General features: G+C 33.8%; 3 protein-coding genes and 1 pseudogene across 5 annotated transcripts; 1 reads left to right on the top strand and 3 right to left on the bottom strand.

Annotated features, from left to right (window-relative positions):
- The first annotated feature begins 13,384 nt into the window (after positions 1–13,384).
- On the top strand, positions 13,385–23,040 carry LOC115700741 (arginine-specific demethylase JMJ20). Of its 3 annotated transcripts, none has more exons than XM_061111981.1 (9): positions 13,385–13,808; positions 14,156–14,309; positions 14,966–15,128; positions 15,285–15,402; positions 15,793–15,862; positions 15,966–16,046; positions 21,668–21,724; positions 21,848–21,959; positions 22,392–23,040. In XM_061111981.1, the coding sequence occupies exons 1-9, from the start codon at positions 13,753–13,755 to the stop codon at positions 22,823–22,825; spliced, it is 1,245 nt and encodes a 414-aa protein (XP_060967964.1). In that variant the 5' UTR covers positions 13,385–13,752; the 3' UTR covers positions 22,826–23,040. The 3 variants fall into 3 exon arrangements, with proteins under 3 accessions (XP_060967964.1, XP_060967962.1, XP_060967963.1); XM_061111979.1 differs by having other exon boundaries at positions 13,418–13,808; positions 14,136–14,309; XM_061111980.1 differs by having other exon boundaries at positions 13,442–13,808; positions 14,136–14,309; positions 21,866–21,959.
- Positions 23,041–24,277: 1,237 nt separating this feature from the next.
- On the bottom strand, positions 24,278–27,864 carry LOC133035772 (protein neprosin-like). The gene is made up of 7 exons (XM_061111978.1): positions 26,951–27,864; positions 26,760–26,846; positions 26,464–26,673; positions 25,959–26,123; positions 25,696–25,749; positions 25,453–25,599; positions 24,278–24,954 (listed from the first exon to the last, which is right to left on the bottom strand). The coding sequence occupies exons 1-7, from the start codon at positions 27,425–27,427 to the stop codon at positions 24,577–24,579; spliced, it is 1,518 nt and encodes a 505-aa protein (XP_060967961.1). The 5' UTR covers positions 27,428–27,864; the 3' UTR covers positions 24,278–24,576.
- A 9,490-nt stretch (positions 27,865–37,354) lies between these two features.
- On the bottom strand, positions 37,355–49,993 carry LOC115723803 (uncharacterized). Its single transcript, XM_061112602.1, has 6 exons — positions 49,985–49,993; positions 49,459–49,588; positions 48,726–49,261; positions 48,290–48,628; positions 37,669–37,860; positions 37,355–37,447 (listed from the first exon to the last, which is right to left on the bottom strand). The coding sequence occupies exons 1-6, from the start codon at positions 49,991–49,993 to the stop codon at positions 37,355–37,357; spliced, it is 1,299 nt and encodes a 432-aa protein (XP_060968585.1).
- A 5,434-nt stretch (positions 49,994–55,427) lies between these two features.
- LOC115703753 (plant UBX domain-containing protein 10-like) lies at positions 55,428–58,177 on the bottom strand (annotated as a pseudogene).
- Positions 58,178–67,794: the final 9,617 nt, after the last annotated feature.

The following is a 67,794-nucleotide window of genomic DNA, read 5'->3' on the forward strand; positions in this document are numbered from 1 at the left end:
TCCAGCTGAAAATGCTCCAATTCGAATTGAAGTCCCGTAAGGACAATTAATTAATGATTCTAAAGCACGTTTGAAACGTGGTAGACCGATCGGTTCCAAAGATAAAAATCCTCGAAAAAGAAAGGGAGCAAATAATCAAGATGGCCCTAATGAAGAGGCCGAAAATTTCGAGGAAGATGTTGACATAAACAAATCTCTTGAAGAGATTCAAAATTCGAAAATATTAGCAATAATGAGATCTCAATAAATTATGTCAATACAAGAAAAGAATGGAACCGACTCGAAGTAATTGTCGACAATATTTTTGCTTATAATGTAGCGCTAGAAATTATGAATGAAAACGAGGATCTTGAACCTAAATCTATCAAAGAATGTCAAAATAGAAAAGATTGGCCAAAATGGAAAGAAGCAATTCAAGCGAAATTGAATTCACTTGCTAAACGCAAAGTATTTGGACCTATAGTCCAAACACCTGAAGGTGTGAAACCCGTTGGATACAAATGAGTATGTTTACGTAAAAGAAATGAGAAAAATGAAGTTGTGAGATACAAAGCAAGACTTGTAGCTCAAGGTTTTTCTCAAAGGCCAGGTATTGATTATGAGGAGACATATTCTCCTGTGGTGGATGCAATAACATTAAGATATTTGGTTAGCTTGGCTGTGAGTGAAAAACTCGATATGCGATTAATGGATGTAGTCACAGCTTATTTATATGGATCACTAGATAGTGATATTTACATGAAGATCCCCGAAGGATTTAAGATGCCACGATGCATATAATTCAAGCAATCGAGAAATGTGCTCAATTAAATTACAAAGATCATTGTATGGATTAAAACAATCGGTGACGCATGTGGTACAATCGACTTAGTGAATATTTATTAAAAGAAGGATATAAAAATGATCCTATTTGCCCATGTGTTTTTATAAAAAGTTGAAGTCCCGAGTTTGTTATCATTCTTGTATATGTTGATGATTTGAATATTATTGGAACTCCTGAAAAACTTTCAGAAGCTGTGGAATATCTAAAGAAAGAGTTCGAAATGAAAGATTTAGGAAAAACAAAATTTTGTCTTGGTCTACAAATTGAGCATTTAAAATGTAGAATTTTCATTCATCAGTCAACTTATACTGAAAAGATTTTGAGACGATTTTATATGGATAAATCACACCCATTGAGTAGCCCAATGGTAGTTAGATTACTTGATGTAGAAAAAGATCCTTTTCTACCTAGAGAAGAACATGAAGAGCTCCTTGGTTCGGAAGTACCATATCTTAGTACAATAGGAGCACTGATGTATCTTGCTAATTGTACAAGACCTGATATAGCTTTCTCTGTCAATTTGTTAGCAAGATTTAGTTCTGCTCCAACATATAGACATTGGAAAAGGATTAAGCACATACTCCGTTATCTCCGTGGTACTATTGATAAAGGATTATTCTATTCTAATAATTGTGGGTCACAACTTATTGGCTACGCAGATGCAGGATATTTATCTGATCCACATAAAGCCAGATCTCAAACTGGCTATTTGTTCACTTGCGGTGACACTGCTATATCCTGGCGATCAACAAAGCAAACTCTGGTGGCTACTTCCTCAAATCATGCTGAGATACTTGCAATTCACGAGGCAAGTCGAGAATGTGTTTGGTTAAGATCAATGACACAACATATTCGAGGAACATGTGGATTAACATCTAATAAAGAAGTACCAACAATTCTCTATGAAGATAATGCTGCTTGCATCGCTCAACTTAAAGGAGGGTACATTAAAGGAGACAGAACTAAACATATTTCACCAAAATTCTTCTTTACACACAATCTTCAAGAAAATGGTGATATCGATGTTCAACAAATTCGATCAAGCGATAATCTTGCAGACTTATTCACGAAGTCATTACCAACATCAACTTTTGAGAAGATGGTTCACAAGATTGGAATGCGTCGATTAAAGGATCTCCACGAATGCCAAAATGAGGGGGAGTAATTTCATACTGCACTCTTTTTTCCTTGACCGAGTTTTGTCCCACTGGGTTTTCTCGGCGAGGTTTTTAATGAGGCAGTTATTATGGACATCCAAGGGGGAGTGTTATAAATAGTATTAATTATGTGGATGTCCAAATCTTTTATTTATTACCATTAATGTAATCAACATTCCCTTTTTCTTAGTTTTCCTTTCTCTTAGTTTCTTAATATTTGACTCTTGTATGTGTATAAATAGGAGATCACCTATTGGAATAAAACACTCAGAAAATTCTCATCTCTTCTCTATTTTCTTTCTCTAAATTATAATATTACATAATACTAATATTTCATAACATTTTTTTAATTATTATTATGTTTTTATTTGCTACAATATAATACTATACTTATCTTTGTCTCTCTCTCTTTTATTCTTTTTTTATAATAACAATTTAAAATTAAAATTAACATTAATGATAAAGAATGGCTAGATACCTTGTAAAGTTTATTTTTCTTTAGGTTCTCCTTAATGGAGAATGCTATTTGTTTGTACAAAGAGTTTTGAGCAATAAAATTCACTTGATTCATAAAAAAAATTAATTAATAATAAACTTAATTAATAACAATAAATTAGAAAAATATTAATAAAAATTTAGAAAATATCTAGATGTGGCATTTAATTATGATTTATAAATAATTGTCATCAAGTTCTACATTTTTCAATATGTTAATGAGAATAAGTTTTTCAGTAATTGCAAGTGCTGTATAGTTTTACACAATCAAAGAGAGTATAAAGTTGAATGACATTTTATGATCTGATATCATTCAAAGATATATCATGGACAAATATCATTTAGGATGACAATTTAAACTGTCTCCCTACCAAAACATCTGTCACAAAGTTAAAAAAAAAGCAATATTTTGAATAGCAAGAGGGAAAGAAGGATAAGTAGTGTATTAATGGGAAAAAAAGTTTCACATAGACAATGTCAAACCAGATGTAATCAATACAATTATGTTTCTTGTCTATCATTTTTTGTGAAAAATGACATGAAATGAAAATATCTTGTCATGATATTGAATAGTTAACAGCGGAGCTTTCAGCAAATACAATCCATATGGTGTCAAAGTCAAGGTCATCTGAGCTAAGAGCAATCTTGGTGTTTTTTGAACTCAAAGTAGCAGTGCATTAGTTTTCCAAAATTCTTGATAAAAAAACATTAGGCAGGTTGAAATTGATTTGACATTCAAATAAAAAAAGCAGATTGTAAAAATCCTATAAAAAAGCATACCATTTACGTACCTTTCATGGAGTTTCATATTCATTCAGCCTCATTTGCACGTAAAGAAAAAAATCAGTTACTATTTTATGTCTCATCAATAGAATGTTTTGAGGACCAATGTCAAAAAGATATATGCCAGACATCAACATCTCTGTAAATTTTATGATGTACATACCACAATCAAGACTTAAATTTCAATAATTAAGATTCATACAACTACTTTTATAATAAATAAAATTGTAGGAATAAAATAATAAGAAAGTTTACACGCCATAGGTACATAATTAAAACTTACGTGTTTTTTTGATAAGGAGTTTTCAGCCACTCGTAATTGAAATCAGTGATGCCAGATTTGTAGTTCTCCCTTTTTCATGAAATCCCAAGTATTCCAAAATAAAAGGAATTACTCTGCAGTACACTTTAATACAGTTTTCTACTCTCTCTTCGTGGGGCCTGTTATAGGAATCTAAAATATAGATAGTTCTTTTATCTATCTCTAAGTATCCTAAACACTAATCATCTAGATTTTTTTTTTACTTTCTCCTTGATGTGCATCGGCATGTGAACTAGGTCTACCTCAATTCACGACTTCCAATAGGACAATTTCCCTTTGAATGAAATTTAGTAAAGATTTCATTTCAGGGAAAGATCTTTCTTTTTTGTCCACAGCAAAGCTTCCAAACCGCTTCTTAAATAATCCTCTTTTAGGGGAATTGATTTAATGTAATAATCAAAAATTATGTTTCTTATTGTACATTTCTTCAATGAAGTACTTTTGGTATTGTACAAGGCTTTCCTTCTTAAATAATGAAAAGATACATCGATGTGCTGCCAAAATTAATATAGAAGTGAATAACTGTTGCAAAACAATTAGTTGTAAAATATAAAGTTTTATTATTAATAGGTAAACTCTAATATAGACCACATTGGGATATAAAAATACACTTCAAGTAACTAAAATTCAGCAATCTCTACAGTTGAAGGAGTATTTTTAACAATCTTAAAAGTTCAGGACATGATTTGTGTTGACCAAAAGTCAATCACTCATTTATTTTGATGATAAACAAATATTTGATTATTATTTGTTACTAATCTTTTCTTGATCATTTTGCAAGCAAGTTCACAAAGTATCAATATTTGCTCGGTAAAGTCAAACATAATCAAAGAAGTATATTCAACAAGTATATCAACTACTTCATAATTCATAAGAGTAAAAGATTCATCAAAGGATCAACAACTCAAGACCCTATTCAAAAGAGGTCTTCAAAAGCCCAAAGTCAAAAGTCAACCTGAAAGTCAAAGTCAAAGTCAAAGTCAAGGTCAACTCTCGGGAAAAGTCAACTTTGGATCAAAACATGCAAATCAAGCTAGGAAGCTCATCTACATCAAGACTACAAATAATCAAATGGTATAAATTTGCTTTAGTCTTGTTAAAGTGATTTGCATAGTACACTAGGATTTATAAGTTCAAAAGTTTGGCTCACTAACTTGTGCGACAAGTTATTTCACAAAAAATGATATCTAAATTTTCTAAATTGATTTTTAAGATCACATATCATTTAACTAAGAGAACGCAACTGGAATTTTTGAAATCGGATAAACGAGTAAAAAGTTGTGCACGTTTTAGTTTGAAAAAATGAACCTTTTGCATCTGGAATTCCGGTTCCCATCCGGACTTCCGGTTCACGGCTGACCTCACCTCGGGAAACGTGCTAACGGCTATAAACGGCTAGTTTTCTTTCAAACACTATATAAACTCGATTTTTCTTTCAAAAAATAAGTTGGTTGAGCATTTATTACAAATATCTAACCTGTCTAAGTGAGATTAAGGAGCTTCCAAGTTTGAAATCCAAACAAACACTTTTCACACACTTTGAGCCAAAATTTGATTTTATTCATTTTAAGTGTGCTTGCTTTTCACTCTAGGTTTCCATTGTATCATCATATTTCTAGAGTGATTTTAGCTTGTATATCAAACACATTTCTATATTGTGATTGAGGTGAGGTTGGCACCGGTATTGTAAACAACCCGGTAATAGTGAGATTGGCACTTCAACAATCCAAGAAAGAGGTTAATAGTCCTCGGGGGTGCGGAACTATTGTAAGAGGTTTGGAAATACCTTGGTGAAAATTTCCCGGTTGTAAGGGTTAGTCAAGCCCGTTAACTTGGCTCGATATTGGAACTCAAAGCTAGGTCCATAGCTTTGAAAACCAAGGACGTAGGTGGCATAGGTCTACCAAACCTTGTAAAAATCGAGAGTTTGCATTTTCTAATCCTTAAACTCTTTACTTTACAAGTTTAATTATTTGTCTTAATATATTGCTTGCCATACTACTTGCTTTTACTTGATTAATTGACTAATTGCATAATTTTGTGTTAAAAGTTTTAATTTTCCGAAATTAGTTTAAATTTCCAATTCACCCCCCCCCCCTCTTGGAAACATATCTTGGGCTAACAATTGGTATCAGAGCAAGGGCTCAAATTATTTGATTAGATTTCACAATCTAGAGCATGGCGTTTCCAAGTAATTCACAAAATAACATGTTAGAAGGTTTTAGCACAAATAGAGCACCATACTTCAATGGAGTAGACTTTCCTTATTGGAAAATTAGAATGGAAACGTATCTTCAATCCATTGATTATGATTGGTGGCATATTGTATGTTATGGTCCTTACATTCCTATGCATGTTGTAGATGGTGTAGAAACTGTAAAGAAATATGATGCATACAATGAAAATGATAAGAAGATGATGTCTAAGAATGCTAAGGCTAAGTATGCTTTAATATGTGGACTAGATGGAGATATATTTAAAAATATTGAGCATGCTTCCTCGGCTCATGACATGTGGAAAATGTTAGAAGTAACTCATCAAGGAACTAGTGCCATGAAAGAAACTAAAATTCAACTTTTAGTTACTCAATATGAAAATTTCAAGATGTTACAACATGATACCATTGCTAACATGTATACTCGTTTCACAACTATTACTAATGGTTTGAACTCTCTTGGCAAGGTACTTACACAAAAGGATATGGTGACCAAAATTTTGAGAAGTCTCACCAAAGCCTACCAAGGCAAAGTAGTTGCCATCCAAGAAGCCAAGGACCTCTCAACTCTACCATTGGAAGAGCTCATTGGTTCTCTCATGAATCATGAGATTTTCATGAATGCTCAAGAAGAAGAGGAAGTTGATAAAAAGAAGAAGCACACAATTGCATTCAAATCCACTTCACATGATGATAGTGAAGCTGGTGAGGATGGTGATAGTGATATGGAGGATATAACCCTACTCACAAAGAACTTTAAGAAGTTTTTGAAGTTCAAGAAGAATGCAAATAGATTTTACAAAGGGAGTAACTCAAGGGAGAGCTCAAGAAAAGATGATCAAATTATTTGCTATGAATGCAAAAAGCCCGGTCATATGAAAACGGACTGTCCTTTGAGAAAGAGGAGTAGAAGAAGGGCAATGATGGCTACTTGGAGTGAAAGCGAGAAAGAAAGTTCCGAAGATGAACAACATGAGATAGCCAACACTTGTTTTATGGTCATTGATGATAAGGTAAGTAATCCTAACCATACAAGTGATTTTGAAAGTGAAAGTGATGATGATGCACTTGATATGTCTTATGATGAATTATCAAAATCCTTCAATGATTTGTTTGTTGATTTTGAAAAATTGCTTGCTAAGAACTCAACTCAAAGAAAGAAAATAAGTTTATTGCTTGAAGAAGTTGAGGCTTTGAAAGTCAAAGAAAATGAGTTTTTGATTGAAACCCAATGCAATAATTGTTCCTTATTTGAAACAGATCTTGTAAACTTGAAAGCTAAAATTGATGATTTAAACAAGGTGGTTTACAATTTTACAAAAGGAAAAGAGAATTTTGAAATGATGCTTGGGAGTCAAAAATGTGCTTTTTCAAAAAGTGGTATAGGATATAACACTAGTGTGAAACAAAAATTTCTTAGGAATTTCTTTGTCAAATCATCTAGTAATTTGAACTTAACTTGCACTTATTGTAACCAAGATGGTCACACTAAATCCTATTGCCATGTGAAAAAGAATGCCTATTTTGGTAAGGCTATTTGGATACCAAAGGTTTTAAAGACTAACATTAAAGGACCCAAAGTCATGTGGGTACCAAAAAGAAAGATATAAGTTTGTTTTGTAGGTATCAATAAAGAGGAACCAAAGTTGGCTCTTGGGTGTTGATGCTTAAAGAAGAATGCCAAGTTCCTACATTACCAACAAGTCTCAAAAAGCATAGAAAAAGAGTGTGTCAATTCTTGAACACAACCCAAATTAACAAATTTAGGAATCAGTAATATCATTCTTATTCATTCTACTTATTTTGATGAGATTAAGATGCCTATATGAAAAGAAAATGAAATTTGAAGTGTTTGGCTAATTGACTTGCTTTTGATCCTTCTTGTTCACTCTCTTATGCATACATGCTTAATTGGTATGTCACATACTATTTCTATGAATAAAAGTTTTGATTAGTTGAGTTTTAACATTCTTGAACTATACATGGTGAAACATTCACATTATAGGTCATTATGCCAATTTTTGGTGAACTTTAGACATACCTTTGAACTAGTAAATATGTGAATTTTTACATATTTGGCTAGTATATGTGTTTATATGTTTGAACATGTCCAAATGAGTGTATTTAGCATGCCTAAAGGTTTTTCTTGATTGAAATATACTTTAAACAAAATTTTGGTATGTCATTTGCTTATTTTCAATTTTTTAAGGCCATAATGGGTGAAATTAGCCAAAATTTCATATTGTTGAGAAAATTGTTGTTTTGAAAGCTTTTACATCTCTAAATACTCATATATAAACTGTCTCAAAAAGAATTTTTCAAAAATAATGCTCAAATCTTGATTTTGGTACTATCTTGCATAATTTTGACTTTTTAAGACCTAAAAGAGTGTTTTCCTCCAAACGTGCTCAATTTTCATTATTTTTGAATTCCGTAAGTTTGTACACCTCACATTTTACATCATCCAACTACTGGAAAAAGAAATTTTCAATTCGGTTGTATAGAACTCATTTTTGGTATATTTCTAGTTTTTAAGCAAATCGAAAATCTTACCGAAAAGTTAGGATTTTTGACATTTTTTTGATTTTCTTGTTTGAGCATGTCTGTTTTATAATATATCAGTTGTCAAAAAAGATTTTGCATGAAAATTTTGCATAAAATCAATTTTTAGTAAGTAAGTTGCTTAAAATGACCTTATATGACCAAAACGAGTAAAACTTGCCAAAATCTCTCATTTTTGAAGCTTTTTCTATTTTTCCAGCTTGCACACTTCATATTAATCATGTTTAAGCTGATACAAAAAGAATTTTTAAAAAAAGATTCATAAAACTAATTTTTGGTACATATGTTGTTTTTGCTTAAATTTTTGAAAAACTTACCAAGAAGTCTCAATTCTTGTCATCTTAGTGATTTAAGTGCATGAACACGTTAGTTTTATCATACTTGAGGTATGAGAAAAGGTTTGAAATCATAACCATGCCATTATTTACCTGCATCTCTTACTTTCAAGGTTTTTGACATATTTTTTGGGTAGATTGAATGTTTAAACTTGTTTTGACTATATGAACTTTCATCTTTTTATGCATTTTGAAATTTCTCTTTACCCATTGTGCTTCATTGATACAAGTCATATCTTGTATGATTAAGGGGGAGAAATATATTTAGCTTGACCTTGCTTCCTCTGCCACCCTTTTTGATGAAATCAAAATGGGGAGAAATATTGGAATTGATTATTTTGGCATTAATCATATTATGTTTTCAAGTATTAACAAGTTTATTGAGTATATGATTAAGGGGGAGCTTTGTCATGTTAAGAAATGGTAACAATAAATATGCAAAGGTAAAACGGTATAAACAACATATGCATATATTAAAGGGGAGCTAAACTCAACATGTTTCAATTTACTTTTTCTTTCCTTTAAAATAATCAAATATTTTGATATCATCAAAAAGGGGGAGAATGTTGACCAAAAGTCAATCACTCATTTATTTTGATGATACACAAATATTTGATTATTATTTGTTACTAATCTTTTCTTGATCATTTTGCAAGCAAGTTCACAAAGTATCAATATTTGCTCGGTAAAGTCAAACATAATCAAAGAAGTATATTCAACAAGTATATCAACTACTTCATAATTCATAAGAGTAAAAGATTCATCAAAGGATCAACAACTCAAGACCCTATTCAAAAGAGGTCTTCAAAAGCCCAAAGTCAAAAGTCAACCTGAAAGTCAAAGTCAAAGTCAAAGTCAAGGTCAACTCTCGGGAAAAGTCAACTTTGGATCAAAACATGCAAATCAAGCTAGGAAGCTCATCTACATCAAGACTACAAATAATCAAATGGTATAAATTTGCTTTAGTCTTGTTAAAGTGATTTGCATAGTACACTAAGATTTATAAGTTCAAAAGTTTGGCTCACTAACTTGTGCGACAAGTTATTTCACAAAAAATGATATATAAATTTTCTAAATTGATTTTTAAGATCACATATCATTTAACTAAGAGAACGCAACTGGAATTTTTGAAATCGGATAAACGAGTAAAAAGTTGTGCACGTTTTAGTTTGAAAAAATGAACCTTTTGCATCTGGAATTCCGGTTCCCATCCGGACTTCCGGTTCACGGCTGACCTCACCTTGGGAAACGTGCTAACGGCTATAAACGGCTAGTTTTCTTTCAAACACTATATAAACTCGATTTTTCTTTCAAAAAATAAGTTGGTTGAGCATTTATTACAAATATCTAACCTATCTAAGTGAGATTAAGGAGCTTCCAAGTTTGAAATCCAAACAAACACTTTTCACACACTTTGAGCCAAAATTTGATTTTATTCATCTTAAGTGTGCTTGCTTTTCACTCTAGGTTTCCATTGTATCATCATATTTCTAGAGTGATTTTAGCTTGTATATCAAACACATTTCTATATTGTGATTGAGGTGAGGTTGGCACCGGTATTGTAAACAACCCGGTAATAGTGAGATTGGCACTTCAACAATCCGAGAAAGAGGTTAATAGTCCTCGGGGGTGCGAAACTATTGTAAGAGGTTTGGAAATACCTTGGTGAAAATTTCCCGGTTGTAAGGGTTAGTCAAGCCCGTTAACTTGGCTCGATATTGGAACTCAAAGCTAGGTCCATAGCTTTGAAGACCAAGGACGTAGGTGGCATAGCTCTACCGAACCTTATAAAAATCGAGAGTTTGCATTTTCTAATCCTTAAACTCTTTACTTTACAAGTTTAATTATTTGTCTTAATATATTGCTTGCCATACTACTTGCTTTTACTTGATTAATTGACTAATTGCATAATTTTGTGTTAAAAGTTTTAAATTTCCGAAATTAGTTTAAATTTCCAATTCACCCCCCCTCTCGGAAACATATCTTGGGCTAACAATTTAGCACATGTCAAAGTTCAAAGGGTAAAAATATTAATTAGCCATCAAATTGATATTTCAATAATCTAAACAAAAATCATTTTTAATTTGGAATTCTTACCTCTTATTTAATGGTGATTTTGATTTGAGATTTCTAATAGATAAGATGATTGTCATTTTAAAAAAAGAACAATGGATGTTATATTTTATGAAGCCTATGGAGATTGCAGATAAACATATCAAATCAATGGAAAAAAAAAAGTTAGATGTAATTGAAATTCTTACCTTATTTTGGATTTGACGAGAGAGATTTGAGTGATTGAAACTCACATTGCGATGATTTGGAGACGGGCCGGAGAACTAAGCTCCGACAACTTCGTGATGCTTGCAATGGAGCTCTGTTTCGTTTTCTTCTTTTTTTGGTTCAGGAAACGCGATGATTTGGGGACGGGTCGAGTGTCACAGCTCGAAAAACGGCAGTAATGTCTCCGGAGCTCTGTTTCGTTTTCTTCAGTTCAGGAAGCTAAGAGTAGAAGCCTCATGACGTGTTTTTGCAAAATATAATCTAATTGTGGTTAGTTTTTAATATTAACATATTTTTTAAAATAGAGTAGATTAAAAATAAAAAAAATAATAAAAAAAAAAACTACCCAAAATTTATTCGAAATAATTACATAAGACACTATTTTCATGTTTAATGATTTTTTTTTTTTTTTTCATTTTTACAGCTTTCCATAAAAACAACTTGAAAACAATAAGAAAACTACATAAAAGTAACATGAAAATGTTATGATCTAAATAACACCAAAACAACAACAAAAAATAACATATATATAACAAAAATCAACAACAAATTAACATGAATCGTATTTTGGTATTTTCTGTAAACAAAATAAAAAAATTCGTAAAAATATTTAAAATTTCGTGAAACGGTATTTTTATAATTTTTTTGTTATTTTTATGTATTTATAAAATTATCGTTTTATTCTATTTTTTTTTATTTTTTTGATTGAATCCTTTTATTCTATCAAAGTTAACATAAACAAAAACTAAAAAAACAATTCTCGTAAATAACATACTTAAATGGGCTATTTTCAAAAATATGGGAAAAATTATTAAGGTTATGATAAATATGGCATAAAAAGTAAATACCACTAAATATGGCATTATCTAACCAATCAAACTAAAAATATGGCTTTTTTCTAAAAAAAACTATACAAAACATTAAAAAGAAATCTGAATTTAAAATTCATAAAAAATAAAAACTTAATTAAATTACCATAAAAAATATTAAAATTCTCTTCATATTTATTTTTTTAAAAAAAATAAAACAAATAAAACTATAGTGATTGCCGAAGTTGTCACTCGTGCTGGAAAAATCACCGGAGTTTACTGTCGGCACCGGAAAAGTCGTCGGAGTAGCCGCCGGTGCCGAAAAAGTCGCCGGAGTTGCTGCCGGCACCGAAAAAGTCGTCAGAATTAGCATTGTCGCTGGATAAATCACCAAGAAACCGGTTTCTTGATGTTAAAAACCGGTTTCTTGGTGATTTTTCGGTAATTTTACCAGTGACAATGCCAAGTCCGACGACTATTCCTGAGTTTGATGCTCGGTGCCGAAAAAGTTGCCGAGTAGTTCCCGGTGTTGGAAAAATCGCCGCAGTTATTGCCGCGTAAAAAAAGTCGTCGAATCGGCATTGTCGCCAAGAAATCATTAGAAAAATCACCAAGAAAGTGGTTTTTTCATCAAGAAACTGGTTTCTTCACCAAGAAAGTGGTTTCTTCATCAAGGAACTAATTTTGTTACACAACAATAATAAAGATTATGAAAACAAAACAAAAATGATATACACTGAAAATAATTGAAACCAGTTTCATCAATCAACCAAATAGAGAAAAAAAATACAAAAAAATTACCAAGAAACTGGTTTCTTCATCAAGAAACCGAAAAAACCGCTTTCGGTGATTAGCCCGATAATTTTTCCTATGACAATGACAATTTTGACGAATTTCCTAGAGTTTCTTGTCAGATCGAAAAAGTCACCGGAGTAGCTGTCGGTGTATTAGTCGTCAGAGTTGTTACTAACGCTAGAAAATTCGTCAGGCCATTGTCGTCAGAAAAATTACCGGAAAAATTACCAAAAAACTGGTTTCTTCATCAAGAAACCGTAAACCGCTCTTGGTAATTTTTCCGCGACTATGCCAATTCTAATGACTTTTCCGAAGTTTCTTGTCGGTGCGGAAAAGTCGCCGAGTAGTTCTAGCGTCGAAAAGTCGTCAGAATTGGCATTGTCAACGGAAAAATCACCAAGAAACCGCTTTCTTAGACTTGGCTTAGGTTTCTTGGTAATTTTTCAAAGGATTTTTCCGCGAAAATGCCAATTTCGACGATTTTCCGCCGCAAAGAACTCCGACGACTTTTCCCGCACCGACCGCTACTCCGTGATTTTTCCCAAGCACCTAAGCAAACTCCGGTGACTTTTCCGGCATCAATGACAAATAAAACTTCCTAAACAAATAAAAACAGTAAATATGGGATTTAGAAACCTAATTACATATATATGGCATATCAAATACCATACAAAAACCTAAAAACAAAAAAATACCATATAAATTGGCCAAACTTAAATGTGCCATATTTATCATAAGAACTTTTAAAATCCCATACTAAGTGTAATTTCCTCTACTTAAATTTTATTTTCGATTTTTTGCTTGAACTTTATTTTTTTAGTTGTATTTGTGCTGTTGTTCAAAATGGTTTTTATTTCTCTTTTTCGAAATAATATGAGAAACCCAAGAAAAAACTGTTAAGGGAAGAGAAGGGTACCGTACGGTACCACCATTGACACTGACAGAGTCGTGCACAGCAGAGCTCGAATTCGTAAAGGAAAAATAAAGAACACAGAACTTAAACCCTTTGTCTCTTCTTCAACATGGGTATCAAAATTGAGGGGAAAATAGAGAAGGTGAATGGGTTAGAACTCAGTTACGATGACTTCGTAAAGAGATACATGGAGAAAAATCAGCCTGTGGTGCTCACAGGTCTCACCGACCAATGGAGAGCTTGCACAGATTGGGTCACTTCCAATGGCAAACCCAATCTCCAATTCTTCGCTACTCATTTCCCCAAATCAACAGTTCAGGTATGAACTGACTTTTCTTTCTTTATTCACTATTTTTATTTTACTGCTGTGAAGGAATTTAGTTTTGGTGGCACTGTTTTGAATATATATATTTTTTCTCTCTTAGTTTATTTTATATATCAATTCATTTGCTAAATATTTCATTTTTCTCTTCTTTTTTATGTGTAGTGAAATTCGGTTCTTGGGTTCCTTAGAATATTTATCCTGGTTTTCACTAATGAATAAATTACTCTTGTATTAAGAAGATATTTAATTTATGGTTGGAGTTTGAATAGTTTTACATTTGAGCTGTGTTGCATAGTATTGTCATTGCTCACACACTTATAGGTTGCTGATTGTGGTACCAGAGAATTCACAGATCAGAAGAGAGTGCAAATGTCTGTTTCAAAGTTTGTTGACCAGTGGGTTCAAGGGTCAGTACAGGAGGAGGGTAGTAATGCTTCAACTAAGGATGTAAGAGACAAGCCCTTGCTGTATTTGAAGGACTGGCATCTTGTAAAGGTATATAAGGCTTTTTTTTTTGTTGCTTTTCAGCCCATGGTTTGCTGCTCCCATGAGCTGGGTTCAATTATTCATGGGAGGAACCTATCTAGAAATTTCTTAGTTTTTTCTTTCTTCTAAAGATTTTAGGCTATGTTTGCAAGTTAAATTTTGGCGAGGAAAGAAAAAGGTATGGAAAATGTAGGAAAAGAAAAGTGTGGAGAATAAAAAAAAATCAATTTTTTATATTTGGTATGAAATTTTTTGTTTAATTAAGTTTTTTTACATACCAAACATAAGAGTTTTTATTATTATTTATTTATTTATTTTTTCCTGCTTTATCAACAAGAATTAAAAACCTCAACATTAATGCATGTTTTGATCACAGAATTGAAACCTGTTATAATTACATGAATCGTTTTTTGTGATTTGAGTTTTATGTGTATGCTTCATGATCCTATTTTTCCTTGGAATATGAAATCAAAGATGAAATAGCGCATAGTAAACGTAAGCCACTTGAGGCTAGTTCAAGTGGTTGGGTGTGTGTGTGTGTGTTAGAGGGTGAGGGGTTATAGTACTCATTGTATCAAGAAAAATGTCCACTTAAAGAGTGAATTTCTTGCCTAGTTTAGTTTTTCAAGTTTCCAGCTCTCTTATTATTTTCAATTTGATCCTAGGAGTACCCAGAATATACAGCATACACAACTCCCCTGTTCTTTTGTGATGATTGGCTGAACTTGTATCTCGATAACTACCGTATGCATAAGGATTCTGATGTTTACTCAGATAGTAACGAAATATGCTGCTCTGACTATCGTTTTGTTTACATGGGAGAGAAAGGTACAAGCACAGCTTTGATCTTTACCTCTATTTCCTTTTAGTTATGACATTTTTCTGCAAAAAGCTTAACATTTGATCTCAACTGAAATTATCTGCCCTTCTGTTCAGTTTAATATTCAATCTACAAGGAAGTACCTGAATTTAATTGTTATGTAGGATCTTGGACGCCTCTTCATGCTGATGTTTTTAGGTCGTATAGTTGGTCAGCAAATGTGTGTGGGAAGAAACGTTGGCTCTTCCTGTCTCCTTCTCAAAGTCATCTTGTATTCGACAGGTATGAATGCAATTTCTTGCATTTAAAGCAATCAGAGAGATCCATGCTGATAATTATAATGCTATAATCCATGATAAATGAAACAGTTTTGGGGTTTTGTTGTGGGTGGGGGAGCTATGCTATATAGTGGTTCATGCCAATGGATTACTAGCTTTTACTGCAACCTCTTACAAGTTTTGCTACTTTTAAGAATAAGTTAATTGTTATTTGTTGTCAACTGTCAAGTTTATTTACTATTAACTGCGGCCAATGTTGGTTCTCTTGAAGAATAAGTGGTTGGTTTAACTTTCTCAGTTTTTTTCTTCAGGGTGCTAGAGTAGGTGTAGTGATGTTTGTTTTGTTTTGTTTTGTTTTTGGTTTGCTATTGTAACTTCTTTCTATCATCATCAGAAACATGAAAAGCAGTGTGTATAATATCTTTGATGAAGTTAGTGAAACAAAATTTCCTGGTTTTAAGAAGGTAAATCAACAGCCTGGAGTTTCTTTAAGTTTATTCTGATTTATTTACTAGTTTTTGCATTTGCTCATCTATTTCTATATTCTAATATTCTTCTTACGTATAGGCTATTTGGCTGGAATGTATACAAGAACCAAATGAAATTATATTTGTGCCTAGTGGATGGTATCATCAAGTTCATAATCTGGTACCTTCTGTTCATTTTATTTTTTGTACAACTTTTAAAAGAGTTCACTTCATTCTTATTAGTTTTCTTTTTCCTATTCAAAACTTCAAAAACCTATACATGAATGAAAAAGAATCTCCAAATATGTTAACCTATTTTTTTAAAAAAAATTACATACAAACAGAATAAGAATATTGAACTTTCCTCATGGAGATGTCTGTGTTCAGCCCAAGATTAAAAACCTTCAGGTCTGACGCTACCTGAAGAAATGAAACAGGGGAAAAAGAAGAGAGAGAACAAAGATAGTTTGAAGAAAAGTTTAGGCTAAAAGCTGCCTTTCTTTATTGAATAATCCAGTATTTATACACTCAAAATGAATACAAAGGGATACAATTTGTTACAAAACAAACTCAAGAAACTAAACTTAACCTCAACTAACACCAACTAACTCTAATGACTCAATTGTTTGTTAATTGGTTATCATCCCCCTCGAGCGAAAAGGGGAAGAAACAACTTTGAGTTTGTCTCACAAATAATGAAATCGATCTTTTGGTAGAGGCTTAGTGAGGATGTCCGCAACTTGGTCTACAGAAGGAAACATATCGAATTGAAACTTCGTTATTGAGGACTTGATCACGAACAAAATGTTGATCGATTTAAAGTGCTTGCATCAAGCGTGCAACACTGGATTAGCTGCTAAACAACCCAAATGATGGGAACATCAGACAAAACAACCTGCAATTCAGTGAAGAAAGAATGTAACTACTTAAGCTCAACAACTATGTTTGCCAAGGCATGAAATTTAGACTCTATTGAAGATCGAGCAACCATTTGTTGCTTCTTGGCTGACTAAGAGATAAGATTGGAACCAAGAAATACAGCATATCCACCAGTAGACATGCGATCATTAGGGAAATTTGCCCAGTTAGCATCAGAATAAGCTTCAATGGACAATCGAGAAGCTGGAGAGATGAATAAACCATCTGACAGAGCGCCTTTTAAGTATCGAAGCAATTGTTTACAAGCTTCCCCATGGACATTGGTTGGAGCATGGATGAATTGAGAGAGCTTATTAATAATAAAGGCTATATCAGGTCTAGTTAGAGTCAAGTATTGAAGTGAAGGGCTCCCAGAGTGCATTGATATTAAGTTTTGTCTTCAAAAGGTGTACTTTCAGTAAGAGCAAACTTTAGCACCTTCCAAATGAACTTTGACAAGTAAATATGTGATGTATTTACTTTGTGACAAATACATGCCTTTGGAATCTCTATGAATTTCCAGTCCAAGAAAATAGTAAACTAACTCCATGTTTTTGAGTGAAAAGGTAGCATTGAGATTACCAATGAGCTTCTGTATAAGAGTTGGATTAGGACCTGTAACTAAAATATCATCTACATAAACAAGTAGAATGATTTGAGTAGAACCCGATCCATTTACAAAAAGAGAGGTCTCAGCTTTAGAAGCTTTGAATCCCCAATTGAAAAGTGTTGTTTTAAGCTTGTCATTCCAAGCTCGAGGTTCTTGCTTCAACCCATAAATAGCTTTGTTCAATTTGCAGACATAGTTAGGGTGTTGAGGTTCTTCAAAACCTTTTGGTTGAGTCATATAAACAATCTTATGAAGGTCACCATTGAGAAAGACATTAGAGACATCTAATTGCCTTACTTCCCAGTTGAAAGATACTGCTAAAGTGAGGACTAATCTGGCTATAACTGGTTTAACAACTGGACTGAAAGTGTCCTCAAAGTCTATACTAGGTTGTTGAAGATATCCTTTAGCAACCAATTTGGATTTGCACTTGTCAAGAGTTCTATCAGCATTTAACTTGACTTTAAACACCCATTTATTGTCAATTGAAACCATGTAGGCCTCATAAGGTCCAAGTGCCTTGTGCGAGCATAAAACTCTTTTGACATAGAACCATTCCACACTGGATCTTTGAGAGCAGCCTTCACAAATTTGGGTTCACGAGGCATCAATGTTTCAGGTAATCTGTGTTTTGTGGCCAGATAAGCCTTAGGCTTGTAAATGCCTCTCTGAAATCTAGTGATTGTAGAGTGAGTTCTAGGGATTTGAGGAGCAGTAGTAGAACTTGGTTGTATCACTGGCTCAACAGTAGTGGAAGAGGTATCTCAATTGCTTCTACAGTATTGGAAGATGCATCTGCAATTGTTTCTGCAGGAAGTGGCGAGGGGAAGCCTGTTGCAAAGAGATCTGAAGTGGCAATAGCTGGATCCAAGTGAGCAGCTGGTTCAACTTGTGCAGCTGGGGCATCTGCAGCAGAAGATGCAACTCTCATCTGTAGCAACTAGTGTATTGTGAGCGGATTCATCTGCAATAGGAAACATGCCAGGAGCTATTTGTGGGGAACCAGATGGCTCAGTGACAGGGTCAGATGAAGCATGCTTAGAGCCAGTAAAAAAAACTTGTTGTAGGACAAGAAGAGATTTCAAATATTACTTGAGAAGTGGAAGCAAAAACCTTTGAGGCAAGGAATGACAGCTCATCAAAAACAACATTCCTAGCTATGAAGATTCTTCTATTTGCATTTTCACACAAATAACCTTTGTGCTTTGGAGAATATCCAAGAAATAAACACTCTTCACATCTGTATACAAGTTTGTGATGATGATAGGGCCTCAAATGTGGATAGCAAGCACAACCAAAAGGTTTGAGAATATTGTACTCAGGAATTTCACGAAACAGACACTCAAAAGGGCTAAGATTGCCAAGCACAGGTGTTGGCATTCGATTAATAGAGTGAGTGGTACACTAAAAAGCAAACCACCAATAAGAAAGACCAAGACCAGATTGAGCTAAGAGAGTTAAACCAGTTTCAGTAATGTGTCTATGCTTTCGTTCAACTCTTCCATTTTGTTCATGAGTATTAGGGCAAGGTTGTTTAAACAAGATGCCTTGATTAGCTAAATCTTTTTCAAATGGCCTATACTCCCCTCCCCCATCAGCTTGAACAACTTTTATAGATAAGTTAAACTGGTTTTTTGCAAGACTTTTGAACTTGATAAAAGTTTCAAAGGCTTGAGATTTTAAAGTAAGAGGAAAAATCTAGGAAAACCAACTGTAATCATCCACAAAGACTATGCGGTATTTGTAGTTTTCTTTATAAGGAATGTGGGAGGGACCCCATACGTCAGTATGCACCAAGGCAAGGGGTTGGTTAGCTCGAGATTGAGACAAGGGAAATGGCAGCCTATGATCTTACCTCATTGACAAGCTTTGCAAAATTTCAGATTTTTAAGAGAATGTGGTATATTTGCTTTAGTTAAGATTTTGCTGAGAATGTTAAGTGTAGGATGATCAAGTTTGGTATTCCAAACATTAATGTCATTAACAGAATTTGAAAGATAGACAATAGGATTAGAGATATTAGAATAAGCAAAAAAGGAATTTTTATTACTATTTTGTTTGGTACAAGTAGCAGTTGAATGATCAGTTTGAGTGCAACACTCATTACAAGACTGAGAATGACAAAAAATAGGCTTGGATTGAAAATCTGAAGTTGCAAGATGCACCTACAAGGCTGTATTGGAAAGAATCGAGCTATCATCTCCTAAAAGATAGAGACCATCATTAATTTTCCCTTTGAGTAAGACTGCCCTCGTTTTCTTGTCTCTAACAAAACAACATGTTTTATGAAATTTCAAGAAAACATCATTGTCATTAATAAGCTTAGACACACTAAGTTTTTAGTGATTGAGGGAACTTGTAAAACAAAATTTAGATTTAAAGAATAGGAATTGGAGGAAAGAGTGGCTGTACCAATATTAGAAATAACCAGTTTCTTACCATTAGCAACATCAATAGTTTCATGGCTAGAGTAAGTAGAAGACTTAAGACTGTTAATTGAATGTGCTATATGATTGGTTGCCTCTGTATCCACATATCAACCAATATTATCACCAAAATATGGTATAGTTTGAGCTATAAAAGCCTGAAGATCGTAATCAAGAGATTGCTCAGTAAGATTAACTTGAGGCTGAGCTGTGGAAGCCTTTGGAGTGACCCAATTTTTGTCAAATCTGTAATAACAAGTTGCAGCAGTATGCCCAAATCTCATGCAAACTTGAAAAAGAGGTCTGTTGTTATTGCCAGGTCGAAAACCATTTCCACGATTTGGAAATCTTGATACATTTTCTGATCCATTTCCTCTTCCTAAGCCATTAAAAGGTCTATATGGTCTATTTCTTGATCTCATGGTAAGATTAGTTGCCATTTTTGTTAAAAGATCCAAGACAGTATAGTGTCTTTCTAATCTTGATTCATGAGACATCACAAGAGGGCCTGAAGTTCAAGTGAGAGAGTTTCACTTCGAGAAGTAATGCTAGACACAACAGAATCAAACTCGGGACCAAGTCCATTAAGTAGATGCAAAAACAAGTCAAAATCATTTACAGGATGTCCAATTATAGTCAAGGAATCACACATAGATTTGATCTTGTCGACTTAATCAGAAATATACAAATTACCTTTCTGAAGATTTGTCAACTGGCCTTTAAGCTGAAGAAGTCTTGCTTTCGATTGACTTGCAAACTTCTGTTCCTAGGCTTTCCAAACAGAATTCGACGTGGAATAGAAGGCAACCGTGGCCAAGATTCTTTCAATCATTGAAGATCAAAGCCAGGACAAAAATAGCTGATCTTTGCAACGCCATTGCAAGACTATGGGGTTGTCATGGCCAATGATGAGCTTCGAAGGAGGAGCAATATTACTAAAGAGTAATTCATCAAGATTATGACCTATGACAATAGGTATGACCTGAGATTTTCAAGAGAGAAAGTTTGTGCGATCGAGTTTTAGAGTGAGTGAAGTCGTGAGTGAATTTGAAAAAGGATTCCATGATTGTACCATCGAGGAGGACTGAGCTGGCACAACAGTAAGATCGGTGGCTCCAGCTTGAGACGACTGGTCACCGGAGGAAGCCATTGATGTTAGTCAATAGGCTCTGTTACCATGAAGAAGTGAAATAGGGGAAGAAGAAGAGAGAGAACAGAGAGTGATTGAAGAAAAGTTTGCCTTTCTTTATTGAATAATCCAGTATTTATACTCTCAAAATGAATACAAAGGGATACAATTTGTTACAAAAACAAACTCAATAAGCTAAACTTAACCTCAACTAACACCAACTAACTCTATCTGACTCAATTGTTTGTTTGTTGGTTATCACTACCCAAGGATACATGCACATCTCATATGTGTGCCAAGACTGACGAGTCCACTGGGCTAACTCATTTCTGGCCTACTAAGTTAATGAATTGAGTCCATCAGTTTTGTTTTCATAGTTTTGGTCAATCACTTTCCATAACTAATTTGTTAAGAATAGTAATAGAAAAATTTACTAAAAAAAATCTATTCATAATGATATTATTTTAATTTGTATAACTACCTACAAACTGCCTAAATAAATTTATACATAACCATTGCTGCAACTGTCACAAATTATATACATATAACACAAACATGTAAATGTGCTCAATATGCAGCCCCAGCCCATTTGACATCTCTGTCTCCTCATTTTCTTTCTCAGGGAAGTCAAAACCCTTTGTTTTATTTTTGTTTCAGTATGAACTCTAGATTTGTGGGAGCACAATATGTTATCTGATATGCAATTTGAATGCTTTCAGGAAGATACCATTTCCATAAACCACAACTGGTTCAATGGCTATAACCTTTGTTGGGTGGTGAGTCAACAGGACTGCCGAATACTTGTTTGCTTGGTTTAAAAAATTAGCATCGTATTTATAATTTATTAAGCAAAATGTTCTGGCACTAACATCTATCCCTATGTATTTTATTACTTATAGTGGGATCTACTTTTAAAGGACTACAATGAGGCAAAGGAATACATAGAAGACATCAAGGATATATGTGATGACTTTGAAGGTCTCTGCCAGCGTAATCTTGCGGCCAACACAGGTAAACTGCAAGTTTCTTGTGACCCTTAAAATAGGAATTGTATGCTAGATGAACTCATTGAAACATAAGATATAAAGGTAGAATATTCAGTGAGAGAGCTTAGCTCTCACATAATAAAACTATCTGTTCAAATTGTCTTGTAATTTTTTTTTTAAAGAGAGTTGCTTTATAATACGACTGGATAAACTGCATAGTCAACATAACAACGTGTTTATAACGGCAACTAAGAAAAAGAAGATTAGTGGTGGATTTCACTAAAATGACTTGTTTGGCAACAATAAAAATTCGACTCTGGATAATGCTATAAAGTGAATTGTGATGAACATTTCTCTTTTATATTGACTGCCAATCATTTGCATTGCACCATTAGTTACTCTGTCAACTTGATTTGATCCTTAAATGATATTCATTGGTTGCTCTGACTTTTGGCAGGCATGAACTTCTATGATTTCCTTATTTTCTTGGCACGCGTATGCTTTGCCAATTTGGTCCAAATTTGCCATCTACGTGGAGATGGTGAACGTTCGGTCTGTAATATGTCCCCTGTGGCTCAGCAGTTGACTTCTAACCTTGTATCTATACAAAAGATTGCACTGAAGGTGAATTCTTTAGAAGGGCTGACAAAAACTCATAAGTCCCATTTCAATTCTACCGAAACTCTTAGTAACCCTGAATTCATTAAACTTTGTATGGTTTTAGAAAAAACATATGGGGTGATATACAGTCAACAAACTAGTGATTATCATTCAAAGAGGTCTCTGGTTGATGATATAAGAGATTTGGATATCATTAAAGGCCACACTTTTGAGGTCTCTACTCCTGAAGATCTTGCTAAACTTATAGACCATTTTATTAGAATTCTTTAAGGTCATCTCAGCAAGGCAATTACTCTGCTTTCTAAACTAGTTGAACTTAGCTGTTTCATGATTAAATGTTTGACTTGAAGATATCATGTGCAAAGTGTTTAAATCCACAAGAAACAACAAATATGAGGCTTATGTATACATGTTTGGATATATTTAGTGTTTGTAATTTGTTCTCCCAGCAATTCTAATCTAATGTATCATTGCAGTTCACTGAAGTTAGCTTTCTTTTCACCTTTTTCTTTATACTTGCTACTTTTTTTTTTTCTATATTGACTGGTTATTAATCATATGGTGATTTTAGCCAGTTGAGCAGCTGACCCTACTTAATAGTTTATTTTGGAATCTCGCAACATATTTAGGCGACATTAGTGATTGAAAACATAAAGCAATAGTAAAAAAAAATCAGGTTTTTAAAATTGTTTTGAGATGTTCTTGTCATAACATAACATGTCTCAGAATCCATATGGGCCATTTTTATGTCACGTCTTTAAAGAGTTAAAAAAAAGACCAATATTTTTTTGTCCAAACCTTGAATCAAGGCAAACAAATTTACAAAAAATGACCAGCTTTTTATTAGAGTAAGTAACAACTCTTTCTTTCTCCCTCCAATTTTAAAGCATTTGTGTTGCTTTTCCTTTTCTTGTTTAGACCCACTAAGTGCTGGCTTCTTATTCCCTTGTGCCTGTCATCTTTTGCTCAATATTATCACTGTATGAACTGTTATGCAATAAGGGTTTTCTTTGTAAGATTTTTTTAACCCAAAATTTCACAAAAAAGAAAGATTCTTTTTGGGATATATCTATCACTAAAAAACATATTTATGAACTAAGATTGACTTGCTAAATAACCATACAAGTAGCTAAAGAGCCAAGAATCTAACCCTTTTATATTTAATGTAGAAAAAAAATGTTTTAAAATTTTAAGAACATTTAAGCACTAGTACAAAAAGAAGTCCACTTTGAAGAGCACAAACTTACATGGGAAAGGCTGCAAGTCTGTAAGTGAATTAAATGAACATGTCTTTGACTGTTATTAAAAAGTATTTCTTATGGTTACTGAGATTCTTATTGCACTTAATTCTAGTTTTAGAAACTTTGAAACAAATATTTTACTTATTAGTAAATGGTATTGTTTGGAAGGTTCATTGGTTAGGCCTGCTGGTGTTTTGAAAAACAATAATTTACCTTCTTTGTTGTGCCCACATGCTAGGCCTTAAAGTATGGTATTTTACCAATAAAGTATAAAACTTTGCATTCTTCTTTACTTTAAAAATAATAAAAAAAGAAATTGGACTTTAATGACAATAATACCCATGTAGGGTTACTGGTTTAGTGAGCAAGTTCAAATCTTCTTCTAAGGCCCACCTTTATTATTTTCTTTTTCTTTTTCCTGTAAATTATTATTTTTATCTTGGAAGGAATTATAAAGCAAAGAAAAAGTCCCAACACTATATTTATATAACACAAACCAGTACTATTAACACTTTGGTGTATGTTCCCCAAATTTACAAAGCCAGAGATGGGATAATCAAATGATTATAAAACCCCTCCAAAAAACAAAAGGAATACATTATAATGGGAAATATATCAAAATCACCCAAACCATGTCAAAACCTAACAACAAAAACTAAAACCCAGATTTTTTTTTTCTTATTTTTTGTTAAAATAATAACCAAAAACAAAACAAAACAAAACAAAAAAGACACTGATTTTCTATATCTTAATTTCTAATGGCATTTTTTTTTTGCTTATTCAAGGACACCTTACATTTCTCCCAGGACCTCCATAGTAAAAATAAGTACCCCATACATTATTTTTTCCTTGTCTTATGTCATAACAATTAGAATGATCAGCCAAGAGGTGAAGATTTGACAAGGGTAACAAATTATTGTCCCAATCCACAATTTGTAAGTTTCTAAAATAAGATGCTCTCCCAAAACCTTCTCCAGCAAAATGACCACTTCCCATTTGTGTGGATGTGTGAAAACCAGAAGATCTACTATTTACAATTTCACCTCCAAATTGTAACATGCTTGCATGGCTTCTAAGATGGCTGAATAAGAAAGCTGGCCAATATCCAACCAATAAACCAGACCCAAACTCCAACCACCAATGCCCATGCTTTGGATCCTGATTATTCATCATTATAATTTTAATTATTCAACAAAGATGAAAATAATTATAATCTTAAAAAGTGTTGTTCTTTTCTCTTTTTAAGATCATTAGTTTGTCAAAGATTGAAGACATAATTATTACAAACATGATAATTTTGCTTCTCATGGGTAGCCCTCATTGTCTTTATTATCTATTACTTGTACTAACTACTTAAATTTTGCAACAGAGAATTTAAAGAGGATTTTTTTTTTGGAATATTATTATTAACTGAGGATGAAATGAATTTTCTTTGTTTTAACTTTTTGAGAGAATAAAGTAAGGCATCAAATGATCAAATAAATGATATAATAATAAAAAATAAATAAAGATACTACTAATGGTTTTGTTATAGATCTAAAACCATAAATATTATGACTAGTTAAGATCTTATATTAATTTTAGTTGTTGATATGACCTATATTTATGTAGTTTATTAATGAATTTTAGTAGTGTTATTATTGGTAAACTACTAACCTTCCAAACCATTAAACCAATATCAAATTGCCTCCCTTTGTAAGATGACCTAGGAGAGATAGCTGCTCCAATAGCTATCTTGTTATTTGTTTGGACAAAACCAGAGCATAGTAAATTATAACATCCAGTAGCTTGATATGCATCTGTCTGTAAAATCATGCATTAAACAAATTTATCATCCATTTAAATTGAGCATAATTGAATTTTACCAAAAATTAATTAAATAAATATACAAAAACTCACTGTCCAATATGTAAAGAATCTAGGATAGTTGTCACCATATAGCTCTGGGCTAACCTGAAAAAATAAATGAAGGGAAAGATGTCAATGGTCACCACTATAGAAAAGTAGTCTCTAACAGCTGTTCCACATTGCTAAAATCATCTTTCCTTTTTATATATATAGTTATATTAATATCTATATATATATGCAGAGTGATCTATTTGCATGAATGAATGAAAAGTAAAGTTTGTATTTTTATTTTTTTGGGTGTTGAAAAAACATGCCTGCCAGCCAGCTTCAATTGTGTTTAAATCATTGCCAAATGAGCCTGAGATGACCCATAATTGTGATAAGCTGAATTCATATTGATCAGTGACTCTTGGTGCCCAAACATTAAGATTGGCCTTTGCTCCATAATATTGTTCTCCATTTACAAATACAACTGCATGCTGTTACAAATAATAATAATAATATAAAATCTGAATTTAAATTAATTTCATGACAAAGGAAGGAAAATGGTATAGTTAATTTATATTAAAGATTTTGTTTTGACAATTAATTGATGTCCTTTTATTACCTGTATTTTCTTCTTGTATTCATATTCAACTATAAAAATGAGATTAACTGAACCTTTTTTAAGTTAGTCTTTTCGGTGGAGAAAAAGGAAAAGAAATTATGAATTCTTTTTTTTAATAGTGGACTAAAATAGTAAAAGAAAGAAGAAACTACAGTAAACTTTATTAAAGAAAATAAATTATTAAGCTAAATTAAACTAAAAATAGCAATTACCTCATGACCACTACCAGTTGAGTCTCTCCTAACATGTCTTCTTGGTTTTCTACCATATCTTCTAATGGAACTTGCTCTTAATATATCTTTATCAGTGGTTCTTCTAATTGGAATAGTTCCTTCAGGGCATGATTCACCTGAGTCAGTCCATTGTTGATAACTCTCTTGAATTGTTTTGTTTTCATGGCCTTTAGGCCTCTCTGGTGGATCCTGCATATAAGAATTACCATATATATATATAACCAAAGAAAAGAGTACTAAAATTTGATTATAATTATGAATGAGGAAAACATTACCAATGGCTTCTGGCCTTTAAGCAGAGGATGATCAAAAGCTGGTTGAAGATGAGCAAGCACACAATCTATGACATCACCATCTGAGCTCTGTAGTACTCAAAACCCAAAAACAAAAAACACCCCAGATCATTTAAAGCTCAAAAAACAGAAAAGAAAAAAGCTTTTTTTTCATATAGTAAAGAAGAAAATGCCTGAATTGTCTTGACAGCAGGCTTGTTGAGTTTCTTCAAATAAGCATTGACCCTTTTGAGCTTATGTAACTCTTGATCAGGCCGGAGTGTTTGGTTGGCCGGAAAATGATTATGGGGGTGAGAAAATGCAGGGAAAGAAAGGAAAGAAACAAAGAGGAAAAGAACAAGAAGCATGGGAACTAATGAGAAAGGTTGGTAGTAGTAGGAGTTAGTTGTAGTAGTAGTAATCTTAGTAATAGTAGAATAAGCTAGTTTAGATGAATAATGTTTTGGCTTAATTGTTTGTTTTGGTTCAGAAGAAACAACAACTTGTGTTTGTCTTGTTCTGCTCTGAATTTCACAGCAGCAATATGGTTTCATCGACTTCAGCTTTAGCTTCCTCTTCTTAATAATATTATTATTATGAATATTCTTCTTCTTCTTCTTTTTCTTATCATTCCATTGTTTTGTCCTCCTCTTCATAATCTCATTCTCCATTGAACTGAATCTTCCTCACTCTTCATGTCCTTACAAAACAAAACAACAAAAAAATATAATATATAATTTCACTTAAATCCTCACCATTTCCAACATATAAACAAAACAATCTCTCTCTCACTCTCTCACTATATATTTTGGTGTGTGAGATTCTAGCTTGTTTGTTTTTTGTTCTGACAGGTAGAAATTTCAGGGCAGAAGCATATTTAAATTGGACCTTGATAGGTGGGGTATGTTTAATGTACTCAAGTTTTTACTCATATGGAATTGTGGTCAAAACACTTTTTTCTTTTTTCTTTTTTCTTTTTCTTCAAGTTTAAATTATAAAATTAATCAAAAGAAAATCTAGAGAGAGAGAAAGTGAAAGACTAGGCGTATTTCAGGTTTAAGATATCAGTACAGAGACCTAACAATGGCCAACGGTACTGATTCTTTTCATTCTTTCTCTCTTTTTCAAGAGGAATTTTACTACAACTTTCTATATTCTTGAGGTTTTTGTCATTTTCCTCATTTTTTTTTTAATTTGGACTAAAATGGACGGCTTCAAATTTACATTGGTATTATTATTAATATTATTATTATTATATAACTACGTACAATTAAGTGCATGAAAAATTTCATATTCTATATTACATTTACACCTAATATTATTATGTTATCCCAAATCCAATTCCCACCAACAAATTTTTTAATAAAGTTATTCTCAAATCTCATGGTAGAAGAAGAAGTAGCCTTGTAGTAGTCACTATTAGGCCACTTTCATGTTTTTATTATTTATTTATTGATTTTCAGCATCATCATAAAATATTGAAATCATTTTTTTTTCAAGGATAATTAATGCCATTTTCAATATATACATTTGTGTGTGTGTGTGTTCTTCGATATATAATTGTGGACGCGTTTGTGGTGACATGTTACTATCTCAAAGTCTCATTCTCCTTTAATAATATACACAATTTCTAAAAGAAAAACTACACATTAATACACACATAATAATGATAACTTTTTCTCTTTTATTTTCATCATAAATTATTATTAGATATCATTAATTACCATTGTCAAGTCTGAATTGCGTTTGTAGTAGTGGGTCTAGCTAGCTTGAATCTCATTGAGACTTATTACAATGAAAATCTTTAAATCAAATGTTTTTATGTATAAAAAAATAAAATTTATTAGGTATGTAATAAAATTCTCGATTTAGTAGTAATTTTTTTTTATTTTCTACGTTAATTTAACAGAATATCTCAATTATTATTTTATAATATTATTATAATATTTAAAAATAAAAATTATATGTAAATATTTTATATAAAAAAAAATTTATTTTTTGAGTGGAAAAAATTAATTTTATTATATATATTTAAAAATAAAAATTACATCTATTTATAAAATATATATAATGATTAATAGTATATATATATGTTTTTAATAATTTGTACACTTTATTATAAACACACTTTCCTACCTACAAATTAAGAATGCATCTATCTCATTCATTATTTTTTTTAAAAATATATGTTTGGACATAATATATAAAATGTATTTTAAAAGTAAACTCAAATTTTGTCAAAATATTTTCTAATATAATCTTTATATATAGAAAAATCAATATAAAATACGTATAACAATGAAATCCATTCTTTTATTGAACATATAAAATACATAAATATAATCACATCTAAAGAGCATATTACTGTAGTCGCAATAGCCAAAAAAAATTCTCAAAGATCGAAATCTCAACTCAAAAATTAAAAAATAAAAATATATTACCTAATTAAAATTAATTGAACATACATGTATTGTACTTAACAACATCACTTAATTAAATTTAATTAAAAAAAAAATTAATTACACGTGCATGCAGGTAACATCAACATACTAATAATAATAATAATAATGATAATAATTTAAGAAAATTGATGTAGTGATGCCAATACCACTATGAAGTGGAGTATAGGTAGATCATGAATTGACATTGAGGAAACATATAAATGGTCATGATGATTAATTTCCATTGTGGAAAATTCTTTTGACAATTTTCTTGTATAATCCTATTGTTAATTTATATGCAATGATCATTTGCTAGACCAAAACATTATTTTTCTTCTCTTTTTCAAAAATAGACTTTTGAAATATTTGTCTTTCAAAGAACCCACAAATTATATTGGTGTGCTTTATAGTGCTTAAGGCCATATCTCCACCTTTTGTCACCACCAAGAGAGAAAGAAAATAGAAGATTCAAGTGTTGAAAAAAAAAGGACAAAATAAAAACCTCTATTTGTACTAGACCAAGTAAGTTAATTTATTAAATATATGATAGAGACTTGATTTATATATATATAGAGATATAAATTGAACTAAATTTTGATTAGCTTATATATATGCCATTGATTTTACCTTCTTCACTAAGACAAACCATAACCTTTGGCTAGTGCTATGGACAATGACCAAGGTGAAAGAAGGTTTAACTTTTAATCCAAAAGGAGTGGTCAATATTGGGCACCACATTTATTGTACGAGTTGAAAAAAAACATATATATAGATAGTTGGAACTGTACTCATTATATTGATTTTAAATTTGAAAAGGGCCCCATTTTATGTGTGTGTGTGTGATGTCAATGGTCAAACAAGTCATATTAAAGACTCATTTGCCGACAAAATTGTTGTTAGTTTGTAGGTATAGAAAACTAATCTTGAAATTTTGAGAGTGAAGAAAGATTTGATCTTCTTCATTGGTTAAAATCTAAAACTTTTACATGTACTTTGATCACATGATAAGAAAAGCCAATTGCAAAGAGTTGCCAAAGCTCCATAATCTATTATGTTTTGTCAATTTCTTTAAAATCACATGAAAACTTTGTGTGGTAATGGATAATTAAGAAACTTTATACCAACTCCAACTCCAACTCCAAGGACAATGGTTTGGTTTTGTTTTTGAAGAGAGTATTTAAGTATAAAGAGCTTAAATGGTAGGAGAGTACTAGTGAGTAGTTGTAGTTCTTTAAGTGTATTTTTTTACTAAATATGAATTAAAATATTTAAAAGTTAAAAGAAGATACCCTACCTACCTAGTAATAATCCTCAACATTGGATTAAGCCTAAGTAGTACACTTTCTTGAGGTTTATGGCACTTAAATTTTGACAACACAAGGGTATGGGCCCCTAAAGGCCTTTTGTTCTCTTTTTAGGGTTCTGGGCAATGGTGCTTGCCACTTCCATAGACACCCCCACCCCTTTACTCATACCACACTATTCTTTATGTTTTCTCTCTTCTTTTCACAAAGCCCCACTAAAACTCTCAACTACCTCTCTGCAGCTATTGAAATCAAAATTTAATTTAATTAATTAATTATTATTTTTTTTTTTAAAAAAAAAAACCATTTTAGAATATTGGTCCACAGGGCTGCCATGCCATGCTCATCATATATATATATATTAAAAACTACATCCATTAATTTAAGATTGATTGTTAAGTTCCCTTAGTGGAACCATGTCCATCACCCATGTAAAAAAAATGGTTTGGGTCTCAAAGAATAGATTCCATCATTCTAAACCCAACAATTTACTTTGAAAACAATGTACACTATTTAATTGCAATTTAATCCCAACCCAAGTTTAGAGTTGATTTTATCTTATTCCTAAAGTATATATATGTATATTATTTTAATTTTTATCTCCTGTATTTAAAGTTAATAAAGGTAACTCATTTCATGGCATAATTTATATACCAAACTTAGATTACTTAGAGTTTGGTAAAGGCTGCAAATGCCATGCTTTTTGATCAGGGAGCCAGCTTGCAAGAATTTATTACCCCAAAAAAAAAAGTTGAGACCAGAAAACAAAATGGTAGTGGGGGCAGACAACTAATTAAATTTATAGCTGCATATTTGATTTTGCTGGGATTCCACTCAAGTTTGATTGTTGTGTTCATTGTAAGAATAAGCATTTAATTTCATTTATGTCTTGGTAGCTTCCCCAACCCTTTAAAAAAAAAAATCAGTAACCCATTAATTAGGTAGTAATTAACTTGACCATACAATTGGGATTTATATTACTAAACTAAAATCAACTTTTTTTTTTGTTTTGTACATTGTGGTACCAAATAATCATCATATAAAGATAGAGTGGCCACCATAGGTTTGGTGAGAGTGAGAGGCAATTGGCAATAGATATCATGTTACATAGAGAATGAGAAATGATGATGATGATGATGAGTGTTTGGAATGAAAAATTTCATTATTCCAATAAGAAATGGATAAATAAAAATTGCTGGTTTTGGTTACAAGGGGTCTTATTTTGTCTGCCTTGAAATAGACATTGGTAGTAAATGTTCACTTAATATTTTGTTGAAATGAGAAACTTTTGTGGATTCATGATAAGGTTTTGCCTAGATGTTTTTGCTGGTGTAAACAGCAACAAAATTATGGTACCAACGCGTTTCACCACCAAAGAAAAAATAAAAAAAATTAAAATTGAAAAAGAAAGAAAGAAAAAAGGTGGGCATGCATTGGCATGCTTGCTTTCCAAGCACATTGTCCCAAGATAGAAGAGGAGTTTTTATCTTCTCCTACTGAAAAATAATGCAAATTCAATATATACCTTACTGCCTACTCAAAGTTTTCATTTTGAAGATGGTGTAGGTCATCTAATTCAATATATATATACGGTTGAGTATTAGATGCTTATAATAAAAATGTAATATAAGTAAATTTTTTATTTTTAAACTTAAATTAATTATATACTTAAATAATTTAATTTTTTAATTAAAATATTTGATAAAACTTTTTTAGAAATTATATTTATATATATATTATTTTAAAGAAATAAATCAAATCAGGTTATATATATAGGGAAATTTTACTTTTTGGCCTTAATAATACAAGCCATATCAAAATTTATACCCTCCCTTAATTTGTACAAATTTAGTCCATTAATTACATGAATTTCCCATTTTACCTTTTTTTTTCAAAAAAAAAATAAATAAATAAATTAGGTAAAATCTGAAATTGATCTTTCTCTCTCTCTTCCCTCTTCCCTCTCTCTCGTGCATCACTCTCTCTCTCTAGAAAAAACTGAAAAATTTATCAAAAAAATTCCCTCTGTCCGTCCCACTCTCTCGTCCCTCTCTTTCTTCCCTCTTGAATGGTTGTTTTCTCGGTGGGTGTTGGTGGAAAACCGAAGCACAACCCAATATCACTCAAGAATCTTACACCATTATAATGGGTAAGTTGTGTTTTAAGCATTTTGTTTGACTTTATGTAGTTTAAAATTGTTATATGTGTGTTATTTGTTGGAACTGCTGTTTTTTGGTCTGAAATTGTTGAGATCTGCCAGATCTGGTTTTCAGTCGAATTTTGGGTTTTCCAGTGTTATCGATGATATATCGATAATATGTCGATGGTTTGTCGATGATTACAAAAGGAAAGGTCAGTGACGACCATTATCGACGTTATGTCGACATAATGTCGACGTTATGTCGACATTAAGCAACAAACCCACTAAATACAATTTGTCGACATTTTGTCGATAGTTGTCGACAGCATGTCGACAACAAGCGTTTATCTCTTTTTTAGATGTTGTCGATATTTTGTCGACACCATGCGACAAAATATCGATGTAAATGAAAAAAAGCCGTAAATAACATAACATAACATTAAAATAACATAAAATAAAAGGGAAATTTCATTAAAATTAGAAAAAAAAACATAACATAAAAAAACATAAAAAAAAACAGAAAATAAAGTTCATAAAAAAAAAAAAAACAAACATTAAATAAAACTCACCACAAGCCATAACATAACAAATTATTTTTTTTAAAATTCTTTGGCTTGTGGGTGAGCCTTGCAATACTTGCATAATGTTCCAGGCTTCACCAGTTTACCGTTAAAGATGCCTAGTTTGCAACGACGGCATCCTTCGGGGAACCCTGGTGGTGGAGCTGGCCATACACCAGTTTTGCAAAAATGTGCTTCAAGTTGCCTGAACCTGAACTCGTTCCCACATCGTTCTCTTTCGAAAGCTCTTTGGGCGTCAAAAACTTTCTGCATTTCAGGAGTAACTATGCCAACATCAGGCTCCTACTTCAGCTCTTCAGGAGTTAAGATGGGGAATTTGCCTTTGTTCTTTCTTGGGGCCATATTTAGAACTTAAGAATAAGAGAAATTTTTAAGAGTAAGAGAGAAGTAGAAGACAAGAGCACTTATGAATAAGAAAGGGATTTGCTTTTATAGAGCAGTAAACATGTTGGGAATGTATAAAAATTTAATGGTCATTAAATGCGTGTAACTGTACAGGTAAAACGCATGAAATGGTGTATTTGTCGACTGAATGTCGATACTATGTCGACATGATGTCGACAACATGCCAATTTAGTGACACTGCTAACTCATTTGTCGATACCATGTCGACGTCATGTCGACAACTTGTCGATAGGACACGTGTCTGACATGCAACGTGTCAGTTGGGAAGGGTTGTTGGGAACGTAGGTAAAATTTATTAACATTAAATGTGTAACCGTAAAACACGAAACGCATGCACTGTGTGTTTGTCGATTGAATGTCGATGGTATGTCGATGTTATGTCGATGGCGAGCATGCTTGGTGTGGTTGTCGACGGTATGTCGATAGTATGTCGACTAAATGTCGACAATTGGTGCCCTAATTTCTGATGTTGTGATTATCGACATTATGTCGATTGATATCGATGGGATGTCGATTTTTATTTTTTTTGGGTGTTTTTTCCTTTACTCACTTTGTTTTTTTGGTTTGCAATTGCAGGAGAGAAAGTGTTCCTTGTAGTATCGTACGATGGTGTTTGGTTATGTGAGAATTATAATTGGATCTACAAAGCAAATAGCAGCTTGACGTTGACAGTTACAACTGAGACAACCCTACAAGAACTGCGACAAATTTTATATGAAGAGTTGGAAGTTGATCCGGTAGCGTATGATTTAAAGTTGGAGATTTGTTCCTTGTACATGAAGGGAAAAATGGTTGCGCCAGAGGTTATTAAGAGAGAACGCCAACTGAGAACGTTTTTAGAGATGAGGGCAACAATGTCAAATACAGAGTTTATGCCATTATTCGTGACCAAGGTGAGAAAAGTTGGGAATTCGGAGCCTACGCCGCCTACTAATCCTCTCCCTCGAAGTGTGGTAGGGTCTTGCGTTCCCGAAATAGATGTTGGGATTGGTGTGAATGAGGAGGTTCCGACCAATTTAGAGGTTTCGACCAATGTAGGGCAAGAACAAGAAGCGACAGGATTTCATCAGTTTGAAGAGTTCGATACACCCTTCTACAATAACGATCCTATTGTAGATTTGAATATGGACGATGAACATGATTTGGCAGTCGATGAAGCCGTAGCGGGACCATCGTTGAGGTTAGAGTGTGTACCGAGTAACCAAGGTACACAGCGAGAACGACAACCTCGTAGTGAAAATCGCACTACACCTGGAACTAGCAGTAGTCGACAAGGCAGAACTGAAGAACATGCTCGTCATGCAACGTTCTCAACGTTCTCCTCTTTTGAAGTTTGTACCAAGTTCAAAGCTCCCATGTGGACAAAGGAAGATATAATGGAAAATCATGAGCTAACTACTTGTTTACAAAGTAAGGAAGCAGGGGTGATAGAGCTTGGTAATTTTTATGAAAACAAGGAATAACTGAGACAAGTAGTGGGTAGGTTTGCACTTAATAACAATTTCGAGTGGATAGTGAAGAAGTCATCCCCTGATGTGTTGTACGTTACATGCAAGGCTCCAGATTGTAAATGGAGATTGAGGGGGAGGAAGAAGATGCATTCTGACAACTTTGAGGTCACTGTATTTCACAATGAACACACATGTAACTTGAATGCGAGACGTTCAGATCACCGTCAAGCAGCACCATGGGTAGTTGGCCACCTTATTAAGGGGAAGTACACCCAAGATGGAACTAAGTACAAGGCTAAAGACATACAGAGGGACATGTTTGACAACTACGGTATCAGTATGAGTTATGTGAAGGCGTGAAGGTGTAGGGAGATGGGACTTACGTATGCTAGGGGTACGCCTGAGTTTTCATACATGAAGCTTCCTGGGTACTTGTACATGCTGGAACAGAAGAATCCAGGTACCATTACTGACTTGTACTTAGAGGATGAGCGGTTCAAGTACTGTTTTATATCACTCGGTGCATGTAGAAGGGGCTTTTCTTTTTGTCGTCCTGTTTTGAGTATCGATGGCACCTTCTTGAAGACGAAGTACGGCGGTATAATGTTAGTTGCTGTGGCATACGATGCGAACAACCAATTGTTGCCGGTTGCTTATGGTATCGTTGACAGTGAGAATAACGACTCCTGGACGTATTTCTTACAGAAGTTGAGGGTAGCAATTGGCGTGGTTGAGAACTTAGTGTTTGTGTCAGATAGGCATCAAAGCATTGATCATGCTGCTGAACTCGTTTTTCCCGAAGCAGTCCACTGTGCATGCTATCACCACATTGTTATGAACGTGAACGCCAAATTCAAGACTGATGCTTTTCACAACCAAATATATAATGTTGCTTGCGCATGGTCGAAGACTGAATGCGATAGAGAGTTCGAGAAGCTTAGAAAGATGAATCCGGCCATTGCTGCATATGTGGAGAGTATAGGGTTTGAGAAGTGGGCTCACCCTCATTGTTTGGGCGATAGATACAACATCATGACGAGCAACGCTGCTGAAAGCTTCAATAGTGTCACAGAAGAGTTCAGGAAATATCCAATAACTACTTTGGTTGAATTTATCAGGTTCACACTCCAATCGTGGTTCGTTGATCGCCTCGAAAATGCTGACAAATGTGCCACCCCTTTGGCCACGCTCTTTGAAAAAAACTTGGCAAAAATTCATGAAAATGCAAGGTACAGGCGCGTCCAACGAAATGGAGCCAATTTGTATAACGTTGGTAGGGGACCTAACGGTGAAAGAGGTGGTGATGTGAATCTAGTTGAAAGAACATGCACCTGCGGCGTGTTCACGTTATTGAAACTCCCTTGCCTTCATGCATGTGCCGCGACATTGAAAACGAACACAAGTGTGTACACGCTTTGCTCACCTTATTATTCAGAAGAAACGTGGAGGAAGATTTACGATGATACCATCAATCTTGCTGGTGACGAGGATGATTGGGTTTTCCCAGAACACATCAAGAATATGAAAGTTGGGGTACCTGTGGAAAAGAAGCCTGTAGGTCGTCCAAGAAAAAGCAACGCTGGAAGAAGACGGGAGAACCGTTTCCCGTCTGGTGATAAAAAAGGTTCTGTACCACGAAACTGCAGCCGCTGTGGCAGTTCAGGCCACAACAGAGCAACATGCAAAGCCCGCATTTGAGGCGTCTTGTACGTATTCGTTGGGAAATTTGATATATTGTAATGATGCATATTTTGTCATAGTTATTTTTGTTGAGGTTGAATATTTTTCAAATATTTTAATTATTTTTAGGTTTAATAGTTATTTTTGTTGAATAATATTGCTATTTTATATTTGAAACCACGAATAATTATCAAAATTTGAACGAAAAGAAAATCTATATATACATAACTGTAATGTTAATTACACAAAATATACAATGTCCCAATAATTACACATATAATCAGCCGACATTTTGGTAAAATAAATCAACACACCACCGTTGACGAAACATAGCTATCCGGTCTGGCGTCACATCGGTCAATCCACGCTGCATCATGAGATGCTCCACATACTCAATGCAATAGACGCCACAATCACCACTAAATGCAAAATAAAATGTAAAGCCAGTCTAACGTAAACATATTTTAATACTATAGTACTTTTTTATCGCTATGTACCTGGTTGTTGACTTCGGAACAAAGTCGTGAGTGGCTCGAGTCGAGTGCATTTTTGGAAGCACCGTGATGTCCCTGTTAGTTAACGCCATGATCTGGTTGTTATGTGGAAATTCCCCGGTTGCAAGGATTAGCGAAGGCAGCAGTTCTCCCCAAGTCTTCAGGATGGGTTCCATGGCGGTCCAATGACAGACGCTGGAATCACAGTCGTAGACATTAATTTTCCACAGCTCTATGTCGACTTCAAGTGTGACCCAGTGCCTTGCCTCGGGAAGGTTGAGAACGAAGTAAATAAACTCGTTACCCCTCCATCTCTCAAAGACTTGGGACTGTAATTACAGAGAACAACGAAACAATTAACAAACCATAATAATCTTCCCAAACAATTAACATTTAAAATCTTACTAAAACAATACCTTATGAACCCCTCTGCAATAGTCCAGGATATAATCCTCCCACACAAAGTTTTTCCTCGGACCCCTGTGGCTCGTCCATGCACTGCTGATCATGGTGGTCACGAATGTGGAGAGAATGACACCCTTCTGAGGAAATGTCAGTGGATAGTCGGTGTGTCGCCTCCTCAGCATATGCATTGCTGCATCTATATGCTGCATATAAAGGGAAATGTCAGTTAGACAAAAAAATATATTAATTGCACATAAAGTTGTAAAGTGAAGTAATATTATAAAATACTTTACTTACGTCATCTGTAAGCCATTCCTTTGGTGTGAGCATTATCCAAAAGAATCCTGGACCGTAATCACCACTTCTCAAATCCTGAAGTCGGTGGTTCAGAATGAGTCCAACACACCACTTTCGGAAAGTGGTTAACAATTTCTCATCCGGTGGCTCCAGGGGATCAAAAGTCGAAGATGGCCTATGTCTCCTCTTCATCTCCGTATAGTCACCGAACCATACAGGAGGCTTTCTCTTCCTCTTCCGACTCTTAACCACTGCAGGTTGTGCCTCTATCGACAGAATCTCACCCTGCGACTCGGTGTCATGTACATGGATAACAGGTTGTGCCTCGATCGGAGTCGCTGGATCTCCCTCATAAGAATCGTAATTGTAACACCCTAACTAACATAGGCGTATTACGTGATTTTTAAACATGTTGTGCAGCTCGTTGCTAATCAACGAGGTTTATGGAAAAACGTGATTAATTAAAATTTTTCCTTTTTAATTAAACTTATAAAATAATATTACAAAAGACTCGGGATCCCGATTATAAAATCATTTACAAAAAGGTTTAACTGTTTAATTGATACACAAAATAAATGTCGCCTAGCGACCAGTTACAAAATCAGCCTCGCTGTCCCGATGATCGTACGCTCCAGGCCTAACCGCCCCGACATGTACAATCTTCACAAGCTCGCTCACGGTCCATCAGCTTTAGCCTTGCCTTTACCTACACATAAACGTAGAACTGTGAGTCGACAGACTCAGTAAGAAAAGCATAATAATACTCATACATAATCCCGGTTATGATCAGACGCCTATACCCCTGATCATAACCCTAACTGCCGTGTCCAACATGATACTGAGTCTCGCTACTGCCGTGTCCAACACGGTATTGAGCCACTACTGCCATGTCCAACATGGTACTGAGTTCTGAACGTTCATAGGGACGGTACTATTGACACGTAACAACCTGATCGGTCGAACCGGTCATACTCCATTCTTGGTCATACTCCGGCTGTACCGACGTGTTACTATATCCTCCCGATCGGTCGAACCGGTCATACTCCGCATTCTTGGTCATACTCCACTGTACCGACGGGATACGTCAATAGTACGGAACCACCAACCAAGTGTCGACTGATCGGTCGAACCGGTCATACTCCGCCGCCGTCATACTCCACTCGTACCGACGTGACAGGTTGGATGGTTCGAAGCCAACATACATATCTAATGTAATCTAACAGGCTTCCTACATGCACGCTAAACATGTAATCTACATATGCATACTGTTATACTAATCTTACCTGGATTCTGAATTCAGGTGTGCCGGTCAACCTGACTGGAACTTTAGCTGAGCGGCGGATTACAGGCTCCTAAACCATAAAAATCACAACACTATAACTGACACGCTAAATCACTTCCCGGGGACTTAAACTAGGAACTGAAAGTTTCCCTACCGATAAAAAGCATGGCAATACCCCCTAAAACATAAAAACGAGGAAAACTAGGGTCCCTGAATTTTCCCCAACCGGTAGACCGGTTGCCCAACCGGAATTCCGGTTCTGGGAAAATTCAGAACCCTCATCCGGAATTCCGGATGCACAACTGGAATTCCGGTTCCTCGCAGGCAGCAAACATAAAAATTCATAACTTGCACAAATCAACCCCAAACCACATGAAACCTTCCAGACCTGTTCTATACCTCCCCTAGATCATTTCTAAGGCATCAAATCTACCCAGAATGCACAGAAATGAAAAACACCATTGAAGCTCAAGCTTTGAGTTCTAAACTCAAACTTGAGCAAATCTAAGCAACATGCAATCAAACTAGCTTAGAACCACTTAATCAAGCATAAATAACCCTCTGAAAATGAAATCTATCCACTACAGCAACCAAATTACAGATTCACATATCTCTTCAAAAATCATAGTTTTATACAAAATTTCACAAACTTAAACCAAGCAATTAGCATGCATGAAACCTACTTAAATTCATTCAATTCAAGCATAGAAAAGCATAGAAAATCACCTAAAACTACAGCAGCAACAACTCAAACTCATCAAGCATTTACTCATCATTTTCACCACTTTATTCAAGAAAATAAAGGGGGAAAGTTAGAAATTACATACCACAATCAAGAGTTCACAATTATAGGTTGAATCTAGCTTTGAAAATTGAAGAAAAATCCAGCCTTTGAACCCCAAGCAACCAGCCGAAAATAGAGAGAAAAAGAGAGAGAGTGTTTCCTTGAAAATTTCCTTTATTTTTTCTAAGTGTTGAAATGAGGCTATGAAGAGTAAAATTAAGTAAAAAGGATTCTTTTCAGCCAAATAAAACATAAATAACATTTATTTTTCATTTAATAAAAATTACAAAAAGACAAAATACTAATGGGGCAAAAAGAGCATTTTGCCCCTCCACACTAAAACCACATAACATACACTAAAGGGGTATTTTTGGGAAATTCTAAATTCCCGGCCAATCCCGACATTCCCAATGTCTAATAAACCGCCCCAAACTACTAACATGCTAAGTTGTGATTTCTACTGAGCCAAACACCGAGTTCCAAAATACCGGGCACCGGAATGCAAAATTATGCAAACTACTACATGACATAAAAATGCATCACTGAATTCCATAAATAACAGTATAATAAATTATTTAAATAGCTATAAATAATTTTCATAAATAATCATAATTAACTGCTAATTTCCAAATTAAACTAAGCGGGCTTTACAACTATCCCCCCCTTAAAAGGATTTCGTCCCCGAAATCTAACCTGAATAACTCTGGATATTGAGCTCTCATATCTGACTCTAGCTCCCAGGTGGCTTCCTCCACCTTCGTTTCTCCGCAGAACCTTGACCAATGCTATGGTCTTATTCCGAAGGACTTTATCCTTTCTATCCAGGATCTGCACTGGCTGTTCCTCATAAGTCATGTCTGGCTGTAGCTCAAGGCTCTCATAACTGAGTATATGAGAGGGATCTGAAACGTATTTTCTCAACATCGAGACATGGAATACGTTGTGAACTGCTGATAAGGCTGGAGGCAATGCTAATCGATATGCCACTTGACCTATCTTCTCGAGAATCTCGAAAGGTCCTGTAAATCTAGGGCATAATTTGCCTCTTTTCCCGAAACGTTTAATCCCCTTCATCGGAGATACCCGTAAAAACACATGGTCCCCTACTTGGAACTCAACATCACTGCGTTTCGGATCTGCGTAACTCTTCTGTCTGCTCTGTGAGGCAAGCATTCTAGCTTTTATCTTTTCTATTGCCTCATTGGTCCGCTGCACTGACTCTGGACCTAGGTATTTTCTCTCCCCTGTCTCATCCCAATGGATGGGAGATCTACATTTCCTACCGTATAACAGTTCATAGGGAGCCATCCCTATCGTACTCTGGTAACTGTTGTTGTAAGAAAATTCTATCAACGGTAGATACTTATTCCATGAGCCTTCGAAATCCATAACACAGGCTCGCAACATGTCCTCCAATATCTAAATTTTCCTTTCGGACTGACCATCTGTCTGAGGATGGAATGCTGTACTAAATTTCAGTTTTGTACCCATTGCTCGCTGCAAACTCTGCCAAAATTTGGAGGTGAATTTCGGATCCCTGTCCGAAACTATAGACTTCGGTACCCCGTGAAGTCTTACGATCTCTCTAATATACAATTCTGCCAACTGATCCACTGTAAATGTTGTTCTAACCGGCAGAAAATGAGCAGATTTCGTAAACCGATCCACCACTACCCAGATGGAATCATACAAACCCGTGGTCCTAGGTAACCCGACCACAAAATCCATCGTGATATCTTCCCATTTCCATTTTGGGAGGGTTAGAGGCTGCAACAACCCTGCTGGTCTCTGATGTTCAGCCTTAATCTGCTGACAAGTGAGGCATCTCGATACGAATTCTACCAAATTCTTCTTCATACCGCTCCACCAGAAGTACAGTTTCAAATCTTGGTACATCTTAGTGGTGCCGGGATGCAGAGAATACGGGGTAGAATGAGCCTCCTCAAAGATCTCATTCCTAAGTTCCACACTATTCGGAACACAAACCCTAGCTTTATACAAAAGCATCCCACTGTCTGACACTGAAAAATTCTTGGCTTGACCAGCCAATACCTCATCTCTGATCTTTACTAAATCTGGATCCGTCATCTGAGCGACTTTTATTCTTTCCAACAAGTCAGATTGTAGCGTTAAGTTGTGAAGCTGACCTACTACAAACTCAATGCTGGATCTAACCATATCCTCTGCTAGCTGAGGTGAGATCGGAACCATACTAGCTACTTGCCCGCGACCCCTTCTGCTCAGGGCATCGGCCACTACATTGGCTTTTCTGGGGTGATAGAGGATCTCACAATCGTAATCTTTCACTAATTCCAACCAACGCCTCTGTCTCATATTCAAATCCTTCTGAGTAAAGAAATACTTGAGACTTTTATGGTCGGTATAGATTTCACACTTTTCCCCGTAAAGATAATGCCGCCAAATCTTCAATGCAAAAACCACCGCGGCCAACTCTAAATCATGAGTCGGGTATCGCTGCTCATAATCCTTTAACTGACGGGAGGCATAAGCGATAACCCGATCGGCTTGCATCAATACACACCCCAAACCCTGTTTGGATGTGTCACAATAAACTACGAACTTCTCCTTGTCCGAAGGCAAAGCTAGCACTGGAGCGGTAATCAACCTCTGTTTTAGCTCCTGAAAACTAGCTTCGCACTTATCTGACCAGATAAACCGTTGATTTTTCTTTGTAAGTTCGGTTAGGGGCATTGAAATTTTAGAGAACCCTTCGACGAACCTACGGTAGTACCCAGCTAAACCTAAGAAACTTCTGATCTCTGTCACTGTCTTCGGTCTCGGCCAACCCCTGACGGATTCGATTTTCCCGGGATCCACCTTGATCCCATCTTTGCTCACAATGTGCCCTAGGAAGGACACTTGAGATAGCCAGAACTCACATTTCTTGAACTTGGCATAAAAGCTTATGTTCTCGAAGCCGTTGCAGTACCATCTGGAGATGTAACTCATGCTCCTCTTCTGATTGAGAGTACACGAGGATATCGTCGATAAACACAATCACACAGATATCGAGGAAATCCTTGAATACTCTATTCATCAAGTCCATGAATGCTGCAGGAGCATTGGTTAGTCCGAATGACATAACCAGAAATTCGTAATGTCCATACCTAGTGCGGAAAGCCGTCTTCGGAATGTCCTCCTCTCGGATTTTCAGCTGATGATAACCCGAACGGAGATCAATCTTAGAAAAGACCGTCTTCCCCTGAAGCTGATCGAACAAATCATCGATCCTAGGTAATGGATATTTATTCTTCACCGTCAGCTTATTCAATTCCCTGTAGTCGATGCACATCCTCATAGATCCATCCTTCTTCTTGACGAATAAAACCGGGGCTCCCCAGGGTGACACACTGGGCCGAATGAACCCAATGTCAAGCAACCCTTGGAGCTGAATCTTTAATTCCTTAAGTTCAGCTGGAGCCATTCTATACGGGGCTTTGGAAATCGGTTCCACCCCTGGTGCCAAGTCTATCACGAAGTCAATCTCCTGCTGAGGTGGTAACCCTGGAAGTTCTTCGGGAAAAACATCCAAAAATTCCCGAACCACCTTGATGTCCTCTGGCCGAATGGTATCTGGCCGAGTGGTGTCCACCACCACGGCCAGAAACCCTAAACACCCGCCGTGCAACAATTCTCTAGCTGACATAGCCGAGATCACCGGGATCCGAGATCCCTGAACTGAACCAACAAACACAAATGGTTCCTCACTTTCCGGTTGGAAGATCACCATCTTCCTTTTACAATCAATGCTCGCCGAATATTTAGATAGGAAATCCATTCCTAAAATAATATCGAATTCGACTAGACTCATCTCTATCAGATCAGCACTTAACTCTCTACCATCTATCCTGATCGGCATAGACCTAATCCACCTATTGGAGATAACCAATTCTCCGCCAGGTAATAGGGTTCTAAACCCTGATTCATATCTATCGTACGGTCTACCCAATTTACTAAAGACTTTGGCCGCCACATAAGAATGTGTAGCCCTAGAATCGAACAGCACTGAATATAGCGAGTTATTAATAGAAAGCTGACCTGTGACAACTGATGGGCTGGCATCTGCATCAGCCTGAGTGATAGCGAACACCCTGGCTGGAGTGGGTATCGCTGGAGCTCTCGGTGCCTCTGATCGTAGGCGGGGACGATCCCTCTTGAAGTGTCCGGCATGCCACGGTGAAAGCATCCCCGACCTTTGCACTCACCCCGATGGTGCCTCTTGCGCCTAGGGCACTCGGGATAGGAGAATCGGGTCTCGCACTCACCAGACGACTCCTCTCGTTCGGTTCCCCCGGAACCTCTTGTTCTGACTCGAGCCACCGGAAGCAGTGGGTGCTCTCTTCCTCTGATCAATGGCCGAACCACTACTCCCCCTGCTAAAACCTGATGTAGGAGGGGTAGGAGCCCCGCCACCCACCGGAGTACTGGCTGACTCCGACATACACCCAACTGCGCCCTCAGCTCGCAGTGCCTTCTCCACCATCTGAGCATAGGTGGTGCTGTCGTCCGTGGTAATCATCAGATCATGCTTGACTTGGCATTCAACCCGTCCAGGTACTTCTCCTTCTTACTGAAGTCGGTCGGCACAATTCCCGAGGCTAACCTCGCCAACCGATCAAACTGAGTAGTATACTCAGTGACGCTCATATTCTCACGCTGGGTCAGGTGAGCGAACTCTTTCCTCTTGGCGCTTCTGACCGCCTCATTGTAGTACTTCGCGTTGAAGAGTTCCTGGAACCTTTCCCAGGTCATGGTGGTGACGTCGTGAATCTGAGACACCATGTCCCACCAGACCAAAGCGTCCTCCTGGAACTGGAAAGTGGCACACACCACTCTGTCATTACCGGTGACACCCATGAAGTTCAGAATCTTGGTAATCACCGTCAGCCACTGCTCGGCTTTCATCAAGTCCGGACCTCCCAGGAAAACTGGAGGTGCTTGCTTCCGGAACCGCTCGTACAGAGGTTCCAATCTATTGGCCACCACCACTATCTCGGCCTGGGAAGCAGGGGCAGGTGCCACTGGAACTACGGGCACTGGAACTGCAGGAGCACCTTGCTGTCTCAACCTCTGAATCTCGAGGTCTTGTTCTTCTATCCGGGCTTGCATTTCCGCAAACCGTACCTCCCAATTCTGGGCTCCCTGATCGGCTGGGGGAGCCTGGGCAGCCTGTGGCGGGTTCTCATCACCCCGACCACGAGCCCTGCCACGGGGACCTCTTCCTCGGCCCCTAGCTGGCGGGGGAAACTGAGCTCCTTGTCCTTGGTTCGACCCCACTGAGTTGCCCTGACTCCTGGTAGTCCGCCTGGCGTCCATCTGATTAGAACCGCCTGCGAAACCAAGAGTTGGTATATCAGGTCGTATTCAAGGAGAGCTTACTAATGCCGCTTAATTTGGAAATTAAAAACGAAACATGCGCCTATTCTACTATTAGGCTACTAACATGCTTCCTAACAGGCTTTTCTTTTTCATAACTGAATAAAATAAACTACTAAAGCAATAAAGGCTTACTGAACCGTGAAACGAGCTAACTGCTGATGATGATTGTACATGTCGTGACGATCTTCGGAAGACAACCTGGCGGCTCTGATACCAAATTGTAACACCCTAACTAACATAGGCGTATTACGTGATTTTTAAACATACTGTGCAGCTCGTTGCTAATCAACGAGGTTTATGGAAAAATGTGATTAATTAAAATTTTTCCTTTTTAATTAAACTTATAAAATAATATTACAAAAGACTCGGAATCCCGATTATAAAATCATTTACAAAAAGGTTTAACTGTTTAACTGATACACAAAATAAATGTCGCCTAGCGACCAGTTACAAAATCAACCTCGCTGTCCCGATGATCGTACGCTCCAGGCCTAACCGCCCCGACATGTACAATCTTCACAAGCTCGCTCACAGTCCATCAGCTTTAGCCTTGCCTTTACCTTAACATAAACGTAGAACTGTGAGTCGACAGACTCAGTAAGAAAAGAATAATAATACTCATACATAATCCCGGTTATGATCAGACGCCCATACCCCTGATCATAACCCTAACTGCCGTGTCCAACACGATACTGAGTCCCGCTACTGCCGTGTCCAACACGGTACTGAGCCACTACTGCCATGTCCAACATGGTACTGAGTTCTGAACGTTCATAGGGACGATACTATTGACACGTAACAACCTGATCGGTCGAACCGGTCATACTCCGGCTGCTGGTCATACTCTAGCCTGTACCGACGTGTTACTATATCCTCCTGATTGGTCGAACCGGTCATACTCCGGCTGCTGGTCATACTCCATCCTATACCGACGGGATACGTCAATAGTACGGAACCACCAACCAAGTGTCAGCCTGATCGGTCGAACCGGTCATACTCCGGCTGCTGGTCATACTCCAGCCTGTACCGACATGACAGGGTTGGATGGTTCGAAGCCAACATACATATCTAATGTAATCTAACAGGCTTCCTACATGCACGCTAAACATGAATCTACATATGCATACTGTTATACTAATTTTACCTGGATTCTGAATTCAGGTGTGCCGGTCAACCTGACTGGAACTTTAGCTGAGCGGCGGATTATAGGCTCCTAAACCATAAAAATCACAACACTATAAGTGACACGCTAAATCACTTCCCGGGGACTTAAACTAGGAACTAAAAGTTTCCCTATCGATAAAAAGCATGGCAATACCGCCTAAAACATAAAAACGAGGAAAACTAGGGTCCCTGAATTTTCCCCAACCGGTAGACCGGTTGCCCAACCGGAATTCCGGTTCTGGGAAAATTCAGAACCCTCATCCGGAATTCCGGATGCACAACCGAAATTCCGGTTCCTCGCAGGCAGCAAACATAAAAATTCATAACTTGCACAAATCAACCCCAAACCACATGAAACCTTCCAGACCTATTCTATACCTCCCCTAGATCATTTCTAAGGCATCAAATCTACCCAAAATGCACAGAAATGAAAAACACCATTGAAGCTCAAGCTTTGAGTTCTAAACTCAAACTTGAGCAAATCTAAGCAACATGCAATCAAACTAGCTTAGAACCACTTAATCAAGCATAAATAACCCTCTGAAAATGAAATCTATCCACTACAGCAACCAAATTACAGATTCACATATCTCTTCAAAAATCATAGTTTTATACAAAATTTCACAAACTTAAACCAAGCAATTAGCATGCATGAAACCTACTTAAATTCCTTCAATTCAAGCATAGAAAAACATAGAAAATCACTTAAAACTACAGCAGCAACAACTCAAACTCATCAAGCATTTACTCATCATTTTCACCACTTTATTCAAGAAAATAAAGGGGGAAAGTTAGAAATTACATACCACAATCAAGAGTTCACAATTATATGTTGAATCTAGCTTTGAAAATTGAAGAAAAACCCAGCCTTTGAACCCCAAGCAACCAGCCGAAAATAGAGAGAAAAAGAGAGAGAGTGTTTCCTTGAAAATTTCCTTTATTTTTTCTAAGTGTTGAAATGAGGCTATGAAGAGTAAAATTAAGTAAAAAAGATTCTTTTCAGCCAAATAAAACATAAATAACATTTATTTTTCATTTAATAAAAATCACAAAAAGACAAAATACTAATGGGGCAAAAAGAGCATTTTGCCCCTCCACACTAAAACCACATAACATACACTAAAGGGGTATTTTTGGGAAATTCTAAATTCCCGGCCAATCCCGACATTCCCAATGTCTAATAAACCGCCCCAAACTACTAACATACTAAGTTGTGATTTCTACTGAGCCAAACACCGAGTTCCAAAATACCGGGCACCGGAATGCAAAATTATGCAAACTACTACATGACATAAAAATGCATCACTGAATTCCATAAATAACAGTATAATAAATTATTTAAATAGCTATAAATAATTTTCATAAATAATCATAATTAACTGCTAATTTCCAAATTAAACTAAGCGGGCTTTACAGTAATCATCGGGGAAGACCTCCTCCTCTTCTACTGGGGGTGAAGCAGCTGGTGGTGGGGTAGATGGATCTGCTGGGGCCTCCGGTGCTGAAGCTGTCGTTGGCGGACGATTCAACATGGCCAATATGTCTCTGAGCTGCTCCATAATTACGTTCTGACCACCCTTCAGCTCTACATGGCTGGTCTCGTATGCCTTCTTCAGCTCGACATGAGCAGCATACAGACCCTGAGTGTCAGCCTCGATCCTATCCAACCTCGCCACTAAATCAGTGTACTCGGCACCCCGAACGCCTGATGAAGATGGTGCACTGGGCTGAGGTTCTGAACCCGCTCCGAAAAAATATATATCAAAAAAATACGGTAAGCATACGATAATTCCACAATGTAACAAATATCACAAAACAAAAACAATAAAAAATAAAGACATAAAAAAAAAGTTCCATAAATTGGTACCTGAGTGTCTGTTTCCTGAGTGTCTGGGACCTGAGTCTCTGGTACCTGACTACCTGCCTCAGCCTCTGTGTCATCCACACCATCATCAACCAGGTTCTCCACACCATCGTAAGATATGGTCCTCACAAATGCCTCCTCCTCTGTCCGTGGAAGTAGCCCCTTCACCACTTCAAGATTCTGTTTATGGTTCAAAAAATATCAAAATAAAACCATTTAGCATTTATTACAAGCATTTATGTTAAATAATTATTCTGAACATAAGTGAAAATCATACCCGTCTAGAAAATAATGCGCTGACGTCTTTCTTCCCAATATCGCCCTTGCTCGTCCAGCTAAGCATCCTGGGGAACCGAATCCCGTGATTCGTGCCATACCTCTTCCCAACCTCAAAAATGGCCTCGTACGCCCAATATTGTACTGCAGGTGCGAAGCCATATGCTGTGTATTTGCACTCGTGCTGAACATCCGAACTCAGCTTCTTCTCGTAGTTGGCCTTCTGTTTCAACATGTCTTTTTGAAGCGAGTGCATGAGTCTGGCGAATGAGTGCTTCCCCCAAGGAATCCGGAAGAAGAACTCGAGGTCTTCCACATATCTAAGTATGTGAGGCGTAATCAGCGCGTTTGCCTCACGGCCCAGAAGCACTGACTCCACAAACAAGCACAAGCCGAGCTTGTACAAGTCTTCCGGGTTCTGACAGTTTGTGAACCTATCTTGGAGTGCTTCTGTCTTCACACTATCAGACCGGTTGAAATATCTGTTGATCAATCGGTCTGACCCCGAGCGCGCGACCTGCGCAGCCTTCTCCTCTTCTGTTGGCCCCGAGGAGAAGTCCAGGCCTGTAATGAGTGCAAACTCCAGCACCCCGAATCTGACCTCCTTCCAACCAACATAAAACCGCATCCTCAACTCCTCCTGAGCATCCACTTTCATTTTGTGGAGCATCAGCTGGTGAAATAACACCGAGGAGAATGTAAGGGTACGACATTCCAGAAGCTCCTGAAACGACTTTCCTTCGCCGTGTTATTAAGGTTGAACTCCTCAAACCGAGCTTTGATTTTTGCAAACACTCCAGTGCCTCTATATGTGACGCGGCCAGTAAAATGCTCGGGTGCTGGAATAATGAGTCTGGGAGCCATCTGAAAAAACAAAAAACAAATAAATAAAGCTGCCAAAAAAATTTAAAAATATGTCAACATTATGTCGACATTCCGTCGACATTATCAAAAGCAGACACAATTCAACAATGTCGACAAAATATCGACATCCTGTCGACATTCAGTCGACAATTTAAAACGAACAACAATTCCACAGCATGTCGACAAAATGTCGACATCCTGTCGACATTCAGTCGACAATACAAATTAAATTCAACATGTAAATATAATCGACAATATATCGACAACATGTCGATATGCTGTCGACAAATTCAATCAGACCATAATTTCACAACAAGTTGACAACATATCGACATACTGTCGATATTAAGTCGACAATACAACCTAACAATAAACAAGTTGATCTAATCGACAAACCATCGACATACTGTCGACAAGTCGTCGACAATATAGGGCAGAAAATACATTTCACCCACTAATCGACATCCTGTCGACATACAACGATATCCTATCGACATACAAATAACAGCTAAATTCAAACAGACACCCAAAATATCGACATCCTATCGACATCCTATCGATATGTCATCGACAAACACTGTACATACATATAATTTTGCCAAAAATAATACACAGAATCAAAGAAATCCTACAGAATGTACATGAACAAAGATAAATCACAAGTAATCAAGTAATCCACAAAAATCTAGCAAAATTGAACATTTAAAATCAATTTTTTTTTTAAAAAAAAAATGGTACCTTTTTGACTGAAGTGGGTGTCGATTGAGGACGGTGGTGGGTGTCGACTGGATTTTGTGGTCGTTGTTTCGTGGGTTTTGTCGTCCTCGACTGGGTTGTGGGTTCGTCGATTGGATGCACACGAAGAGGGAATGGAGGTTGGGGAAGTGGGTTTGGGTTCTCGGACTTTCGTTGTGGCGAGGGAGAGGGAATGGAGGTTGGGGAAGACGAAGTGGAAAGAGAGAGAGGGAATGGAGGTCGGGAACGCTGGTTGGGTTTCTCGGAGGTAGGTGGGGGGTTGGGGAAGCCGAAGTGGGAAGAGAGAGAGGAAAGGGAAACTGTTAGAGGGAAATTTTAATTAAAGGGTAATTTGGGTAACTTTTAAAATTATAGGCATTAATTTGTACAAATTAGTTTAGGGTATAAATTTTGATATGGGGTATATTATTAAGGGCAAATAGTGAAATTTCCCTATATATATAAGGTTATAGGTAATTTATTAATTATTTTTAGTAAACTTTTTAATTAATTACAACCGTTTAATAATAATCTAACGACTAAAAGTAAGGTGATGTTTGATTTAGTAGAATGTATGACATGTTTACTAAACTGTAATTGGAATCAGAATAATCAATGGAAGAAATTAATCGGGTTAAAATATAAAATAATCGGAAACAATATTTTATTTTGTTGTTTACTAAACTGACCAGAAAGGAAATCAGAATCATTTTGTTTTGTTTACATAATCAGGATAGGTAATCGGAATGACTTAATTTAACTAAATTGTCATTGTTAGAACATGTAGTTATTTTTTATTTATATATTTTTGAAGGGCATATTTGTCTTTTTTATTTTTAATTAATAAAATATAATTAATATAAAGTAAGTTAAGGAAAGGGAAATGTATTCCTTATGAAAATGGGGGGATCGAGAACCTTTCCCTTTGTTTTCTCCTTAATTTGTGTGGGGCCCACTAATTTCTCCCATCCCAAAATTTAGTAAACAAATGAATGGGAATGGATCCCATACAATTGATTCTCATTCCCCTTTAGTAAACATGCCAGTAATAGTAATAGTAATAGTAATATAATGGAATAAGAATAGTAATGGGAATTGATTAAGATTAATGGTTTGTTATTGGAATGGATATTGGAATAAATGATAAATTGACAAAATTATTCTTTATTTTAATTTTTATATTTATATAAAAATGGATATTAGAGTCATTTAAGCTTTACTTTATTTATTTTTTGTAATGTAATCCTCATTACATAACTTTGCTAATATAACAGGGACTCCCTTGTATAATGTAAGAAGAGTGCTGAGGACACTCTCTATCACACTCTCTTTTGCACTCTCTAGTTAATTCAATGACAAATGTCATCTTTTTAACAAGGCTTAGTTTTACTTAATAATTAGTCATAATATTATACTTTTATTTCAACTATGTCATTCCCACTAATTTACTTAAATAGTTTCTAACTTATTGAAAATTAAATATTTTTAAAAAAGTAATATAAAAATAAATAAATGAATAAATAAGCATAATACACATATATAAGTTTTTTTATTGTTACACATGTTTTATTAATTTCTCTTAATTAATAAAAAAATAACTTTTTCAAAAAAATTTAAATACCTTATACCACACATCACATGAGTATACTATCTATATAAATATAATTAGTATTGCAATATAATATGTATGTAAAATTATATTATTGTTAAATTTTTTAGTGCAGGTTGAATATATAATATATACAAAATTAATGTCCACATATTTACATTTAATCTACTTTTTATTTTTATTTTTTAAAAAAATATATTTATGTTATTTATCAATAGCAGTACATAAAAGAAATAATCGTGTCTATAATATTCTCAAATTCGTGACATGTATAGGTATTAATTTATAATTTAATATGTATTTAAAGAAATGAAAATAAGTAAAATATAAACAATTAAAATTAAAAAAAAAATAAGAGGAAGGAAAATAAAAAAGATACATTATTATATATGCATTAATTTTTTGTGATTAGTTTTTTAAGACGAATAATTTATTTTCTAATATTTTGTGAGTACGTCTAGTAGAGTTATATTCATTAAAGTTTTGATTATAATATTATAACTAAATTTTTTAAGTGGAGTTCTATTTACACCTTTCAAAATAATAAGTACACCCCAATATTTAAGAAAATGAAGTTTAAAGTATTCTTAAAAATAATAAGTACTCCCAGATCTCTAAGGTTTCGGTTCTAATAACCTGAACCTTTTGGACTTCAGTTTATGTTTTTACTCACACCTTAATTGATCAATTTCACATTAATTTTTAGAGGTACATAATATACTATACCCCCAAGTATATTTTTCTTTGAATTTTTTTTTCTATTTTTTTATTCAACTATTTCTTACCCTTGAGGCGTACATATAAGAGAAAAGAAAATAAAATGCAGTAAGATAAAATGGATCTAGACACCCCCAGTTTACTGATAATATCGATGCAGGTGGTCCGTATTTCATGCTAATAGAATTTTAGATTTATCAAGTCTTTTGAGCTGGTACATTCCATCACACACATTATGTTGTATTTTGTATGACCCTTCCCAGTTAGGTCTGAGGATCCCCACTCCCGGCTCTTGAGAGGCCGAAAACACTATTCTCAAGACGAGGTCACCAACTTCAAACCTCCAAATTTTGATTTTTAAATTGAAGTATCATGCGATCTTTCCTTGGTACATTTTTGTTGGACTTGAGACTGCTCTCGGAGTTTTTCGATTAAATCCAAATTCATGAAGTAGAGCGTTGTTTCGGGTAAGTTTTTTGCCTTTGAGAAGGATCAATGTTCTCAACTAGAATAAGTGCTTCACAGTCATAGGCCATTGAGTATGGAGTGTGCCCCATTGAAGTTCTCTTTGTTGTCCAGTATGCCCAAAGAACTCTTGGAAGTTATTTCGGCCAAATGAGACTTGCAAGCTTGTAACTTCTTTTTTAACGTGGTCTTCAAAATTTTATTTCAACTTCCACTTATCCATTTTTTGTGGTTTGGCCACAACTTAAAAACTTTTTACTATTCCATGCTTGACGCAGAAATTTGTAAATTAATTACTGTCAAATTATTTTCTATTGTCAGATATAATCTTGTGCGGAAGTCCATAATGACATAGTATGTTTTTGATGAAAAAATCTAAGACCTTTTTGGAAGTGACTGTATTCATGCTTCGACCCACTTGGTGAAGTAATCGACAACAATAATGGCGTATTTAACTCATCCTTTCCTAGTTCGAAGAGAGCCTACTAAGTTAATTGCCCAAACGAAAAAAGGTCATAGACTGTTCATCAGAGTTATCTCTGTTGGTGAAGCTCTAAGAACCTTAAAATAACGTTGGCATTGTTCATACTTTTGAACGTATTCTATGCAATCTTTCTTAATTGTGGGCCAGAAGTATCCCTTCCGGATGATCTTCTTTGATAGACTTGGTCCGGACGTGTGGTCTCCGCAGACGCCTCTGTGTATCTCATGAATTACTACACTGATTTTGGTTCTAACTATGCACTTCAAATAAGGTACCGATAACCCTCTCCGGTAAAATTTTCCATCTTGAATCACACATTTGGGAGCTTGATATTGAATCTTCCCAGAGGAAGCCTTATCATCCATATATCCCCAAAACTTAAGAACTTGTATATAGGGCCTATCCAGGAAGTTGAATGATCGATGACGCTTACCTTTAATAATTTTGTGCTTGGAATAGCAAGGTGGGCTATGGGAACTAATCCGTATTGCTCGATTTCTATGTCCGTTGCTAATTTTTCCAGCATGCCCGCCAAGGTATTTTGATCCTGAAGGACTTGTTTGGCAGTATATCATTTAAAACTTTGAACCAACTCTTGAGATTTAGATATGTAACTAGCTATTTTTTTCACCTTTAACTGATATTCTCCAAATATCTGATTTACCACCAATTGAAAATCGTTGTAGAGTTCAATGTTCTAGGCTCTAACTTCTTTAGCCAATTACAAGCATGCAATCATTGCTTCATATTCTACTTCATTGTTGGAGGTAGTGAATTTAAAACAGAGGGCACTCTGGAGTTGATGCCCTTACGGAGAAATCAAAATGATTCTTGCTCTAGAACTATTTCATTTAATGCTCTGTCAACAAAATCCTTCCAAACTTTTAGTTCTAGAATGGGTTCCTCCAGATTGTTATTCATTCTAGTACATTCCACAATGAAATCTGCTAGAGCTTGTCCCTTGATTGAGATTCTTTGCTGGTAATGAATGTCAAATTGGTTGAGCTCCATAAATAATCTTCTAGATGACTTCGGCTTCTGTAACACTTGACAGGGAGGGTGATTTGTGAGTACCTTGATGGCATAGGCCTAAAAGCATGGTCTTAACTTCTGTGACGCAATTAATAAGTGATAGGAAAGTTTCTCAATCATGGAATATCTGGACTCTTCCTCCAACAATCCTTTGCTTATGTAATACACTGAAAGTTGTACTTTTCTTTCTTCTCGCACTAAAACAGAATTGATGGCATGATCAGACATGAACAAATACGGGTACAATAGTTCTCCCTCAACCAATTTGGACAAAATTGGAGCCTTTGCTTAATGTTCTTTAATTTTTAGAAGACATCTTCACACTTGACAGTTCATTCAAATTTATTGTTTTCATGCAAAACATTATATATATATATATTTATATGTTCAACATTTTTTTTTTAAAATAGATAGATTTGTTATAACTAAAATATATAGCGTCATATAATTTAATTTGCATATAATTTATTTACGCATTGAAAATTGAAACTATTCTTATAGGAGAAAAAATAGTCTGGCGTGTTGTTTGAGGACGTTATAGTTTTATTGTTTAAATTCTTTAGAGCAGTTTTGCCTCATGTGGCTCACTTATTTCAGCAGCTTATGGTTTGACAAGACATGCCATTTAGTTAGACAATAAGCTACCCTAATTCAAAAAAGTTCTTGCGCTAATTATGAATATCTGTATCATTTATAATTATTTCAACAAAAAATTCCAAATCTATTAAATATAAGCATGGTGTATTTAACTACACTATATATCAAATGCATACAAAAACATAACAGATACACAAAGATTTGTGTTAGAAGGATTTAATTATATCATCTTTTTTCTAATCAAATCTATTAATGTCCATGACACAAACACATGTTTTTGTGCTTTTGCTACATCTTTTTATGCATTTGATACATTGAGTATACATGTAATTATTCTTGGGCTATATATAAATTGAGGATGATTATACTAAAGTACTTAATCATAAGTTAGTGTTAAAGAGTTTTAAGGAAAAGGGTTGCCCTAGACGCAAACCAGCATCCTTAAGAGTCTGTCCCATTTGGTCAACTCCATAAATTTTTCTTGGAAAGCTTGAGACCAATCTGTAGTTTCCAATCCAATGCAACCTCAGTGAGTCTATAAATCTATAAATTGACTGCACTTTTTCTATGCTTGAAAACCTCTGCTCTCTTCTTTCCCCATTTGATAACCTTATTAGTATCTGATCCAAAAATGAAAAAGGGTAATTAATAATTCAGTAATTAATTAATTAAATTATTATATTAAAGTTATTGTAAGAATCTTACTACCTGAGTAGCCTGAGGATCTTTGCCTGTGTTTAAAGCTTGTTTATAATTAGATTGAATTTCTCTACTAATAGTAGAAGGCTTAATTGTATAACTTGCTCTTTTTGCAGCTTCTGCTGGTTTCTGCACTCTATGATCTCTTAAAGCTAGATTCTTCAGCCTTTCCTTTTCCTTTATACACATTAAATCACATCATCAGTTAGCAACCTTTATAAGAAATTATATGTAGGAGATTAGTATAATGAATACTCAATATTATATTTTTTTAGTACGTATTAATACTTACCCTATTTTGGAAATGGAATGTTGGTGGAAAAAAAAGGTAAGAAAAATGTAGAAACAATTAAAAAAAAGTGGTAAATAATTTTTTCTTTTTCTTTTTTTTTTTAAAAAAAAGTCTCATGTTGTATGGTATGGAATGACAAAACACACAGAAAGAAACTTAATTCAATAAAACTTTCCATATCAAATGTAATTTTATTTTTATTCAACACACTTTTTCCAAACATTACCTTAATGATAGTTACATTACTATTGCTATGGTTAATTCTATCTAGCTAGACTTTCAGCTTTTGATTGGTCTAGATTGTTAGGTGGACCAAAGTTGATAACTGAGTCAACATATATCAAAACAAAAAAATCACTGTTTTAATATATTTATGCTACCAAATCTATATAAATATATAATCATCTATAGAAACCTCGTCAATCTGTAAAGCTGCAATTGTTGTTCTCTTAAACGGCGATGAGCCCTTATCTTTTGTTGTTGCATGGCCTTAGAACAACCAAATGCCAAACCTTGCTCTTCCATTGTTCTCTGCAGAATCTCCACCAGCTCAGCTGGGGAAATTGGCCCTTCAATCTATAATTAAGCAAAACTACCTAGCTTTATTAATAAGTACATATATCATAATTTAACAACCAACCATATTAATGATCTTCACTGTTTCTATTTATATATATATATATATATATATATGTGGCTAGAAGTAATTAATGTTTATGACTGTATGTGCACACGTGCCATGCTGTTCATCATATGCTAACTAATTAATGTGTGGAAAAGAGAAGGCATAATATAATCTCAATCTCATATGGCCAACATATGTTATCATCATGATCTTTGAAATAATAAATAGTATCATCTTATAAGTGTAGAACTATTGCCTGCATGAATAATTGTACTTTTTTCTATTTACTGTTTAGAAGAAACTATACACATAATTTGTAAAAAAAAATGGAGAAAATGACAAGAAAACTTTACTCCTTATTAGCTCTAACTAGAACAGTTGTACAATCATGATTACTTGTTCTCTCCGAATAGTGAAATTGTATAACACTCACAACTCCTGAACTGTTTTTGCTTTATTTATTTATTTTGTTTAAGACTATAATATTTTCAAATTAGATTGACATTGATCATGTGGTTGTCACGTGTGAGTTTCCAAACTCAAACTTACAAATTGAAAGTAGTTGTAATTTTGTAACACTGTTAAGTTACTAAGGTGACTAGTTTGTGGAAAAAGAAAACAATTAAGTTTTGAAAACAGTACAAGTTGTTTTCAAATCCCATATTAATGGCCTAATAAGAAACTAAATTAATTTTCACCCCATGAAACTGAAAATTTGAGAGCCAAAAAAGGGTTAATTAGGATAGTTGGGATGAAATTAACCGTTTTAACTAACCTGTTGCAAGGCCTTGGCCTTTATCAGCTAAAGTACCCCAACAAACAAAATTGGGATCAAGATACACTCAACTGTCAGCTCTGAACAAAGTGTTTTCTCTACAGAATGAAGGAGTGAAAGGGTGTTGAGGTGAATGAAGATACATGAACAAGAACTAGTTTTCCACTTTTGCTATCTCTAAAGCCTCCATGAAATGACAAGTGTAAAAGCATGGATGAGTGAAGCCATGCATATTGGTGTTCAAAACTAGCTACAAAATCCATTTCTTGCTGTTGTTGTGAATATTCATGTAGTAGAGTTGGAGATCTTCTTGATCCTCCTCCCATGGCTCTTGAAAATCCCCCGAAAATGCTTCGCGGTAAGCTCACCATTCGGCGAACAATCCCATTACAAGAAGCCATTGATGGGGAAAAAGAAACACAAAGAAAGTGGTACAAGTGGTATTAGTACTACTACAATTAGGCTCTTTGGCTCACATTCATACTCTGTAGTTGAATATATGGTTAGTTTAGTAAACTATTAATCAAAGTATAGCAATCAACTTCATATAGTTCCTTTTTCTTTTTATTTTGTTAAAGTTTAGACTAAAGACACAAAGAGACCATTGTGGAAGAATGTGAAGATTCTTCATTCATTCTTTCTTTTAAATTCTGGATAATTTAAAGTAGATTCTCTTGTTATGAACTCTTCAACCATTTGTTATGCCAGAAATTCATGCAATTTTTTAAAGCCATATAAATTTTTAGAGCATACAAAACTAAAAGTGGACATAGAATACAATTCTAATGCTTTTCACTATAGCTTTCAATATCCAGTAGTTTTACATATATTCTGTTCTTACCACTAAAAGAAAATGTAATTGAGATTATTCTGAGAATGATATTTGAGTTTTTTTTAACTGCCAAATATTCAAAGTCAAGTTAATTAAAGGGAGCAAAGAAAAAAGCTGCAGAAGAATTATGTACAGCAGATTTCATTTTCCACACAACTTAACAAACAGTACTATTTTCTTTACTTTAGTCATTAGTTATAAGGCCCAACTTAAAGGTACAATGTCAAAGTTTAAACTGTGTCTTAAATAGAAAAGCTTAAAAAAGACTTAAACAGATTCATTATGTTGCTGAAATCATCATCATTGTTTCTTCTTTAATTTATCAAATTTTTAGTCACAAAAATGGAACCATAATAAGCAGATTTAAATGCTTGAATACCCTTTTCAAAGATTATCAACTATCTCTCATTTTCTGGATGTAGATATACTATATATGGCCATTGGCCACATATCTTTTTGACCTCCAAACAAACTTTATCAAAATAACAATAATAAACCTTTGAACTTTATACCAATTGAATATATATATGTACATACATACCCCATGTGTCTAATGATAAAAAATAATAATATGATAATTTAATACTAGTTTGAAGGACATATATAGTGGTGCTTTAACACAGTATTTCTCAGCTTTTCTTTTTTATAAAAAGTGTAATATAATGATATACCTTACAAACTTGCTGATAGTAATCACATGGTCTCCACTCCACCAAAGTTTGAAAAATTTACAAACATAAATATATATTTATATATATAGAGAAAAAGTTTTCATTATTATATAAATGTGTAATCATGGTGATATTTATTTTTAGTTATTAGATCGATATTAAATAATTGTGATTAATTTAAAAATTAAAAAATTAAATAATAAAGAACTTGTAACTGTATATTTTATTTTTTTTATAAAAACTTAATTAAAATTAACTATATTTAAAATTAAATTACTATTAATTATTAATTAATTTTATGCCATTTATTACTAAGTAAAGATCTTTTAGCAATTAATTTTTTAAAACTTATATAATTGAAATATTTGTAGCAAAGTTTCTTATAATTTAAAATTATTATACACATAACCTTAAATAATAAAAAATAGTTAGAATGACCTCTAATTAGAGGTAATTTTACACTCAATCTTATTTTCAATAATTTTAAGTGTCAAATAAGTGTGTCAGTCCAAGACTGGTTCAAATTATTTATTTTTTAAAAAAAATATGAAAAACTAAATAAAAAAATAATTTAAAATGTAATAACAATTATAAATTAAAGATTAGTTGACTATTTTTGTTCCCCCTTGAAATCATCTTCATCAATCTAGAGATTGTACAAAAAAAATTACCAAAGTAGATTATTAATTAATTGAGATTGTTGCTTCTTTTTCCCAAATGAGCATAATAGTAAAAAAATAGCAAGAAAATCACTTAAAACCAAAGAGAAATCTAACTGTAGCTAGTGAATTGGAAAAATGAATTTGTGGCAGAGATGTAGGAGATTGCATCAAAGTAGAAAATTCATATAAAGTTAGCTAATGGATTTTTTTTTTTTTTTTTTTTGATAAAGGAGGAAGATGGGTAAGCGGTTGTTGCAAAAAAAATAATTAGATTTCCTTTTCAAAAAATAATTAATTATTCAAAAAATTATTTTAGAAAGAGTGGAAGTCTAATTTTTGTAAAAAAAATATAATTTTATTTTAAATATTATAGTTAAATGGTTTAACTATAAAAAAAAAATCATAAGGACTTAAATATAAAAATAAAATTATTTATATATACATTAATTGCTGAAAAGGGTCTTGTTAAATATTTAAATTAAAAATTAATTTAATTCTAAAAAAAAGAACTTTTACCTATTAATAACCTGTTATTACAAATAGAAAATTATAATCATTATAGTTACAATAAAAATATAATTATTGAGTAGTCACATTATATATATATATATATATATGAAAATTCTGTAAGACATCAATTTTGTTCCTACTAGTAGAGATGTCTTTATTTTTAGAATTTAGAGAAATTAAAACTCATTTTTTAATATGGTTGTGTATATTATAATTATAACAGGAATTTTATCTGTTTTTGAAAATTTAGAATAATTTATATTGTTGAAAACAAAGTTGAAACATTTAACTATATGTGTGTACAAAATCTTTAAACCTTATTTTTGACATTGTAAATTATTTAAAAATTTTAAAAAATATTAAGAGATGCCTACTATAATTATAATAGAAATCGTTATACAAAAAATTAAATTATAATTTCTTGAAATGCCAAACACATAAATATTCCTATCGGTAATGATAATTTTTTGAGAAGAATAACCAATAAGAATAAAGAGATGCAGAGAAAATAGAGAGATTAGGGTTTCATTCAATTGTAAAGTCAAAAGTAAAGTAATATAATTAATAAGAAAGCCTTATATAGACACATAACATAATGGACTAAAATAATGCTAAATAATTATTTAACACCCTCCCTCAAACTTATTATGATGCAAGAAGCATCGAGAGTTTACCTAAAAGAAAACAAAAACAACAAATCGTATGCAACTTAGTAGAAAATTTAGCAAGCTATAATGTAGAAGGAGCAAAAGGAAAAGTAATGGTGCCCAACTTTAGATGGTGACAAAAATGACAATCAATCTCAATATATTTTGTGCATTCATAAAAATTCGATGTGAACAATCTGGATGGCACTTTGATTGTCACAATACATGGGAGTAGGACAAGAGTGAATAATACTTGTTATCCGTATTTTCGGATGGAGGACACGTGTAATTGCGAGACGGTTTCAGCTCAATTGTCCAGGCCCAACCAAGATAATGGAATGGGTCCATTATCGAAGTCAAGCCTTCCGGATGCTGGATAAATAACTCGTCCAAATGATATACACCTCCAGCATAGCGTATCTCCAGATGGCATCGAATAGATCTTTCGGATGAGTGATTAATGGGCATTCAAATATCTAGCTCCGTATCACAGTAATTTATTACCAAATCTCACAATATCAAGACTTTATTTCCAAGATCATGCCCACAATTTGTATCTTCCAAATAAGGAAATAAAGTAATTTTTAATCAAGCATTTATTGTTAGACATTTATTATGTATAAACTGAAACATATGTATGTGTATATAAAATGCGGAATTAACGAATATATACACGATATAATCTAAGGATCGAAATACCTCCAGCCATTGATTCTTGAGCTTCAATCCCAAAAGTTCTGATCTGCAAGGGAAATTGACTACCATGGGTAATCGGGCTTCCTCGCTCTCTCAACTCTCTTTAGATGGAATTTGCTGTTATGAACAGAATGAGTGAGGAGCTCGGGGACCGAGACCCTATATTTATAGGTGAGATACTCCATCAGTATCTGTGCCACATTAATTGTCAGAATATTTTGACAATTAATTCAGGAAATCAAATCAGGTAATGAATATAGAAATCTGACCATATATATAATATTATATAATTGATTTTGTCCAGATTCAATGAATATTTTATATAAAATATTCATTTATCAGAAAATTAATTATTTATTTATTTTCTTAAATAAAAATTTATTTCTTTAAATAGAAATATATTTCCTTAAATAAAAAATATTCTTATATTCTCCCACTTGGTCAGCATTTAGACTAAAACATTCAAACCCAAGCGTTCCTCATTATATAATAAACATACGAATCATAGCGACATGTCCTCATTATAAGTCGAGTATTATCTTCCATGTATTACGATATATTTATTATATAACAATGTACTTTATGTGGCAATGTACTTAAGCGAATAAACCCTAACCCTTATGTTTATTCAGGTCCTCTTACGATAATTTTCTCAGATGAAATTAAGGTACACATAAATATGAGAAAATATCGAAATTAGAGTTTCATTGAATAATTTTTGGTTGTACAAATATAAAAAACTGCATATAGGTTAACTGAATCCCATACTTACTTTATGATCCTTGAATTTGTGTTGCGGCATGCCTTTAGTCAAGGATATATGCGATCACCCAATTCAGTTTGCGTGATTAATGACCACTTATCACGCCTTTTTTTATGGCTAAATACTTAATGTCGATATGCTAGCTTCGACCAGTACTCTTATAGTTATTAGCCATAAATATTGTAGCTGAATTTATCGCAAATTTTTCTTAATGGCCTAATGAAACTATAATTCTGAACTCCAGGCCTACTATGAAACTCTATAATACATCATGCGAGATGTATCCTCAAAACAATAAATGAATGTGACTTCTATAGTGGAAATAACAATCAAGATTCTCCACAATATAATCTTACTGGTAATCTTAAGGTTGTAATAAAATATTGATTTACGTGAATCAATACAACCAGTGAAGTACGTTAGAATCTGATTGGATAACTATATTTCCAGATGGTCAATTCATCTTAACAAAATATGTATGAATATAATTTTTAGTATCTTAAAGACACCTCACCACTTTGTATGAAGAATAAAGTGGTCTTAACTTTAGTTATTCTGATACTACTTAACGATCCTGAAACAAATGTAATGCAAAGTCTTATTCAGACTCTTAGGCATACATTAGGCTTCTAAAATAGAAGCAAATGAATGTTCTTAATTTATTCTCACTCTAGATCATTTTTCAGATGCTGGTTCGAGTTGAATTTATCACACTTAAAGATAAAAGTTATATCAGATGAATAATACATAATTTTATGTAATCAGAGATGCTGTGGCTACTCTCTAATTAATTAAAATTATATATATTATTTATATTCCTTATCTCAAAATAATAATTTGAGATATGAATTATTTCAACTTATATAGAAAACTTTTATCATCATTTGCAAGTAACATATTGTCTACGTATAAAACAAATATTACTCCCACTAACCTTCTGGTATATAATTATTTCCATAATTCTCTTTTCAAACCTAAAGGAAAAGATGATATAATACCAATTTGTGAGATGTTTGTTTTAATCTATAGGTAGACACTTTAAGCTTGCATATGTTCACCACTTATTAGAGGAAAATCTTTATGGCAGTCTGCATACCTTCTCCTCTAGTTCACTGTTTGGAATTGATTAATGAATTAAAACAAGCAACAAATGCCAAGGTCTATAATAAAATCTTTTATAAAAACAAGTGAGAATGTAAATCTCCTTTATTATTGATTCTTATTTCAAAAATGAACTTCTTAGCAATGAATATTCTTTTATATCTTTATGTTTCTCAATGTTGCCTAATGAATATTATTGGTGAAAAATCTTATGCTTAATTAATGTTCTCCACCCCATTAGGCAACTTTACTAAAGATAAACTTTATTGCTCTTTAAGATATTCATTTCTTCATTCATGGCATGTTGTACTACAACTTCAATTCTTTATCATCCTATAATTTAATTTGTGTCTCAAATTAATATTGTAGTTGAACTCTTATTGTACAAAATGTAATCACTAGAAAATATTGATTTTATTGTTCTAATAATTCATCTTAAGGATGGACCAACAAACTCTTAAAAGAGCAAATGGTTCAATATGCATGTTATTTTAGAAATTATAATCAATTACTAAATAACATAACTTATTAGAATTGTATCAATGACTTGTAGATTATTAATTAGTTATGAATTCTCAATAACCATTAATCTTAAGGGTTGTTGTGAATCATAATTAATCTAACACTTGAGGTGGAAGTTTGAGAAAATATGAATGATCTTTCTCAGAAACTAGGTTCCTAGATTGATCACTCCCACTGATCAAGTCAATTCTTAATTCCACAGCTCTAGTGTTGTGAGATGGATAATAAAATATGTAACCCTTAAACCTTATAGCTTTTCGGATGAAATATGCTTATTTATGGTTTTGGGCCCAAATATTTTCTTTGACAATTGTACTCTAACTATATATGGGTATTTATAAAATGTGTACATGTCATCAAGTTGGTTTTCAACCTTATCACAACTCAAAATATGTTTGAGAAACAACTTTGGTTAGAACACGATTCGATATGTACACCCCCATTGAAGAGTATCAATAGACAAAGATTTAGGAAAGTTTGGAGTTTGTTATGTAGGCTCCACCCCATGTCCAAAAATGCTTAGTTTCTTAAATATGTCACACACTATAATTTGGGTGTACCAAGCATATGTATCGGGCAATGAACCCATGCTTTTAAAAAAAAAACTTTGCAAATGGACTGGGAGTTTATCCATACTCACGAATTTTAATGTAGTATTCTCCATTTTATAATTGATCTCACTATCTTAATATGCAAAATGCACTATTTCTCTACTTAAGATTTAAATGTCTTTGAAACATATAAACCTATACTTTTGTAGAAAAATAATTTATGTGAGTAATCGTTAAAAATGAGATGTTGAGTCCATGTCTTCAAAATTAATTGACTTGTATGATTTCTAATATGATAGAATTCTAATATGCACCGATTTTGACTTGTTGGAATACAAATTCTTAATGAATTTCACACAAGTTCTAAATAAAGTTAGTAAAATCAAGTGTAATGAATATCCCCACCATTTACTAAAATTTATTCTATTTATGGATATATGTTTCATAATTTTTGATGCTATAATGTAGAAGAATTTTTATTAATAACACATTTCTTATTGTCAGATTGAACTTGCATATCTTTATGAGTGACATCATTTTGTAGTAAAGACCTCTTAATGTGTCTAAATCAAGTTTCAATAGAATCTTGGAACATAAACGTCTTTGCCAATTTTAAAACAAAGTCACTACTGTATTGCTTGTTCCTTAAACTTCTAAATGTGAGAACTTATCTTGTCTGTGGATAAGATTTGCTCACAGTTACTGACTTTCTTAGGTTTATTTGTAAACCTTGCAAGAAATTATGAATGTGGAATAACAATCTAAAATAATCCACTATGTGTTAATAATCACATTAACTATATTAGAATGAATTCATACACAATAAATTAAAATTTATTGGTGATAATAAAGTGTGATTTATTTTTCTTAATTATACAGTAAAAATTGTACATTTTAGATGAAGTTATCATAATAAATTTTGGAAATTTCTACTCGTATGGAAGAAATGTATGAATAGTGATGTAATAAAATTACATATAAAGTTTTGAGGTTTAAATGAATCATGTTTTTACCAATGAATAAACATGCTTAAATATGAAATCTTATTAAACAAAAATTGCCTGTGGGCTAAATTTTTAATTTAATAAGATTAGATTTAGATGTAGATTATGATAGATTTACACAATTTATGAAAAAACTTAAAGTTTAATATTTCTATCTCAATGAAAGGTATGAAACACTTAATTATTTATAAATGTTTCAAAATTTTATACTTTTTGATAAAATTATTAAATTAAATCTACATAATTCCCTGTGGGATAAATTAAGAGAATTTAATTTAACATATTAATCATGTAAATATAATAAAATCCCTGTAGGGTAAGATTATTATGTTCACATAATTCATGTCCATTATGTGATCTTAATCCACTTAATATATATAATTTTATATAATTAAGGATGATGTGGCTACTCCCTAATTATTTAAAATTATGTGGTTCACTAGACACTAAAGTATAAACTGAAGATTAAAATTTTACTAAATCCAAAATTGCCTGTGGGCTAAATTTTAAATTTAATAAAATTAGATGAACTTTATGATAGATTTAATTAAACAATCAGTTTTGGAAAATGAAGGTTTATTATCTATCTTTAACTAAATTTGTGATAACACTATTAAATTAAATCCCCATAACTCCCTGTGGGGTAAATTAAGAGAATTTAATTTAACATATTATCCTAATTAATTATACAAATATAATAAAATCCATGTGGGATAAAATTATTATACCTATATAATTAATTACAAGTTATGTCCATTAAGGTTAATTTTAATTAATATATAATTTTATACAAATAAGGATGTTGTGGCTACTCCCTAATTATATAAAATTATATTTTCACTTTGACATTAGGTATTGGGCTCTACCTAAAAGTAATTTCGTTATTAACATAGTAAACAATCACTGAGATTAGTGCTCCTAGTGTGGTCGTCCGAAGATCATTAAAAACCGTTCTCGATATGAGCATTTGTCCCAAGTTCATGTTTTCTTATGTCAAACCACAAAATTACTTACATTTTATTCATATTTTATTCATTTTAGGAAGTTTTATGAATATTTTATGAATAATTTTATGAAATTTTATGAAATTTAATGTGCTATATAAAATATTCAACCTATCTTAATGTTTGAATATTTCTAAATATATCTAGCACTATAAAAGGAATTTATGTATATCATTTAAATCATACAAATCAAAATTAATTGTATTAAAAATAAGTTTTCCAAATAAATACAAATTAATACAATTATTGTATGATAATAAATTAAATGTTTAATTCCATAATATATAATTAATTATGTATTTATGACCATATAATATCTTAAATATTTGCACTAATTATTAATTTGTATAAATAAGGTAAATATACAAATTAGTATAATTAATTATATGCAATAATTACATGTAAAATTAAAGAATGTATTTAATGGCAGATTATCAATTAATTCAATCAGTAAATTACATATTTGGTAAATAAATATAATAATTGCGTACTTAATTGTAGAATAATCAAATATTGACATTCTTAAAATATCACAATTATTGTAATTACATGTAAAAATAAAGCATGTAATTAATTTACCAAGTTAAAAACTTTCCATAATAATTGATTGCTAAATAACATATAATATATGAAGATATATGTTAAATAAGAATGGAAAGTTTAAACAAATGTAATTTAATTGACTAAATCAACAAAAATAAGGAAATAAAATAAAATTCCAAAAATAAATCAAAATAATAAAATTTCGGAATTTTCTTAAATGTTTCTTAATTTTCCTTTTTTTTTTTTAAAAAAAAAAACTGCCCTGAAAAACGACACCGACGACCAAAGACTTTAAAATCACCAAATATTTCGGGTCCGAATTTTTTTTTTTTTTTGGAGATTTTTTTGTTTTTCAAAATCAGTTTTCATGCTTTAGAACAATCTATATTAATATATGAATGTATTGATTCAGAATGTATAATGTATATATAAACATATATACATATATATATACAGAAAATAAAATAATGTACCGTATGTATATATATAATCATGAAATGTATATATGTATATATTTATATATAGCATTTAGGTATATAAACAATATGATATAATGAATATATGAACATATATATATACAATATATATACCTAATGAAATGAAAAAAATATCTATATATATATATATGTATAAACTGTATATGAATATATATATAAACAGAATGTATATG

The sequence above is a fragment of the Cannabis sativa genome, chromosome 3, assembly GCF_029168945.1.
Source record: "Cannabis sativa cultivar Pink pepper isolate KNU-18-1 chromosome 3, ASM2916894v1, whole genome shotgun sequence".
NCBI lineage: Eukaryota > Viridiplantae > Streptophyta > Magnoliopsida > Rosales > Cannabaceae > Cannabis > Cannabis sativa.

Bases quoted from the DNA above. Each gene is read 5' to 3' on its own strand.
- LOC115723803 (XM_061112602.1), bottom strand. The intron at 49,262-49,458 runs GTCGTTTCAGGA...CGGGGCCAACAG, and splicing joins TAATAACACGGCGAAGGAAA to AAGAGGAGAAGGCTGCGCAG. The intron at 37,448-37,668 runs GTATTGTTTTAG...CTGTGATTCCAG, and splicing joins ATTGCAGAGGGGTTCATAAG to CGTCTGTCATTGGACCGCCA.
- LOC133035772 (XM_061111978.1), bottom strand. From the start codon at position 27,427: ATGGAGAATGAGATTATGAAGAGGAGGACAAAACAATGGAATGATAAG. The intron at 26,124-26,463 runs GTAATTGCTATT...TATTTGTAACAG, and splicing joins CAACTGGTAGTGGTCATGAG to CATGCAGTTGTATTTGTAAA. The intron at 25,750-25,958 runs GCATGTTTTTTC...TTATTTTTTCAG, and splicing joins CAATTGAAGCTGGCTGGCAG to GTTAGCCCAGAGCTATATGG.
- LOC115700741 (XM_061111979.1), top strand. From the start codon at position 13,599: ATGGGTATCAAAATTGAGGGGAAAATAGAGAAGGTGAATGGGTTAGAA. The intron at 15,863-15,965 runs GTAAATCAACAG...TCTTACGTATAG, and splicing joins AATTTCCTGGTTTTAAGAAG to GCTATTTGGCTGGAATGTAT. The intron at 21,960-22,391 runs GTAAACTGCAAG...GACTTTTGGCAG, and splicing joins TAATCTTGCGGCCAACACAG to GCATGAACTTCTATGATTTC.